We start from the raw sequence: 72,089 nt of genomic DNA on the forward strand, positions 1-72,089 counted from the left end.
TTTGGAGGCACGATGCTTACCATACTTTGGGGTAAAGGTCTACCATGACCGGACTGACTTTCTCGATGGAAATCTAAGGCAAGCAGTCAGAGTGAGGAAAAGAAATCTACACTTTTGGAAAACATTATCACTATCGATGGCAGGTAGATTGGCACTACTCAAGATGGTGGCCCTTCCTCGCTTACTGTATTATTTTACAGTCCTCCTGCTCTGGATACCCAAAGCAACATTCTGAGAAATGGACTCCCTAATAACAGCATTCCTATGGGGTGTGGGACAGAGAAGAGTAGCTCTTACAACTATGAAGAGGCCAGGCAACGGAGGTGGACTGGCAGTCCCAGACTTCGAGTCGTTCTACCTGGCAGCAGAACTGCAGTGGTTTACACAATGAATAGTCGGCAGACAGACTCCGGGTCATGAAATGAGACAGTTTGTCCCAAATCTTCCCAAACTGATAGGGGTACTACTGAAAACCAAACCCCCACAGCCATGGACACCCAGGAATTCCAGGTCATGTAGAAATGTTGATATAGATGCCTCCAAAAGACATGTCCAAGAAATCCCTACTCTCCTGATATACCAATGATTATGCTAGTGACACTACACCATGGAGGAAACTAAGGGGTGGGGCAAAGAAGACTGGGCTGCAGCAGGTGCGAAAATGGTGGGAGAATTATACAGAGATCGGGTGTTCCTCCCATTTGATGAGTTCTAATTGGAGTTCAAGCTTCCACATGACTACTTCCCCCTACACAGGACAGTCACTCTGGGAACATAGGAGAGCTGGCCAGTTTTCACCACAATCTCACAAGGCTTGTCAATATGTTTTCCTGGACACCCTTAAGGCAGTAAACTGCCTATACAGGGCAATAAGGACTGATAAACTCCAGCCACTGGACAACGTGGGGACCAGATGGGAGGAGGATCTTGGGATTCCCATACCAGAAGGGAACTGGGAGTCTATACTAGAGAGGACACCAAAAGTCTCCAGAAATGCCAGATTTAAATTAATTAATTGTCATGTATTACACAAGGACTGTTTCTCCCCTTGACACCTTAACAATTGTTTTGTGACTGGGGCAAAATGCTTGAGATGCAGGGAAGAGAGGGCCAAACTCCTACATATGCTTTGGGCCTGCCTGTCTCTGACTGACTATTGGGAGGAGGCAACAACAACTGTGCCTCTGGGCATTGTCTATTGCACTGGTTCCTGCACACTTCCAAAACAAAATTCACAGGTAGATTTTAGGAGCTGGCATATGTCCAAGTGAAAAGGGAGATAGATAGGAACTGAAAGGCCCCTGGAGGTCCTAGAGTCCAAGGCTGGAGAAAGGAACTGGAAAGATGAGGGACAAGTACTGATGCGGGAAGCCAGGAGGGAAGCTTTTAGTAGATTGCCTGAAAGAGCCTGAACAGCAATCACCTTTGGGATCCCAGTGAACTTCACCCACTGCTTCCCCTCATTAGCTCTTACAGCTGAGCAAACCAAGTAAAACATTGGTGAAGCGCATCTGGTGCCACAGCCATGACACAACCACACAGTTAACATTTATGATGTGACAGGAACAAGAATACACCATTGCACTGTATACTCTCGGCATTAGCATTGGCAGGGGAAACATGGCATAAGAAGAAGAAGGGGGGGAGTGTAAGGGGTTTGGAATGTGGTTGCATTAATGTTTAACTATGTTACCTAACATATCTCTGTGTAGTTGTTGTACTATGCAAAAATTTAATAAAATTTGATACAAAGAACACAAAGTGTAAATATCTGTAAATGAGTTGTATTTGTTCAGCAGTTAGGAAATCAAAAACATAGCATATTTTTTGTAATTCAGATGTGTGGTGGAAAAAACTATTTCAATGGAATCAAAATACTTCAAAACACTTTACTTGATGATGCACACATCATAAATAGTCAATAAAGCCTAATTTCCACATATTATGTTTTTTATACAGTATATTTTTGTCAATTCGCATTTGTCTGTGCAAATTCAGTGGTCATTTCAAGGGACATGTGCTGTGTGTAAATGGTAGTGTGCTACCACACAATTCTTTAGACCATTAAAACTAGGTGTACCACAAAAGTCTGCAGTTCTAAAAATTGGGTAATTGTTCAAAAGGTCTGGGAAGCACTGTTCTAAGCCACTGTAATCAAGATAAATGCTGGCATTGTAGTGCAAGAGAGCCATTGCCACGGTGGACTGGCCAGTACCCCACTCTGTATGCTGTGGTGTGTGAAAGCACATTGTAGATAATAACAAATTGGACCAATGATTCAAGAGGGCTGACTCATAGTCCTTCTATTTGTGTGTATATGTTTTTGTTTATTTATGTTTCTTTTTTAAGCACGACTTTTGGAAATGGTGTCTCTAGTTGGCAGAGTTATACACCCTTGTCCAAGTAGGGACAACAATCCTAGTCAGGGCAAGTTATCCTGTGCCCACCCTCTGGTCGCTTGGCGCACAGCAGTCAGGCTTAACTCAGAAGGCAATGTGTAATGTATTTGTGCAATAAATCATGCAGTAACACAGTGAAAACACCACAAAAATACACCACACAGTTTTAGAAAAATATGCGATATTTATCTGAATAAATTAAGGTCAAAACAATCAAGATTTGATAATCACAAGTTGAAATTTCACTTTTGTAATGATAAGAAGAGTCTTAAGTTCATTAAAAAAAAACAGTTGTCTCTTGCAAGCACAAAGTACCTGGTATGCTTCACAATTACACGTACGGAAACCGCAGAGGAGGAAATGCGTAGAAAATTAAGGGTGTGCATCAGTTTTCCGGGCACACACAGACAATGTGTCAATTCTTTTCCATGCAGCAAGGCCTTTGCGTTGAATTCCAGCACGCAGGCTTGAATCCTCTTTGCATTGTGGGTTTTTTTTACACCCAGGGACGATGCATAGATATCCTGGATGTGCGGGACGAAGTCACAGTTGCTGCGTCAATCTCTATGATGCTGCAGCAGAATTTCTATTGCACAGCTGGTGCTGCGTCAGTTCTTCTAGCAGGAACTTGGGCTGCGTGATTCCGGCTCGGAGATGCGCCGATCCAGTGGTCTGTGCATCGAAGTTCCGGTCACAACGCTGGCACTGCAGTGATCTCCACTCAAGGAGCCGGGCTGTGTCGTTCTGGTTCGGCAATGTGTGATTTTCTCACCGCTGGGCAGGCTGTGTGTTGATTCCGGCAGACTGTACGGCGAAAATCGCTGCACAAGGAGTTTCTTTGCGGAGATGAAGTCTTTTTGGCCCTGAGACTTTAGGAACAGGAGACAAGCTCAATCCAAGCCCTCAGAGAGCACTTCTCAGCAGAGTCAGAGGCCAGCAACGCAGCAGGGCAACAGCAAGGCAGCAGTCTTTTACAGCAAAGCAGTCCAGGTGAGTCCTTTGGGCAGCCAGGCAGCTTCTCTTGGCAGGTTGCAGGTTCTGGTGCATAGTGTCTGTCCAAAGAAGTGTCTAAGTTGGTACAGTCAGGGACCCAGTTTATTTACCCAAAAGTGCCTTTGAAGTGGGGGAGACTTCAAAGAGTGATTTTGAAGTGCACAAGATCCCCTTTCAGTAAAACCCTCTCTGCCAGGGTCCCAGTAGGGGGTTTGGCAGTCCATTGTGTGAGGGCAGGCCATTGACCTTTGAAATGTAAGTGTCAGGCTCTCCACCCTACCAGCCCAGGAAGACCCATTCTGTATGCAGATGTGTGCAGGTGTGATTGAGCATCCTGTGTTTGTGGTTGTCTGGGTGAAATGCACAAGGGAGCTGTCAACCAGCCCAACCCAGCCCAGATGTGGATTGGAGACAGGCTGTAAGGCACAAAAAGATTTTAAGTGCAGAGAAATGCTCACTTTCTAAACGTGGAATTTCTAAAATAGTAAAATAAAATCCAACCTCACCAGTCAGCAGGATTTTGTATTACCATTCTGGCCATACTAAATATGACCTGCCTACCCCTTTCTGATCAGAACCTACCACTCAATGATATGACTTATGATAGACCTAAAGATCTCTCCAAACTAGACCTACAAACAGGATCTTCTATTGTAAAGTTTGAACCCAGAGAAAGGGAAACATCTCTGACTATCGTTTTTTTTCATTAAAAAAACTGTTTCACAAGACTGAAAAAATTCACCGCACAACATGCAGAAGAACTGTCTTAAGATTCAAAAGCATTTATTCTCTATTCAACACTATTTTAAAGAATTACATTAAATAAGATGATGTGAGTAATTACTTGAACACATTTCAGGAGACCTCTTTCGATTTAAATAGAGGATCAATTAGAAAATAACTTCATTTTGGTGAGCATTCCAGTGCACAGTAAGTAATATGATTAATAATTTATTATACAGCAGAAGATAATGTGGACAGTGAACTTTCAGATATTTCTGAGACTGCAAAACATACACTTGAAATTATACCACGTAAACCTTCTGCTGGGTATTTTGCAGACGGATAAAACTATAAGAGAACTGGAGTGGATACACAGAGATCCACTGGCTGACAGGACTGCCTACAACCCCTTCAGGAAATGTCCAGAGATAAAAACAAGTAGAGGTCTCGATTAACCTATCAAAAGGCAAGCAGGATCAGCAAATCCTGAGTCGGCCTAACAGAGCTAGACATGATCATTAATCAGGCTAGCTTTATGCAGCATGGAAAACTAAGTCATTGATGGATATTTTTGAGTCAGTAAGAAACCATGATTATCCATTAAGGGGTGCGGAGAATGGCTAGCCTGATGAGCAGTAAGGAAGGGCTAATTCCACATGTACAAAAAAAGAAAGTCAGAGGGAGAGGGAGATAATGCACGAGAGAGAAAGAGAAGGCAAGAGAGAATGACAGTGTGTGTGTGTGTTGATGAGGGAGAGAGTTTGTGAATGAGAGATGGCTCTGCTTTGTAGTCATCCATTTAAATAAAGGTATGTATTTGCTTCAGTAACAGGGACTGAGTCACATACATGGATCAGGATTGGTATGATATCCTAGTATATACAGAGGTTCTTAGCCATTGTTAAATGGTGGAATGTTTGCAGAAGGAAAAGTCCAGAAGAATTTGATCAGCCTCATCTCTAGCGCCTATCATAAATATGTAAAGAGAAAATGTGTGAGGGATATTTTTTGTAAAGATTTGAAAGTTTGCTGGTGACAGACATATTGAGCTGTTTATTTTGGTTTATTGTGTATTCTAAAAATAAAAATCAAACTGATTTTTTTTTATTTTAATCTATATCGGGTTTATACAAAATGCTCTCACAAGATACTGAACAAATATCTGGCTGAAAAGAGTTAAAACATCATGAAGCTCAAGCAAAAAAGTTAATCGTAAAGATATACACAACGTTAAGCTTTGTTCAACAATTGATTTCTAAAGACATTTTAAAGAATAGTCTTGAGAAAGTCTGGAGGAATCTGGTGGGTTATTTTACAGCTTTGTGTCCAGAAAACAACAGCCTGAAACAGACATCTTAAGGAGACATAGGACAATCCAAAATCTGAATGGTGAAATGTAGATGTCTAGTAGTCTGACCATGATAGTGTACCTCAAGGAGACAGTGAGAAGCAAGGTCCTTAACACACATGACAAAAGTACAAAAGTTATGACATTTAAAAAAAAAAGAGTGAAACAGACAACTAATGCTGACGAGATGGGTAAGATTTAGTATCACAAAAATCCCCTTAATCAGATAGAAAATGAACAAACGAAAGAAAATGCTGTAATAGAAGCAAAGCTTACTGCGGGTATCCCTTGGTCATCTTTGTCAAATATACTAAAATGTCACAATTACAAGCACGTAGTAAAACAAAAACTAAATGACAAAGATAGAAAAATGTATATTTGTATATGAAAAACAACAACTTCAAAAACGTGTTTTGCTCTGACCATAAATTACAATGACAATAAGTTGCAAATCATATTTTGCACACATTTAGCAAGGTTCGTTCCAAGAAATTAATCAATAGGATTAAGAAATTCAAAAGATCGAAAAATACAAATAAACTTAAAGTTTGATAAATCCAACAAGAACATTTGTGTTTGTATTTCTTCTCTTTTCTACATGAAGCTGGTTATCAGATTCTGCGACAGGATTCGCTATCTGTTTTATGAATATATTCTACCTGGCATGCTGTTTGATTTGGCTGCTGAACACTGATGAAGTTTAACCCTGCTCTATGACACAGATCTCTACTGCTATTGGAAAGATATTCCATGGGTCATTGCTTTTTAAAAGATACCTGTTACATAATCAAGTCATTTTACTTGTGAGTGAATGCATCATTTTGCAGAATCACCTCCATTTTTCTGACTAATGCTTTTGGTTGTTGTGACTCCGTTCACTGGACCCTGCTAAGCAGGCTCTAGTTCATGTGGTGTGACCCCCTAAAACTTGTTGACTTGGTTACAATACCTGATTGGCCTATTTAACTTGTAAGTATATAGGGGCATATTAATACTCTGTTTGCGATGGAATTGGGTCGTTTTTTTTTACGCAATTTTGACGCAAAACGAACTCCATATTTATACTTTCGCGTTAGACGCGTCTAGCGCCAAAGTCCATGGAGTTTGCGTCATTTTTTTGCTTGGACACCTACTTTGCGTTAATGAGATGCAAGGTAGGCGTTCACGTCTGAAAAATCGACTCCGAGGCATGTGCGTCGGATTTATACTCCCGGGCAAAATTCACGCCCGGGAGTGGGCGGGTCAAAAAAAATGACATACGGCCGCTTTTGCGCCGTTTTTTAGCACCTGCAAAAGGCAGGCGTTAAGGGACCTGTGGGCTCTGAAGGAGCCCAGAGGTGCCCACCCATGCCCCCAGGGACCCCCCCTGTCACCCTTGCCCACCCCAGGAGGACACCCAAGGGTGGAGGGACCCATCCCAGGGACATTAAGGTAAGTTCAGGTAAGTGGTTTTTTTTATTTATTTGTGGCATAGGGGGGCCTGATTTGTGCCCCCCTACATGCCACTATGCCCAAGGACCATGCCCAGGGGACATAAGTCCCCTGGGCATGGCCATTGGGCAAGGGGGCATGACTCCTGTCTTTGCTAAGACAGGAGTCATTTCTATGGGGGTTGGGAGTGAAAAAAAATGGCGCAAATCGGGTTGAGGCGAAAAAATTGCCTCAACCTGACTTGCCCCATTTCTTGACGCCCAAGCCCCATATCCCCCTACGCCGGCGCTGCCTGGTGTACGTCGTTTTTTTCCACGCACACCAGGCAGCGCCGGCAGCTAACGCCGGCTAACGTCATTGATTAAATACGGCGCCCGCATGGCGCTTCAGAATGGCGTTAGCCGGCGCGAATTTTTTTGACGCAAAACTGCGTTAGCGCAGTTTTGCGTAAAAAAGTATAAATATGGCCCATAGTATTTGGCACCACTTGTACCCAGTGCATGTAATTTAAATGGCACTACTGGACTGCAGCACTTACTGTGTCTTGCTTACAAAGCCATGTAAAGCATGACTACAGCTAAGCAGCTTTAAAACTGCCACTTCGACCTGTCAAAATCAGTCTTTTTCCAGCCTTAACATTCTTTTTTAACACTTACTCCTAAAACAGGCGTCACCAGCCCTAAGACATGGTGCATTGTATTTAAAAGTAGAACATATGCATTTGATGTTTCTACATGCCCTTACAGTGAAAAAGGCTTGAAACACGTGTTTCACTGTAGCAAGGCTGGCTGTGCCCCAAAAAATAATGAGTTTCTATATTTCATCTAATGAAGCAACATTGCGATAGCACTAGCTAGCAAGATACAGCAAACATTCATTTCCAGAGTTAAATTAAATCTAATTTAAAAGTAATGTTGAATCCTGGCTCTTTTAGAAACAGTGACCTACCTTAGAAAGTCACTAAATGTTTGCCTAAAGCCTCTCCTGCCTTTTTAGAGTTAATCCTCACCTGTCACCTGGCAGGCAGCTGCTCCCCTTTAAAGAGATGTGAATGTCCCCTAAGATAGGAAACAAAAGGGCCTTGGATGGGAGCTGGAATGGTCCCATTCTAACATGATGGCATAAGGGATAAGCCCACCAACGGTATGACTTACAAAGGGGCATCCACTGTCACAGGTAGAGTTATTTCACACCAGTGCCTGCCCTTCCCATTTTTCAGTTAGTCAGGATAGCACCACAACCACTGGGAAGGGGGAACTTGTTTCTTAATTGGTTTGCTAGTGGAGTTTCTTAATTCCCTAGACACATCTCCAGGGTGTGACCAGTGCTGTGCTCATGGAAAGAAATACTCTGCAAAGTTGGAATTTGACAGACCATTGCACTATTGGATTGTGTAGGGCCAAACTAATTATGCCAAGTGGGTAGGTTTGCACCTGGTTTCCCTATAGGTCACCCACCAGCTTGCACTAAGCACACATGTGGTGCATCTGGATATATTCTGCAGGATACATCTGGACCTGTGGAAGACAAGTGAAGGACTGCACCTGCTGTTCAACCTGTTGAAAGAGACTGCAAGGTCTAGACCTGCTCTCACAAGTACCCAGGGTAGAGACAGTGACTCCAAGGGATTTTTACTAAGAGCTCAGCTAATGAGTTCCAACTAGGTCTGCCTTGTACTCTGCTGGTGGCTTCTTGGAGACTGAACCCTAATCCATGAAGTGGTGGATTCCTGGGAACCTAAATTCTACAAAGTTGGGCTTAGAAACATTTTCAGAACTTTTCCTTCAGAGAACCAGCAGGAACAGGGGCCAACACCGAGGTTGCAGTCATCATTGTCGAATTGTTGATCAGATTCAGCTCGCTTGTTTCCCCTGTTAAAAAGATTTCAACTTTCAGAAAGGTTTCTGATCCCAAATGTTGAGGAACATTACAGAGGCTGGCATTGAACAACATCCAACTGTTGAGAAGGTGTTTCTGGGTACTGATCCCAGACTTGGCCTGCTTGGAGCTTCCCACCATCGACTGCTCCAGATTTTAATTCAAAGCCATGGCTTCCACCAGGGACCCATGCTACATCAGGTCACATCGTCTTGCCATCCTTCACAGCCAGCCTGCAGCCTCATCTGTCAACAATCTGTCAACTACCCAACTACTTTCTCCAGGAAATCCAGAAATGGATACCTATGTACATACCTATTCCCTGTACCACACGGGCAGTACTACTCATTCTGCCGTAACATTTTGACCTGGACACAGTCTAGCATGACCATGCAACTATGATTAGCACTTTGCACTTTTAGGAGCTTTTTTTATAGATTGTAGCTTGTAAAAACCATATCTCTGGTTTCCTGCATCTGATTTATGTTGTTTTGTTGTCTATTGTTCAACACATTTTATTCTTCTTATATATATTTGAGTGGGGTATTTGTTGTGTTTTATACTTTTTAATAGTTTTGGCATTGATAAATGCTTTTCACATTTTTCTTAAGTTAAGCCTGCCTGCTCTGTTCTACAGCTGAGAAGGGTTGAGCTCACGTTTAAATTTTTAAGGCCTAAAGCACCAATATCTTTCCCACAAACCACTTAAAACCTTGGGGTCGTATTTATACTCCGTTTGCGCCGAATTTGCGTCGTTTTTTTCGACGCAAATTCGACGCTAAACTAACGCCAACTAACGCCATATTTATACTATGGCGTTAGAGGCGAATAGCGCCAAAGTTCCCGGAATGTGCGTCATTTTTTAGCGTGAACCCCTTCCTTGCGTTAATGATATGCAAGGGAGGCGTTCCCGTCTAAAAAATGACTCCCAGGCCTTTACGTGGTATTTATACTCCCGGGCAAAAGAGACGCCCGGGAGTGGGCGTGGCTAAAAACGGCGCATTTGCGCCGCTTTTTAACGCCTGGGTCAGGCATGGCGTTAAGGGACAAGTGGGCTCAAAATGAGCCCAGAGTGCTCTCCCCTGCCCCCAGGGACCCCCCCTGCCACCCTTGCCCACCCCAGGAGGACACCCAAGGCTGGAGGGACCCACCCCAGGGACATTCAGGTAAGTATTTTTTTATTTTTTTTTAATAATTTTTTTTGGCATAGGGGGGCCTGATTTGTGCCCCCCTACATGCCACTATGCCCAATGACCATGCCCAGGGGACAGAAGTCCCCTGGGCATGGCCATTGGGCAAGGGGGCATGACTCCTATCTTTACAATGATAGGAGTCATGTTGATGGGGGATGGGCGTCGAAAATAAATGGCGCAAGTCGGGTTACGACGATTTTTTCGACGTAACCTGACTTGCCCCATTTTAAGACGCCCATGCGCCATTTTCCCCCTACGCCGGCGCTGCCTGGTGTACGTGGTTTTTCTCGCGCACACCAGGCAGCGCCGGTCTGCTTGCGCCGGCTAACGGCATTCAATAAATACGGCGCCCGCATGGCGCTTCAGAATGGCGTTAGCCGGCGCAAAACTTTTTGACGCTAAACTGCGTTAGCGCAGTTTAGCGTCAAAAAGTATAAATATGGGCCTTGGTGTGTAGCTATTTCGTTTGAAAGAGAGATCATGTTTTCAAACATGAAGACTAAAAATAGAACTTCCAGAGCAAAATGAAACACTTAAAAATACTGTTAGATATTTGTTGAAGATATATACTAGAAACAGTTCAACACATTTGTTTTAAAGGAGCAATATTTCGGAATATCTAGAGACATTCAGAAAGAGTCTAACTTTTCTATAATTTTCTACGGAATGCCAAAAATAAATATGTTATTTTTGCTAGTCATTGTAAGCTAGAAAAGAAGAGCAGAAGAAAGACAAGTAACGTTTCATGTTGCTTTAAACAGCTTCTCCATGACCTGACTTGCCTCTCAACCCAACTGTTGGCTGTGGCAACAGGCATTATGATGTCAGAACTGGACTATAATAACAGTTGAGATCTCATATCTTTCCTTCATAATTGGGTGTGCCACATGTCACTGATTATAAAGAAATTAAAGACAGGATTTTAAACAGTGATAGCAGAATCCCATTTATTATATATTCTATTTGGTGTCCTTGCTTGAAGATTTCTATTGGGTAAATGACACAGAAGTCTTAAGCATGGAAGTAGCATAATTGCAAAACTGCTGAAACACGTTTGGTGGAAGATTTCTTGCAGTACTTTAAAGTGGCCCATGAGGTGGTAACCTCAGTAATAGACTCTTTGCACTTGAGTGTAGCTGGATGGAAAGCACACAGTCCATCTGTGATGAACTTAAAACACAAGATGAATTGTGCCAATATGTTACAGATATGTTTGTTTAATTTTTTTATTTTTTTTATTTGTTTATCGACAGTAATGATTTGACTATTGTTTAGGTATTTAAACTGTCAGATGTGCATGAAAATAAACACTAATGCATTGCTCCTTTTTTTAGGTTTTGTCAGCACAGTGCTTGCTCTGTGCTCATGAAATCTCTTCTAATAAAAAACCTCAAAACCGACTGACAGCCTATCCCCGTACTTACCATTCATAGGCTTCCAGTTCAGTCTCAATATTTGGCTTCTCATTGGCCAGCAGCATTAGGGTCACGTTGTTTAGGTTCACTTCTTCTTCCCTGGTTGTTTCTTGGCTCTGGGACACACTACTGTTTCCCATTGACACCCCTGGCTGCCCGCCAGTGTCCTTCCACTAACTGCATGCATTTTTAGTGTGCTTATTTTTTATTTACGTTTCACACTCCATAGAGATGAGAGGTGGAGACAGCAGAGCAATTAGAATTAGATGAAAGACTGCACTGCAAATGTGCGTTTTATTTCCATCTTCACCACCCCTTCCTCTTTGTTCTCTGTTGCTGCACGTGTTCGGTGAACCGGAGCACGAGGACTCCACCTCCTCTTCCTGGATCCAGGCACCGCCACAACTGACTCTCCTTGCTGAGTGAGTCTGCCTGCTTTCTTTGTGACAAAGCCAATAGGTGTCACCTATGCAAAATCTATCAGCTTTGTCAAGGTTTCTTTTTTCCATGTTGCACAGCATGCTGCTGTGGAACATGGCTAAAGTAAATACAAAATGCTATGTCATGCTCAAAACTGGCCAGATCGTACTGCTGTTTTGTAGTTTAAGCCATATTATACAACAGATCAAATGCTGTGCACCATGTAAAAAAACATTGATATTAAAAAGTAACCACGACAAAGGTAGATACATAAAATTGGCAAGGAAGAGGAAGAAACAAACAACTGCTGGTCAAATCAGAAGATGCATTGTTACATAAGGAAAGTAAGGAGGGGCTTCATCTTCCTGATGCAGCTAGATGCCTGTATGGTGTGATGCTGAGAATCCTGATCTGCAGCTGAGAAATTATGAGCACTGCTTCCAGAGCCATGCCTTCAGACTATAGTCACTGCTGAAGCTAAGAGTTATAGGTGAATATATGCATAGATGGAAAGAGTGTTAGGCAATAAAGAGTAGACTGTGTCAGAATAGTTTTATAAAGAGTATTTAGTTATAATTGTTTTAGGCATAACAGAGTAATTCATTCCGCTGCTAGTTTGTTCCTCATAGATTTCCTTGTGCCATTTTTCCGGCTCCGCTAATGGAAGAATGCCCCCTTTGACGCAGGCATAATGTAGCACAAAGGGTTACAGAGTGGTGCAATGCATTCATTGTGCCACTCTGTAAATACAGCATGGGGATTTCGGCCTCGTTGGGCCACATTAACGTAAAAAACTAATGACTTTAATGTGGCGCAAGGTGGCACAAGGGCATTATAAACATGCCCCTCAGACTCATTGTTAACTTTGACAGAATTAGGTACAATGACATTTCATCTTTGAGTAATTTATCCCAGATGTGAGGAGATTCATGATGAAGTTGAGAACAGGTTCTGTGAAATTATAATGGAATAAGGCTGTGTGGCAAACCTTCCTAAAGAATAGCAGACAAGTGGTATGCGTAAAGCTCCTTTCCAAGCTATGGTTAACATAATATTTTGTCCTGCCTTATTTTAATGAAGAAAGTAAGTAGGTAGAATGTTATTAAGTTTAATAAAAACCATACAACCATAAAAAGACTTGAATAGAAATTTTGAGGGCAAAATTAAAAGAAACGAGAGCCGAACATTTCAATCTGAAGGAACCCTCATATTATTCACATTCAGAGGCATATTAATGTAATAGTGTACCATAATAGGTCTACATCACTAAAGTGCAAAGTGTCAGCAGCTTGTTTAAAGTCCTGGAGATCCAAAGCGCTAGTGCTAAAGTATGTTGTTTGAGGCCAGCATCTCTAAAATACAAAGTTACAATACCATTTAAAAAGTAGGATTGGGATAGGGCTGGGTCAATAAAATAAAAAATATCCCAGCCTTATACAACTCTTTATTTAGGACAATATTAGTCTAAGGTGTTAGATCTGAAGTGGGGCCAGTTAACATGCATCATCTCCTCAGCTACCTATGACGGGATACTGCTAGATATACGACTCTCTATTTTGTCCATAAATTTCATGAAGTGACCTGTCATTGTGGGACAGTCCCCAGTCAGGCAAAAGATGATTCCTTGTCAGCAGGTTCTGAAACCAAATTGGATGAACAGCTGTCTTAGCCAATATCTGCTTGAGTAGAGAAGATTTAGGTGTAAGGGTGAATATGATAAACTGGATTTATAGGTGGGGCATATGGTAGTCTACAACAAGTAATAATGTCACCACTCTTGCTAGATCCTGTATAGGCTCAGTAACTTAAACCTGAGCTCAACCTGGTAGATTTGGCACATACCAGAGAGAGCAGATAAGCTTAAGTTGGGAAAATGTGTACAGCATTTAGAAGTAATAACCTAGTTAAAAAAAATCAAAACACAACAGAATGAAAATTCCACTCCAATGTATAGAATAAAGAATATTTATTGAACAAAATGACACAAAATGACAAAACTCTAATAAGCGGAACCAGAGAACTAAATCAGTAAAGTTCAAAAGAAAGTAGTGCCAAAAAATATTAGCACCAACCGGAGTCATCTGATTGCACTTGACTGGGACTTAGGCATAAATGAAGGACAACTGTGATGGCACACAGATCAGATAAGGAAACCAGGTCTGTCCTGGTCAAAAATGGTGCTTTTGACTTAGGGCCTATTACACCTTTGATGTTTGGAAGTCCCAAAAAGACCACTGCGCTGGCAGGCTTCAGACTGCCATATTACGATGTATGCAGCCTGAACCACTGACTGCCAAAACAAATGGCTGCCCACCAGCTGCGCAGCGGTCGCAATCTTGGCGGTATGAATTCAATTACAGTCATGGCCACGTGAAACCACCATGCCCATTACAAAAACACAGTTTGTGTGGCGGTCTCATTGTGATGATCAGTTGATGGCGGTTGGCCACCACAATGCGTATTCAGCAAAGCAACAGCCAATCCATCCTTTGAATGGATTCAAAAGCAACACAGCTGACCTACATAGGCTCAGTGGACACACCTAAAAATCACCCTATAAAAACCATGATCCTTTGCCTCTCCACTACAAGAAAGAGGCCAGAGCCCACTGTTTTTCTCATCATTGATAGATAATGCACCCTCTTTTTCACCATCCCTTTTCACACCTTTCACACACTTTTTTCTATTTACTCCCTGTATCACTGTTTCTAGTTAAGTAAGTCCCTGTCACCCACTTTAATTTACATCCATTTCATATCCTAAAAATCCCTGTTTTACTCAAGATGAGTTGAGAGTCATGGCGGATGCAATCATAAGAGTAGAGCCACAATAGTTTGGAGCACAAGCCCAGCATACTCCTGCCAGTAGGGAAATGGAAATGTGGCAAAGGATAGTCGACAGAGTGAATGCTGTAGGCACCACCCTGCACACAAAGGAGAACATTAGGAAGAGGTGGAACGACCTGAGGGGGAAGATGCGTTCCCTGGCCAATGTGCATTGTCGTACAGAACATCATATGTATCAATCCCCATTACATGCCATATGTTGGAATGGGGTCTGCAAGTGTTTCAACATTGACAGACCATCCCAGGACCCCCGGTATGTGTCAAAATGCAACTGTATGGTCCAACCGAACTGCAGTGTGGCAACAGACTTGTAAGACTAAATATTTGTCAAGTATTGGGAAGTACAAAGAGTAACATGACTACAACTACCAGGAGGCCCTGTCTCTTTCTGTACCTCAAACCAACAGGCCATTGTGCACATGCCCAAATACACGTGTGTGCCATCTCTCAAATGATGTACCTTCCCCTGGGAGTTTAGCATTGTGTAGTGTGGGAAGTCAGCAAGTGATATGACTACAACTACCAGGAGGTGTTGTTTCTGTACCTAAAAACAACAAGCCTTTCTGCATTTGTCCAACTACACATGTGTGCCATTTCTTAAATGACGTACCCTCACCTGGGAGTTTAGCATTTGTGTAGTGTGGGGAGTCAGCAAGTGACATGACTACAACTACCAAGATTCCCTGTTTCTGTACTTCAAACCAACAGAACTTTCTGCACTTGTCCAAATACACCTGTGTGCCATCTCTCAAATGATGTTCACTCATGTGAGGGTGAGCAATCTACATATTATGCTCAACTTAGAGATGTGTCTCTCGACCTAGCTTGCTCTTGTCCTGGTATTTCAAAATGAAACTATTGAGGACAGGAATGACACTTTACCAAGCTTGTACATCAAATATTCCTAAGGCAGTAAGCTGCTTCATCAGATTCTTAGTGGCAGTTAACACATTGACTCAGCACATCCTGTATGATGGCTACAGCTACATTTACAACAAAGGTGTTTGTTTGGCTGCATCCCACACAACTATGCCTTGGAATGGTCAAATACACATGTCTCCTCTACATTGTGTTGGCTTTACTGTTTCTAAGATGTAATGTTCATTCCCTATTCTAAAATGGAACTCATCAGCACATCTAATGAGCTACTTGAGTCTAATTGCTTCTGCAAGCTTCACATATGTCATGTCAACATCTTCAATAACATAGTAACATAGCAGTCAGCAAACCTACCACTTAATATTGTCCAAGGTCTCTACTTACAGTGACACAAACCCTTTGGATGTATATTCCACACTTCAACCAATAACAATGTACTCTATTTCTCAACAGGCCGAGCTACTACAGCTAAGCAAAACACAAACGCTGTGGGATAGCGTAATTGGATGGACGGAATGCGGAACCAATCAAACATTCACCCCCAGTCACAGATCTGGGTTTAATCCATCCATTATTTTGCTCACCATGCCACCCCAGTTTGAACCCAGCCATATGCAAATCAGTCTTGACCCTGTTCCTCATGGGAACAGTCCAGCCCGAACTGCCAGGCCAGGTTCTCCCTGAACCGGAAACAAGCATCCTGGGACCGGTTTCGGGGTTTCACCCCTCTTCAGCCAGGCTAGCTTGAATCCAGTGGCACAGTGAGCCCGGGACCCACGTCTGGGCATACCCGGCGCACTTAGGGCGGCAAAAGCTAAGCAAAACACAAACGCTGTGGGATAGCGTAATTGGATGGACGGAATGCGGAACCAATCAAACATTCACCCCCAGTCACAGATCTGGGATTAATCCATCCATTATTTTGCTCACCATGTCACCCCAGTTTGAACCCAGCCATATGCAAATCAGTCTTGACCCTGTTCCTCATGGGAACAGTCCAGCCCGAACTGCCAGGCCAGGTTCTCCCTGGACCGGAAACAAGCATCCTGGGACCGGTTTCGGGGTTTCACCCCTCTTCAGCCAGGCTAGCTTGAATCCAGTGGCACAGTGAGCCCGGGACCCACGTCTGGGCATACCCGGCGCACTTAGGGCGGCAAAAGCTAAGCAAAACACAAACGCTGTGGGATAGCGTAATTGGATGGACGGAATGCGGAACCAATCAAACATTCACCTCCAGTCACAGATCTGGGTTTAATCCATCCATTATTTTGCTCACCATGCCACCCCAGTTTGAACCCAGCCATATGCAAATCAGTCTTGACCCTGTTCCTCATGGGAACAGTCCAGCCCGAACTGCCAGGCCAGGTTCTCCCTGGACCGGAAACAAGCATCCTGGGACCGGTTTCGGGGTTTTACCCCTCTTCAGCCAGGCTAGCTTGAATCCAGTGGCACAGTGAGCCCGGGACCGACGTCTGGGCATACCCGGCGCACTTAGGGCGGCAAAAGCTAAGCAAAACACAAACGCTGTGGGATAGCGTAATTGGATGGACGGAATGCGGAACCAATCAAACATTCACCCCCAGTCACAGATCTGGGTTTAATCCATCCAATATTTTGCTCACCATGCCACCCCAGTTTGAACCCAGCCATATGCAAATCAGTCTTGACCCTGTTCCTCATGGGAACAGTCCAGCCCGAACTGCCAGGCCAGGTTCTCCCTGGACCGGAAACAAGCATCCTGGGACCGGTTTCGGGGTTTCACCCCTCTTCAGCCAGGCTAGCTTGAATCCAGTGGCACAGTGAGCCCGGGACCCACGTCTGGGCATACCCGGCGCACTTAGGGCGGCAAAAGCTAAGCAAAACACAAACGCTGTGGGATAGCGTAATTGGATGGACGGAATGCGGAACCAATCAAACATTCACCCCCAGTCACAGATCTGGGTTTAATCCATCCATTATTTTGCTCACCATGCCACCCCAGTTTGAACCCAGCCATATGCAAATCAGTCTTGACCCTGTTCCTCATGGGAACAGTCCAGCCCGAACTGCCAGGCCAGGTTCTCCCTGGACCGGAAACAAGCATCCTGGGACCGGTTTCGGGGTTTTACCCCTCTTCAGCCAGGCTAGCTTGAATCCAGTGGCACAGTGAGCCCGGGACCCACGTCTGGGCATACCCGGCGCACTTAGGGCGGCAAAAGCTAAGCAAAACACAAACGCTGTGGGATAGCGTAATTGGATGGACGGAATGCGGAACCAATCAAACATTCACCCCCAGTCACAGATCTGGGTTTAATCCATCCATTATTTTGCTCACCATGCCACCCCAGTTTGAACCCAGCCATATGCAAATCAGTCTTGACCCTGTTCCTCATGGGAACAGTCCAGCCCGAACTGCCAGGCCAGGTTCTCCCTGGACCGGAAACAAGCATCCTGGGACCGGTTTCGGGGTTTCACCCCTCTTCAGCCAGGCTAGCTTGAATCCAGTGGCACAGTGAGCCCGGGACCCACGTCTGGGCATACCCGGCGCACTTAGGGCGGCAAAAGCTAAGCAAAACACAAACGCTGTGGGATAGCGTAATTGGATGGACGGAATGCGGAACCAATCAAACATTCACCCCCAGTCACAGATCTGGGTTTAATCCATCCATTATTTTGCTCACCATGCCACCCCAGTTTGAACCCAGCCATATGCAAATCAGTCTTGACCCTGTTCCTCATGGGAACAGTCCAGCCCGAACTGCCAGGCCAGGTTCTCCCTGGACCGGAAACAAGCATCCTGGGACCGGTTTCGGGGTTTCACCCCTCTTCAGCCAGGCTAGCTTGAATCCAGTGGCACAGTGAGCCCGGGACCCACGTCTGGGCATACCCGGCGCACTTAGGGCGGCAAAAGCTAAGCAAAACACAAACACTGTGGGATAGCGTAATTGGATGGACGGAATGCGGAACCAATCAAACATTCACCCCCAGTCACAGATCTGGGTTTAATCCATCCATTATTTTGCTCACCATGCCACCCCAGTTTGAACCCAGCCATATGCAAATCAGTCTTGACCCTGTTCCTCATGGGAACAGTCCAGCCCGAACTGCCAGGCCAGGTTCTCCCTGGACCGGAAACAAGCATCCTGGGACCGGTTTCGGGGTTTCACCCCTCTTCAGCCAGGCTAGCTTGAATCCAGTGGCACAGTGAGCCCGGGACCCACGTCTGGGCATACCCGGCGCACTTAGGGCGGCAAAAGCTAAGCAAAACACAAACGCTGTGGGATAGCGTAATTGGATGGACGGAATGCGGAACCAATCAAACATTCACCCCCAGTCACAGATCTGGGTTTAATCCATCCATTATTTTGCTCACCATGCCACCCCAGTTTGAACCCAGCCATATGCAAATCAGTCTTGACCCTGTTCCTCATGGGAACAGTCCAGCCCGAACTGCCAGGCCAGTTTCTCCCTGGACCGGAAACAAGCATCCTGGGACCGGTTTCGGGGTTTCACCCCTCTTCAGCCAGGCTAGCTTGAATCCAGTGGCACAGTGAGCCCGGGACCCACGTCTGGGCATACCCGGCGCACTTAGGGCGGCAAAAGCTAAGCAAAACACAAACGCTGTGGGATAGCGTAATTGGATGGACGGAATGCGGAACCAATCAAACATTCACCCCCAGTCACAGATCTGGGTTTAATCCATCCATTATTTTGCTCACCATGCAACCACAGTTTGAACCCAGCCATATGCAAATCAGTCTTGACCCTGTTCCTCATGGGAACAGTCCAGCCCGAACTGCCAGGCCAGGTTCTCCCTGGACCAGAAACAAGCATCCTGGGACCGGTTTCGGGGTTTCACCCCTCTTCAGCCAGGCTAGCTTGAATCCAGTGGCACAGTGAGCCCGGGACCCACGTCTGGGCATACCCGGCGCACTTAGGGCAGCAAAAGCTAAGCAAAACACAAACGCTGTGGGATAGCGTAATTGGATGGACGGAGTGCGGAACCAATCAAACATTCACCCCCAGTCACAGATCTGGGTTTAATCCATCCATTATTTTGCTCACCATGCCACCCCAGTTTGAACCCAGCCATATGCAAATCAGTCTTGACCCTGTTCCTCATGGGAACAGTCCAGCCCGAACTGCCAGGCCAGGTTCTCCCCGGACCGGAAACAAGCATCCTGGGACCGGTTTCGGGTTTCACCCCTCTTCAGCCAGGCTAGCTTGAATCCAGTGGCACAGTGAGCCCGGGACCCACGTCTGGGCATACCCGGCGCACTTAGGGCGGCAAAAGCTAAGCAAAACACAAACGCTGTGGGATAGCGTAATTGGATGGACGGAATGCGGAACCAATCAAACATTCACCCCCAGTCACAGATCTGGGTTTAATCCATCCATTATTTTGCTCACCATGCCACCCCAGTTTGAACCCAGCCATATGCAAATGGCTACTACAGCACCTGGCCAGACATTGTCCACCAACCAGACTCCCAACCCATCTGTGAATGAAGCCCTCAGTGATGTCAACACTCCTGGACATGTGGATGTGGATGACAGTCCTGGCCCATCTGGACAGTCTTGTCAGATGACAACAGTGAGTCTCACTGTGCCCTCAACAACACCTCCCACCCCAGTTGCTTCAACATCACATACAACAACGTGCCCCTTAACCTGTGTTCCTAGCAGAGTTGCTACCATCTTGTGCCCCCTAGTCCTGGATCCTGAACTGCAAATCAACAATCCAGACACTGAGTGTCCAGGGCCCAGTTGAAGAGTGCACCCTGTGCTAAGGGCACAGGCTTGTGGGGATAGGGTGGGAGGGATGATTTGGGCCAGCAGATTGAGGACACTGGGGCTATTCACAACCAGGATGACATCAACCAAGTCTTGGGGGTCTATCAGGAGTCCCAAGGCATGATGGGTTATGTGCTAATCAAACGCTGGGAAATCAAACAGCTTCAGATGGACATGAACCAACACATGAAGGACCATAATTTTAACATAGCCAACCTAACAGGGGTGCTGAGGGACATCCATACAACCCTAAGCAGGGACTTTCCCCCATCATCTACTCCTTCCTGTGGGCCAACTTCATCGAGCCCAATTACATCATAGACACAGGAAGGGAGGCCTTGCCAGAGGACCAACCGCCTTCAGACACCATTGCCTCAACAGCAGCTGAACCTTCCCCGTCTTCGCAAGTGGGGACGTCCATGTAAAAATCCTGGAGGTATGGATGGCAAGATACCCGCCATTGCCAGTAAGAAATCTCATCCTTATGTCCTTCTTTGTGTGTCACACATTTACACTGTGGACTGATCCTGAACCCCACTCCATGTCTAATGGTAGGAGTACTCTGGGCTTTGGACTTCCAATGGTGTGGCATCTACCTTCATGATTTCATTCCCCATGACTGACCCCTTCACTTTTCATTAATGTTACTTTTTGCGACAATTTGTTTTTCACCAATAGCACTATAATAAATTCACCAGTCACACACACATTGTCTGCTGTCTTAAATTGTACGTTTAGCAATGTAGATTAAGAGTAGTTGGGCAATGTGAAGGGAAACTAACATGAATTCAGCCTAGGACTGCATCTTTTCTGACCTCATGATGACACAAATGATGCATCAGGGCCACCACACAACAATGAACAAGTCCAATGTCTTCAGAACGTCCATCCTATCATTGTGCAAATTGTCTTGTCATAGGTCTTGTACACCCAAAGTCTGTGACCTACAGTCCCAGGAACAATCCTTGTCTACTTCGTATGTCGGAACAGCATCATCTACCTGCCAATGTCACAACTCAGAAATGTCCCATTGACGATGTCATGGTCAGGTCATGGTCAGGTCAAGGTACCTGAAGAAAGTAAAAACAAGGAGTATGGTTAGGAAACCATAAATATGATGCAATTCACATAACTAACTTCTGGAGAACACAGTCCTTGTTATAAATCTCACACAAACAAAGCAACATCTCCAAGATGTGATTGTGTCAAAAGCTTCCTCATCAGACACACTATGCCAGTATTTGCCAGAGCTAACATTTCCAACAAATGTGCTCCTCACATCATCACAACGAGAATTCATTGTGGAGTCAAAGTCATGACACATCATGATATACATCCACTCATCAGAAAAAGCTGTTGATGAGATCTTGTTGCAAGTCAGTCCCTTCCTCTTCACCACTATCATCTTCATTTGGCATTTCTAGATTCTCACCCAGTGGCACTGCAGGCTCCCCCTCCTCTGGTATGTAAGGGATGTTCTTTGCAGGACGATGTTATGGACCATGCAGCACGCCATGGTGATATGACACACCTTCCCAGAAGAATAGATGAGGGCTCCCCCAGTCTTGTCCCGATAGCGAAAGCTGACCTTCCGGAGCCCAAAAGCACACTTAACTAGCCACCGTCTTCCTCCATGGGTGTCATTGAAATGGACTTCCCCTGGCGTAATTGGATTTCTCAGTAGTTTTATCAACCAAGGATGGTTGGGATTTGCAGAGTCTCCTGTTTTGTAATGAGACATAAGTGTCACAATGAGTCGCACGCTTTTTGATTGTAGCACCTGGCATTGCACTCACAAGATCCTGACAGATGTAACTTACCAACAAGCCAGTCCCTCTCAGGTTGCAGTTGTGAAATCACCTGTGGTATGGTGCTGTTCTGCATAACAAAGGAATCATGGGCTCAACCTTGGGAACCGGACACAGATTTTAAAAATGTACAGATCTAACAAGCAGACAACTTGCATTTTGATGAAATGGAAGTGCTTCCTGTTGCGATAGACTTGTTCTGGCATGAAGTGGCAGAAATGCAATATGGTTGCCGTCATTGGCTCCCACAAGATATGGGAGGTGAACAAATATACAAAAATCAACCTTCACATTTGCTAAATAGTCACAACTGGGCAACCTGATATAGCTGTCAATATGTTTCATCACTGCTGATAGCACATCTTTTAAAAAACAATGTACATAGGTTGTGACATGCCACCAGATATAGCCACTATATATTGAAATTACCCTGTGGCCAGGAAGTACAATACTGCCTTGAGTCTCACAATGGGTGGTATACATGTTGTATTAATATTTTGAGGCATAAGATCTGGCTCCAACTGACAACATATTTCTTGGATTACTTGCCTATTCAGACAGAACTGCTTTATTATGTCGCGTTCTTCCATAGTCTAAAAATAGACCGTAGACTGGAGGTTGTCACATCCTCCCTCTCCCTGGGTACCTATTTGTGGAATTAAATGAGTTGGACCATTAGTCACTATTTCCAGATAAACTTGTCTGATGAGTAAAATGAATGTCATGTGGCAAAACATTTCTGAATGGAAATATATTACAACCTTTACTAATCAAAACTGTCCACTACTCAAGGTCTAGCTATGACCCCCATAGTTGTCTAGACATGTTTCTACAACGCATAGGTGGGCGTAACACACCTATCTGCTCCTCATGTGCCCCTTGATAGTGTAAAGTATGTTCAAACCACCAAAAATACAATCACTGTTGGGGCACAGGGCACTACGGTTACATGGCAACTGTGATCAGCAATGCACTAAAATGATGATTGTGTAGGAGAATCTACATATGAAGGGAGCTTTACATCTGTTGAGGTTACTACACATTAATAGATGTTGTGATGCATTAACAGTCACCACAACTGCCAAATGGCAGATGCCTGACTTTGTTCATTGGACTTTAGAAACCACCTGCCACAGGCGGATGTCGACTGCACGGCACACAGTTCCATCCACAGCAGACCCAGCTATAGGCTAACTTTGTTAATTGTGATGGTTGCTGTCCACTGGCTGTGCCCGTCGCTGGTGATGACAGCACACGTGGCCTACATGAATGCCGCAGTTTGGAAAATAACTCACTTGTCTTCTTACACTGCTGCCATCAAAACCTCCACCACTTCTGCTACTGTGTGCAGCCTCTGGGGGCAATCATGCCAGCCCAAGCAGGTGAAAGGGCCTCTACCTTCTCTCCAGAGGAGCTGGAGAAACTTGTCCTTCCCCTGTATGATCAGCTCTGTGACTCACCAGATGAACAGGTAACATTCCCCTATACATATTAGACTATGTTTGAAACCGTCCTTTCCTTCTTCACAGGCTAAAATGTACATGAGTCCCAGTGAGTCATTTGGGTGCCTGTTGTCACAATCAGTGGTCCATACATGGGATGTACAGGTTATGGATTGTGAAGTCCTGTACTCTGAGTATTTCAAATGGCCATTGTATTGTGTGATGTGTGATACGCCCTAGATCCTCCTTGTGCTGCATTCATATATCTATGCAAGTAAACTTTACAGCCAAACAATGATATATCTGATGATGGTAAATAACATAGTAAATTTATTTGCATTGCAGCATGAGCTGTGAATGCATACTGTTTTAATCAGTGGAAGATGTTGTTAGCAATATGTAAAGTAGCACAAATCGATTAGCCCAGATCAGGCCTTGGCAAACTGTGGTGTGAGACCAGTATAAAACTCACTGAGCCCTTCAGAGTGCCACACAACCCTGAATTCACATGTAGGATGGCCAAAGGCTGTACTGTCCTGCAGGAAAGTGTTAGAAATGTGCTGTTCATGTCTGTGCTGTATGGTCAGCCTGCAGAGAGCAATGCTGGCCCAAGCATTTTTACAGTATGGGACATAGTCCAGGCAGGTGCCCAGTACCTTTGTCTATGTAACTGAGGTACTGGGTCCACTCCCCGTAGACTTTCTGATCCTTGTATGTGGCCAAAATGAGTCTTCAGAAGCAATATTTGGCCTGAGTGGTTTTACATTGACTACATTAGAAATGGGGACTGAGTTAACCACCTAGTACTTATTTCCATTGACCCTCATTGTCAATGTGTGTCATTGCCTAATGACAGGCCCCTCACTCCCACACATCTGCTGTCACATTTCCAAGGTCATGTTTGTACAGTCCAGCCCTATTACACAAGTGACAATCCCACAGTGCAGATAGTTGGTTAATGCAGGGGAGATCATGGCATGTGAATCACATAGCTTTGTTACATGCAGCCAGTCAGACCACACCTACCCTGATATGTTGAATGTCATCTCTGTAAGAGGTGTTTCCTGTGATACTAGTATATACCACACAAACCCACTCAGAAGTGGTATGACATTTCATTATGTAGACCACATATCCACACATCCACAGCAGAGAAGATTACAGTGACACCCATGCCAGTCGTTTCATTGTCACCTAAGTCTTACGGTGTAGTCTGTACCATGGTACTTGTCTGTATGGACTGAATGGAGCGAGTCAATGTGTCTGTTTGTCAAAGTGTCTGTACAGTAATGCACAAGTAGTTTAACCTTCAGAGGTCACAATGTGAGCCACTGTGTTTCCTAGTGGCTCACATCATAATACAAGTTGCTTGGCCATGGGCTACATGATGTCACTGGGCTTGCTTAGTCAGTGTAGGCCATGACCAGGTTCATGGATAGTAAGCAGATGACTCCAAAAGTGTGTATTTCTGTCCCTGTACCTATCACGATTTATGCTTAACACATGTTGTGTGTTGACAATTTCAAAATGCTTATTGTAGGTGTTTCCTAAATGAGTGTTTAACAACTAGTTACCCTAAAAAGGTGCAATTGTGACAACGTCATTTTTCTATTGCATCCATAAAAGTATATGCCCATCAAAAGCAAGGGTTTTGGAGAGCCATCACCCGGAAGGGGTGGACACCGTGGGGTCTATTACCGGCACAGCTACCACAGTTGAAAAAGATGGAATTGCCTGATACGTTGGGCCCAGAAGATTGCGGAGGTCCAGCTGCGGCTGTTTCCCAATGTGGGCAGAGCACATGCTGGACCCTGACCCCCCTGATGACCTGCATAATGGCAGTGGCCTACCCTGAGCTTGATGGGTGTTTAGAGGGGACACATAAGCTACAAGGGGTGATTCCTGGGCAGATTCATTCCTGTTACATCGCTAGGTTGAGGTGTTAGAGGCATCCATCTCCCCATGAATATTGGAGATGGCCAATGTGCGATACACAAGATGAGGTATTGTTTGTGTGGGTATGGTAGCTGGTGCATGATGATGTGCCTTGCCTCTTGCCCTGGTGATCGGGGACACAACAGAGTACAGTCCACTTCCAATATACTCTGTTGGGGAGACCATGGCTTAGTGCAGTGGTCAATCACCTCATGTTGCTTCATGTTCTGGGTGTCATTTTTACCCAACAGTCCACTTGTCTTCAGAGTGTCAGCCCCAACATCAAACAACATAAGGTCATAGATCACTGTACTCAGCCATGTGTCTGCTCAACAGAGTATGCTGGTATCAGTACCCAACAGGCCACTTGTCTCCAGGTTATCAAGAGTGCTGTTGCTTCACTACTGTCTCTCATGTGGTAGTGGCCATCATATTCGTGACAAAGCATCCATGGTCTTTTGTGTGCAGCCACTAAGCAATACTTTTTCACTGGTAAGTAGGGAATGACCAGTTAAATGGTTTGGGCAACATCATTGTTGGCATCAGTATGTGTGGCTACATGTTAGCATGTGTAACTTGCACTTTTGTAGTATCATTTCCACTACTGTTTTATACATGAGCTACCTGTCTTCATGGGATGATGTTTGATTCCATCACATCCAAAATCTCTTGGAAAACAGTTTTATATGATAGGTACACTGTTTATGTGGTACCACAGACAGGAGTGTGGCAACATTGTTTGTTCGGTCACACATACCCTAACCCATTACTCCATGTCATTTATCATGAACAATTGGAAAAGCAATAAATTACATGACAGGCGGACCTACAGTACTTACTTATAATGTGCATTTCCATGCCATTTATGTTGAATCGTTTGGCTAAGTGCTTTGCACATGTCAGTTGTTGAAGCTTCATTACCTGACTATTTAACATGTACCAGGGAGTGACAGGCAGAAATGTTGGAATCATATGTGTGTACACTTAGTAAGCAATGAAATCTGTGTTTGCATGACAAAAAGGTACAGAGATGTACCTTCCCATTGAGAAACATGATAAAGGTCCTCTAGATTTCCCAAGGCCCGGCTAATTCAATGTGCTGCGGATATTTGTAGACAAATCTCTCTGACATTTTTACCAGATTGTCTCCAGTGTACTTTTCTGTGCAAGATGTGTTATCTAGCAAAGCAACATTAGTACAACTTCCATTACACTATTTAGGCAATCTACATATTGAGATGTTCCCATTGGTGAGTTTTTAGTTTAAGCTGTCTTATGGCTACTGTTCTTCTTACTGCAATCTTAATGGATTATTTGTCCATCATTTCATCATGATTTGGTATTGTGTATATGAACATTTGCTAATTCATCATCATGTGGTATTCTGTATATGGACATTTGCTAATTACAGGACCTTGTGTGACATCTGTGAGAATGTCCTTGGCATTGCCTTTATATTTAATGCCAACAGGTTAGTGAGGGCTGCTATAAGAGCCAAACCATTTAAGATGACAAGGTCTCCTACTTGATCCATTGTTATTCTGATTGGACAATTTCACTTGTGCAATTGAAGTTGTCTGTGATTCTGATCTTTCTGTGTGCAAATGCTTACACTTCATGTAGCATGCTTGCATGTGGTATTACAAATGTTGAAGGTATTTTAGAGGGCCTTGTGGCTGGGGGCTACTGTACATAATGGTTATATTTTGTAATCAAAGCTGTTATTCAAGTGTGTTCAGACATATGGACTGACCCTATTTGTATTTGTCATTTCAGCATCATCACAGGCAAGCAGAAGAGACAGAACAACATCAGTGAGGAGGCATCTGGTCATGGTACCTCTGGCCACGAAAGATCAGACATGGAAGGATCCAGTGGCCCAGAGGGTGAGGGAAGTACCACGGAGGAGACCGGATCCACATCATGTTCTTCTGAGTCGACCTCTAGTGGACACTCCCTAGTGACGGAACACTCAGGACCTACACCTGCTCCATTTTTGTCTGCCACCCCAGGTTCCATTTCCACCCTCCCTGTTTCCCTCCACCCATTTGACCAGGCCCAGTCCCCAAAGAGGATAGCTGTGTCCTTCACGCCAGGCACCTCACTTTCTGTCCCTGCTAGCCCTGCTGCCCTGAGAGAGGAGGCTATTGACCTCCTGAGGACCATCTCTGTGGGTCAGACTGCCATTTAGAATGTCAGCTAGGTGCAGGGCACCCAGCTCCAACAGATAGTTGTGTACCTGGAAGGCATTCACAGTGCTATGTCTGCCCTACAGGCTCTGGCATCCTCCCCGCAGCAGCTTTCTACCCCCTATAGTCGTCACCCCACCACCTTCTTCTTCTCAATCTAATTTCCCTATTCCCTTCACCTGTCCAAAACACACTCACACATATGCATGCACACACCTCAACAGCCACAAGCAGCACCCATAAACACAAACACCACAAGACACGCAATCACACAATCACTCAACAGTCACTCATCCCAATCACAACCACTACCACATCCACCATGCCCCCAGACACCACCCCAATACCCACAGACAAAGCCACTGTATCCACCATACTCTCACGTACTACCCTAACACCCACAGACACAGACACCACATCTACCATACCTCCAGGCACCACCCCAACGGACAAAGCCACCCCATCCATCATACCTCCGGACACCACCACCACCCGCACATACACATCCACCACTCCCACCTTTCCCATCACATATCACAGCCTACCAAAAGATACAAACGCCCACACTCACAGACACAACAGACACCAGCACAACACAAACATACTTTAGACACACACACCAACAACACCCACATCCACAATTTACACAAGCACTTCCTCAACCTCCCAACTCCTAATCCCTCCTGTACACCCTTCCCATTTTCCCAAATAAAGCGTCCTGTTTGATATTGCCCTTACCCCTGTGAAACCCCCCTCCCAAAGCAAAAAGGACCCCACCCACATCCCAACCAATCCATTCCACATCCAAGTCCTTCCCTGTGCCACCTACCCCCATACCCAGCCATACGCCACCCAAACCCTAGAAGAAGCCCACTGCTCCCAGAGTGAAGCCCACCTCTCCCAAGATAAAACCCACCTATCCAAAACCTGACTGCACCCCATCCAAGTGTGATTATTGAGGTTCCTGGAATGCCCACTAGATGCCCGTTCCTGTGGAAGTTTCTATGGCAGTGATTTTTGAGGCACGTTGTGGGGCACAGCAATGAAACAACTTTTTACCAAGGACTGGTCATTAGCCTTTACTCCATTCTTGCCGTGTTGTGAATAAAGTTTAGTTATTTGCTTTGCTACACATTGGTCCTGCCATTATACTTCTGCATTTCTGATGTTCACGAATAATTTCTGATGTATGAATACAGTTGTGTCTGTTTCACCCTGACGGATGAGCCATTTTTTGTGGTTGGTAAGATCTGACTTTGGAACCAGTGTTAGAGTCACCTAGGACAAGGGAAAGTGTTTGATGGATGGATGTTTGGGATGGCATTGCATTGAGTGTTGTTTCATTTAGTAAGTATTTCTTATTGGCCTGGCCAATGCCAATATCTATTTGGTTACATTTCTCCTCCGTATGTAGAGTGGACATTTGCTTAATGCATCCAAGCTAGAGGTTTGTTTGTCCACACATGGACAATTGTGCAATCTTCCTATACATTTGAATGAACATGTGCCCATTTTACCTTACACCTACTTTATCTAAATGTTGACCCATGCTGTTTCTTGTGTATTTGCTTTCTAGATTTGCATTTACGCATTTGTCACATGGGCATGGCTTTTGTTTTCACTTTAGTTGTCCCTGATATTCATCAGGCCACGGTCACTGTGCAAATAGTGTTTTTGAGGTATGTGCAAACTGAGATGTGTCCCAGGGCAGCAGCCTTCCTGGGGTCCCCCGATGTCACCATACCTATTCTACAGGGATTGTTTACATTGTGTGCTTTTGATGTTTGTCACACAAATTATTCTGCATCCCATTTTCCTTACATTCACTTGCAATGTTGGTGATATGTGTGAGTCTATTACTAGGATTTTGCAGGAAAGGTGTATTTGGGTTCAGTGTCACATCCATGCAAATATATATGGTCTGTCGCGATAGGTCATGGCATGTGAACAATATGAGGGTGTCACTTCAATTTGTAGGTGTGATATTGATGAGGATTTGTTGTTGAGTGACACACTGTTATAAACACATCACTGCCCTGAAACTGGGATTTGCAAACATATCAAGTTTTGTAGACGGTGTTGGTGCAGTGTCAGTGCCTTGGCCAAATGGAGTGCCATGGGGCTGGGACTGGGGCATGCGTTGTGTACAGCTCCTAACCGGGACATTACTGTGAAATTAGCAATGTTAAAACTGCACAGACAGGCTACACTAGTACACTAGTAACATTTCAATACAGGCTTAGGGTGCATTTTTTACCACATATCACGGAATTATGGGTACATTAAATATTCAAGTCAGGAGTAGATTCTAACATGTTTTATGAGTTAGAGCACATGCACTGGGGTCTGATTAGCATTATGTGAGTGCACAGAGTCAAAAACAATCAAAAGCAGCAGCCCAAACAAATGGCAGGGGTCATGCAAAAATATGTATTCTCCTACAGAGGTATTCTGCTCAGTTCACTAAAAGAACTGCCTGTAATGAGCTGGCAAATCCTCTGCTCCTTCTGGTCTACGTTTTTTTAGTCACATAAGTTACCTAGCACTCGTGTCCATTATGCAAAATATGTCTTGGTTTTTCAGCTTCCATCAGCATGGAAAACAACAATTCCCATGATGATCAAATGGTCCTACTATACATAGAGAAGGATTCAGGAAGGCACACAATCTTTCCCTGGTATCCATCTTGTATTCCTCAGGGAGTTAGCAAACACAGTTCACTAAAGTTGCCAAACCTTCATTCAGTATGAGAAAATTCCAAATGCCCATTGCTATAACGTCCAACATAAAGCCCTTTGCAGAGGAAACAACAACAATGACTCACCAAAGAAGAAAAATGTCACGCTCGGGTGTGATTTGGCATAATGGCTGTCAACACGCATTAAGCATCAGCTCCTAAGCCTCACTCACAAACCCACATAATGTGGCATCTAAACTCCCTGTTGAGGGACAAATTTCACCTACGGTCAGTGAGCATGAGTGTCAGCCTTGACAGAGCCTGAATGGAACTGGTGGTGGTGCAGTGGTGGCAGAGATGAATTATCATTGCCGGCTGAGATTCCAAGATGGCAGCCACATCTCCCCGGGTATGATACTGCTGTGACATGATGGGCTATGTAGCTGAGAGGTGAGTGTGCTTAAGCTTGGCTGTGTACAAGGAAAAAGTAGCCAGTCAGGGGTGTGGCCCTTCCTCTGTCAATGTGGCTCTTCTGAACCACAAAAGAGCACTGACAGAGGTGAGTGAAGCTGTACTGTTGAGAGCTGTAGCTGATGCAAGAGTCCCCTTATTGCTACTGGGATTCTCTGGCTCTGGTGGCTGGGTCAGGCCGGCCCTGGCAGTGGCACCATGAAGTCTCTGTAGATGATAATACCTGCAATACTTGGTGCCTGGAAGGGGCTTCACATGGTAACCTTACTAAAAACCGAGGTCACTATCGCCTTCAAAACTCACTTCCTAAGCCCTGATTCTACAATCGATACATGAGGAGAGCCCTGGGATCGATTTGGCAGCAGTGAATTGGTCTGTGGACAGCCTCCAAGGCTGAACTCTATGCCCCATATTCACCTAAAAGGGGGTAACCTTCAAGGCTATTTACTTGATTGCTGTTGCGTGGGATGATCTGTTTTGGGTCCCCAACCCGATTTACTTGGAGCTGCACATTCATTCAGATCCCTATCCAGATAAATACTGGCAGTGTAGTGCAGAACCATCCTGCCCAAGGAACCCAGGTGCATCTGAAATAGAGACATATATTGCTGGGGCCTCTTTGATACCTCGTTATTGACTTCCATTGAGATAGCACACTTGCTTCTACATGTGTAGCTGCTACATCCCACCATGATCACTTGACTACATTGCATCATAGAGGAGAATAAACCAATCCCAGCTGGTGGCCAGTTCACCACTGATACATTTACTATGACTAGAGCACCGGCAGGCTCACACTCAGATTGAGATAACCAGAAAACAATGATAACTAAGGCTACCTCCACTATTCTATAAGTCATGAAAGACACTTGCTTCTCACTGGCAACCAGGACCAACAAGATTGGTCTGGATCTCATCCACCTTCATTCAGACCTCTGCAATGTTTTTGGCAGGGTGACAGAGATGGAGGAAATGATCTCCTGAGTGGAGGAAGCCATACAAACTCTTCAAGGGCTGGTCACTCGATGCCTAAAAAACACTACTGAACTTGAATACTGGATGGAAGACTCCTACAAACCACTAGTGAACTTAAATACCGGGTGGAAGACGTGAAAGGACATACCTGCCACAACAATGTTCATATCATGGGAATGCCAGAAGGGACAAAAAGGATCTCAGCCCACCCAATTCATTACCTCATGGCTTAATTTATGAGCCCCAGTATAAGAACTTTCACAGTGCTTTATGATGAAACACGCCAAGCACTCTTTGGCCACCAAGCCTCCCCTGGTTTCCCCACCGAGGTCATTTGTATTTCTCCATGTAAATCAAAAAGGGGGAGATAGAAGCACTGTTAAGGTTCACTCAGCTTTCTTTTATAAGCACCAATCATCCAAAAATTAACCCTGATATAAGAATATTCAGGGTCCTTAGCCACACATTCTACCCTCAACGGTGTATGTTATCACCATATGTTATCACCGTGGGATGATGTTCTTCAAATAAATATCTCCTCTTACCCGGAGGGTAGTTATCTCGGTGACAACAATAGTGAAGAAATGAATTAAAATTACCTTGTATAGCTTCCAAAACCATTTATTTGTTCCCAAAAGAAGAATAGAGATAAGTTTAAAAATAAGGTGATGTTTGTGAGAGAAAATAATGAATGTACACATCTAAGAATATGATCAACATGTTTCAGCCTTTCATGGCCAACAGGTGTTTGTGGCTTTCATAAGGACCTTGTAATGGATGGATTATCTGTGACTTTCAAGTAAGCACCATAAATATCGTGCCTCGCCGCTCCTGGGGTGCAACATAATTGGAAGGACTAGTTTGGAACCTAAAACAACCAGTGGAATGGAACAGCATCAGTATTATTCGCAATTTGCATTGTATCAACAATATACATGAAAGTGTCCTAATTTTATAGGTAAATCTCAGATATCAATTTGATCGAGATATAAAAAACATAAGGTGCATGGTAATAGTAGGATTTATGAAAGGAAAAAGCTAGGTGAAAAGGTCTACATAATCCTGCAGGTTTACATAGTTGCTACAACTCAATTATCTAGGAATACGTGTTATTCAGAATGCAGAAGAGGTACAATAAGAGTTACAAATGAAAATTCGTATTACACCTCCTCAACTACAGGGACCGTGACCGCCTCCTACAAGTGACAAGGCAGACAAAGAAAAACTTTAGGCAATACAGCTTACGTTCATGCTGCTCTACCCTGCCCTGGTGACGTTCATGAATGAGGGCAAGCCACATTTTTTGAAAACTCCAGAATGTGTATGAGACTTTCTGATGGTGGGAATGACTTCCAGGCACCCTCAGCTGTCTAGATAGAATTCAAATTAACTACATCCACTGAGGAGGTCTGGTGGCACTAGAAAGCATGGCTCACATTGCTGCAAATATATGTCAAAAGCAGAACATGATGATGAGGCCAAAGAAGAAGTCACTTCACAAGACCCTGCCAAAACTTTGAGGGTCACCTTAAACTTACCTGCGGGCAAAAAATGGCACTACTTAAGACAAGATAGATATTGAGTGACATGCTGACTTTCACCTCTGCATGATCTCAACTTTCAGTTTTATAGATTTATTTGCCTTGCCTCCCTTATTCATCTTGCTATTTGCCAGGGACCTTTGGGTATGTCCAAATCGAAACAAAGGACTCTCTTATTATGACAACTGAAGATATGCACTCCATTTCGATCTATGTGGTTCTGAACTGAAACATCCCCCACCGCAAGGCAGTTCATGATAAATTGTGCTTAAACATGTATTGTTGCCGATAATGCCTGTTTTTTTACAGGTTCTATGTGTGACTGATACTTCTGGTGTGGAACTGTTGGCAGGTTGGAACTGAGGGCTTGGGATTGCGTTTGTGTTTATGTTAGTGAGAGAGCGTAGTTTATATAATCTATATTAACATGAAATGTTTATGAAATAATGTGTGATAATGCCGCATAGAAATTGTATTAATGTATTTTGCTTAAACGTGTACTTGAAATGTGACCACGGAGAGTGGCCGCCAATGTATACATAGACTAATGAAATTGACTAATGCTTATTAATATTTGTATTAAAATATGGTTTTGTACTAATTATTAATGATTATGTTATTACAGTTATGCTAAATGAATCTCGTAGGCCTAAGTTAGCATGAGCCGAAGCTCAGCTGCCTGGCTGTCATATTAAATGTGTTTTTCTTAAACGTGCAGTGTGCTGACTCACAAAAGGACATGACATCTTGTTTTTTTCCTTCAACTAGAAGCTGAATGTAACCATAGTGGATTCGTTCTCATGAAATTAATCTTGCTTGTAGAAATGTTTAGCTAAAATGCAACAGTGTAGATTAATATAATGTACAAGGTCGTTTTAACCAGTGAAGACAATGGAGCTACTGACCAAAAGATGTGCAAAGAATTACAGAAGGATGAAATCATACCGGACATGCTACCTCTGAAGACGTCAATTACATGGACCAATAAAATGTCTGTAAAATAATATGGGGTGAAAGAGTAATGACATAATCTGTTTTCTAATAGGGTAAAGATAGTGGGGTATAAACATGGACAAATTAAATTTTAGGGGAATGTACAATGAAAAAGGGATAAAAACCCCTGTCACCAGGAAGTAGATTAGACTTGAGGGGTTAGGGAATGCTATTGATTTTATCCAGAAACTTTGTCACTCTGTTTGGTGACTTATTGGTTTACTTAAAACCATCCTTTTCCTCAGATTGCCCATTTACACTTTACCTCCTTATGAGGGAAGTGCCCTTTATGCCCCAGAGCTGAGTTTTGACTGATGGCGAATCGACTAATGTCCTGAAGATGAAGACTGAACCTGAGTGCTGACCTAAACCTTGGAGGGTAACTATGACAATGAAATTGTGATTTGTCTGTTTGCTTTTCCTTTCTAGGTACCAACTGCTTACTTTTGACAGAGACCATAGCTAGATGTTTTCCAAATTGGTGTTCTAAATTGTTTTGCATGAAGCCCAAGATGCCAGTGCTAATCAGTGGTTACCACAGATGTACACTAAATTGACACAAATAGACAAACAACTGAATCCATGTTTTGTTGAACTGACGTGTTGATGATACTCTGCTAAGGCTGATCTATGTTCACGCTGTGTTATGTTCTGTTGTTCGCGATTTGTGCCTTAATGAAATCTTATCAGAATTGACATATCGTGACTATGCTGTTTTGTTTCTTGGTTTTGAGATTAACACACCTACTTTTAGAAATGTAACTAATAGGGAACAAAACTCATAAAATTCTACTAAACTGGTGTGGTTATTCATGACTGTATGGTCATGGTTGTGTCTTGAGTTGATTAATGTCTTTGACTAAAGTAAAATGCATTGTGGAAATAAATATTGATGACAATATTGATGTTTTGATTGACATATTGATTAGCTATCTCGTCCTAAGGTGTATCTCAACTGGGTCAAAAGATTCATTGGCCTAAAACGAGTCTTAATGTGTAATAAATTATCATAAAGGGATGCGTTAACAGTTCTGGTAGCAGAGGATGGTTTGGCCCTTTGGGGCCCTCGGACGAAGAATTATTGTTTAGATTGCTTTTCTGAGATAATGCAAACTGGAAATATGATGTTCTTCTAAATTCCCCATGACTTTCCCGGGATCTCAGAGTCTGCCTAAGTGAGTTGGGAATGTTTTCGGCATTTTAGCATGTGTGGTATAGAATTTGCGCTTGCTCAGCGGATGCATTTTGCAGGTGATTTGTGAGGTTGTGTGTGTTTAGGCCAGGTAATGTTGTTGTAGGAGGAGTGGGCATACTCCACAGTATGAGAGTAGGGAAGTTGGCGTGTTTCATGTGAGTGTGGCGCTTTGTGCTAAAAAATTATCCACGTGGTTGGTTGGTAATGTACGGACCCGTCGTGGTCTAAGACTCCAGAGTATATTGACAAGTGTAGGAGACACTTGGGTTTATGTTGTAAGTTGTGCAGTTTAATAGGTCAATCGGGTGTGATTGACAAGTCAAGTTCCAGTCTAAATGTGTGGATGAAACCTTCAATGGAGATTTGGTAAGTTCTATAGTGCACTAAGACGAACCATTGACAAGTCGAGAGTAGGACTTGCGGGTCGAATTCTGCTTGCGTATGCAGGAACTGAGAAGGAGAGAGTAGCAGCCGAGGCTTCAAGTTAAATCTCTGTAAGGTTCTGAAGCGATTGTGTACCCTTCCTGTAGTAAACTGACAAATTTGAGTTGTTGTTGTTAAAGGTGCTCGCAGTAATTTTGCATTAGTTTGGTGTGAATCCAGTAAGGGGCGGACAAGCCGCAAGACTTTGTCAGCTGTAGTGTGCGTGTGACGTCAGTGGTGTCACGCTGGGATAGGTCAGTTGCCGAGAGGGGTCGCCCACGGATTGGCAGCCGTCCGTGAGAGGCAATAGGTTGAGAAAGGTAGGTGAAGAGTGTCCTGGGAATTAAAGTCACTTCCTGATTAAATACAAACAAAGAGAAGACGCAAAGATGAATTTTATAAAAGCTTTTAGGAGCGCTCTGAAAGGAGACGCATACAGTCAGTGAGTGAAGGGGAGCCTACACCGCCTGAGGGTACTCCGGCTTATAAAGTAATGGAGGAGAAGGGAGTAGCGCCTTGCTTATGGATGAAACAGTGGCGCAAATTGACAGAAAAGGAGGGATGTTTGGTGTTTCTGGAGTACGGAATGTTCAATACGAGAATTTTGGAAATGTTAAGTGTACAAAAGCCACCTCTGAGGCCAGCTCAGTACGAGGCAGTAGCAGTTTGGAATTTAATGGCCATCAAACAGAGACAGCAGAAATTCGAGAGGAGAATGAGAAGGGCAGAAAAGACTTTAGCTGAGGCTAGATGGGACAATGAGAGCAAGATGTGGAGAAGGGGAATAGTTGACGGACTTAAATTGTTCCCAGCAATAACACAGGGAGATGAGACACAGGGAAAGAAAGACACTTGTAAGCCAGATAAAGACTCTAATAAGCCTAAAGAGACTAAGAGGTCCTGGATAGAAGAAGATGACTCAGACGACAAAGAGTTTCTTAATCAGTTGTTACATGATCGCCCGCCACCTTATGCAGTGGATGACAATGCCCCGAGCACTAGTGCGGGTCCTGGGAACCAGACGCAGGATAAGGGAGTTACTGATACAGTACAGACTAGTGATACAGGTTTGATACAGAATGGTGTCAGTGTACCCACTGCGCCACACATGCAGATACAGTTGCAACCTCCACCGCAGATACAGAGAATCTATCCAGATGTCCCAGTACTAGAGACTACTACGAATCTGATAGTGCCGCCGGATCCAATATATACAAAGTCGAGGTTAGTGCAGTTTGAGCCAACTCCACAATTGCTGCCCCAGCCACAGCAACAGCTGATTCCGGGGTATAGTCCAGCAGCAGGACCTCTGTTAGTACCTGCCCCAGCCTCAGTGAGTCCAGCCTTAGGAGTTACGGCTCCGTGGGGTCTGGGACCAGGTCAGACACCAGCTGCTATATCATTACCAATTACTGTTGGTCCACCAGTGCCATTATATGCGCATGGTAAGCCTGGTATGTGTGATCAGGGAGTAATGACCCAAGATGCGATAAGAGGAGGGTCCTTAGGAACTCCCCAGTTAATGGCTCCAGGAGAGCAATCAGTTGAAGGACCCAGGTCCTTGTTAGACCTTAGTCCAGTTTAAACACCTTTAGAGGCAATGAGACAGGCAGGGCTAGGGGTGCTAGGGGTGCTAACTCCACAGACCATAAGTACGAACGCTTCACAATTGCCAATGATGCATGCAGGGAATATTTCACTGCAAGGATTCATGGTGAAACAGTTGAAAGAGTGGTTAGAAAAGACTCATGCTTCACAAACTGCCACGGTGGCCGCAGAGAAATCTGAAAGAGACGAGTACCTGAACTTTGTGAGACTGGGTGTGGAAGCTGCTGAACTAGTGGAAGGGACAATAGGGGTAAACAGATTAGAATCATACACAAAAGCAGAATTAAGGTATCTGTGCCCTAAAATCACTAAAGAAGTGGGCAAGGTGCATCAGAGGTTGGCGAACATGGCAGACTAATACAATATTGATATTGAAAATACTAAACATTTGAAAAGGAGCTATAGACTGGACTTCTAAATATTTTGATCACAGGAGGTTTGCCGGAATAAAAGTGCATCTTAAAGAGATATTGCAGAGTGCACAAATCTGGGGAGCCTTAGAAAAATGGGAAGGCAGATGGGCAAAGAAAAGAGATAAGGACAAAGGTGACAGTCCGGGATCGAGTCCGACTAAAGCTTCACCGGACACTGGGACAGTAAAGATGTTACAGATGAGAGAAACAGCTGGAGGGGTTCTAGTCCATGTACCGTGGAATAGGGGAGACATTCTGCCCTTTACAAATGAGTATCCCAGGTTGAGGGAGAAACCGATATAGTGGTATCAGCAGACAGACAGGTTTGTGAAACTTGCGAAGTGTCTCTGGGAAGACTTGAATACTTTGTTTGAGATCATTGTTCCACCTGACTTATGGCTTGAGTGCAAGAGAGGTGTGGACAGGCCGACACAGGAACCGGCAAGGGATAAGGTGACTGGAGCACCATCTGAGGAGGTGGTGAAGTACTATCATAAAGTGATTGAGCTTTTGAAGCAGAAAGTGTCACCGAAAGTGACTGATTGGCAGAAAATCGACCAGACCTCACAGGAGGTTAAAGAGTCCATCCATGCTTATTATGAGAGGTTGTTGAAAGCGTTTAAACATTACAGTGGTACTGAGACTATTGAGCAGAACGACATGAATCATCTTGTGTTCAGATTTGTTGAAGGGTTGAGACCAGAGGTCAGCCAGATGATTAAGAATCATTTGATCTGTTGGCAAGCGAAACCGATTGATGAGATGTTGCAGTATGCAAAATATTGTAGTGACGAGATTGATATAAAGCAGAGAAAATTGAAGGAGAAAGTGATGGTGATGCAGATTAAGGCAGCGCAGGCAGGTATGCAAGGGAATGGAATCCAGCAGATGGTACAGCAGCAACAGCAAGGGAATAGCGTGTTTCAGGCACAACCGAGAGGTCGAGGTCGAGGTTTTGTGAATCGCAGTCCAGACTTGAATACGGTTGTGGTTCAAAATGATGCGCAAGGGATTAAAAAGATGTCACCATGTCACGCGTGCGGGGGCGTGGGGCATTGGAGCGGGAATTCCCGAATGCGGTGCATGATGGTGTCGTTCAACAAAGCACGGATATCCGTACATTTTAAAATGTGAGGGGTCCAAAATTGAGAGGTCAAAATCAGAACTTCCAGAATAACATGGTTCAGATGCAGGGATTACAGCCCATGCAGCAGATGCAAATGCTGCATGTTCAACCAGCACAAATGCAGCAAGTACAACAGCAGGTTCCCATGGTACCTAGACAGCAAATGCAATTACCATTAGCTCCAATGGGACAGCAACAGGTGATGCTTCCTCAGGAGGTCACAGGCCAAATGATGAGTCAAAATAATACAGTGCAGCAGTTCCCATTGCGTGGTGAAGATGGAATGAATGATGAATGGTCGGATGACAGTTCAGACAGTGAAGAATGCAGGCTTGCAGCAACCCTAGAAATAGATCAGAGGGGACCCTATAGTGAAGGAAAGGTGATGGGTCACAAGGTATCATTCTTGGTTGACAAGGGAGCTACACACTCTATAGTCAGAAGTGCAGAGGTCCCGAAGCTGCCACTTTCAGGGCGTACTCTAAGAGTAGTAGGGGTAGCAAATCAGTATTTGACAAACCAAATTACCGATCGAGTTCAAGTCGAGATTGGTAACTTTCAGGGACTGCATAAGTTTGTAGTCTGCGATTCCAGTCCCATATCCCTACTGGCTAGAGACTTACTGTGCAAGACGAAGTGTTCGATTACCTGCTCTAATGAAGGGATTGAAGTGCAAACAAACAGTGATGATGAGTGAGATGATGGGCAGTTTTCACAATCAGAAACAGAGCCTGCAAATGAAGATTACCCTTTGATAACCCTGTTCCCAATGCTTACAGTGACTGACTTGCCAGCTGAGTTGCAAGGAACGGTGACAGAAAAAGTGTGGGACCTGACAGGAAAGGAAGTGGGATTGATAAAAGGAGTTGAACCGGTTAAAGTACAAGTGAAGCCAAATGCAGTGTTCCCTCAAGTGCCACAGTATCACATGGCACAAGATGTCCTTATACAGGTGTCGCAGATAATAGCAGACTTTGTAAAGCAAGGAGTCTTGAAGGAGGTATTGAGCAGTCCATGTAATTCACCAATAATGGGTTTGAAAAAGCATTGTGGGAAGGTTTGAATTGTGCAGGACTTGAGGAAAATAAACAAGATTGTGGTAAAATGTTGCCCCATAGTGCCAAATCCAGCAGTGATCATGTTTCAGGTTCCGTGTGATGCAGAGTGGTTCACGGTTGTGGATCTGTCACAAGTGTTCTTTTCGGTGCCTCTTCATGAGGACAGCCAATTTTTATTCAGTTTCAAATTCCTGGACAAGGTGTACAGTTGGTGCAGAATTCCTCAAGGGTTTTCTGAGTCACCGTCCATCTTCAATCAGATATTGAAAAAGGACTTGGAGTCGTTAGAATTGCCTTTCAGTTCGACTCTAGTACAGTACATTGATGACTTGCTGATTGCGTCCAGAACAAAAGATGACTGCAGGTATGACACAATTGCCTTATTGAACCATTTGGGAAAGAGCGGACATAAGGTGTCCCGAAAGAAGTTGCAGTACTGTCAGAAAGAGGTGAAATACTTAGGGCATTTGAATGAGAAAGGATCAAGGAGAATATCAAAGGAGAGTGTGACAGCCATACTACAGATGAATCCCCCGACAACAAAGAGAGATGTCAGAATGTTTTTGGGAATGGTGAGCTACTGTCATCAGTGGATTCCCAACTTTTCGATTATCTCAAAACCCTTGACAAAGCTGACAGGCAAGGAAACCAAAGATGAACCGTATACCATAGCTTTGTCCGAGGAAGAGCTTGAGTCATTCATGGAATTGAGAGAGTGCATGTGTAGGGCACCAGCCTTAGGTATGCCTGATTACACAAAGCCTTTTCTACTGTTTTGTCATGAACGTGATGCTTGTTCTTTGTCTGTCTTAACACAGGTCCATGGAGGTGCAAACCGCCCTATAGCGTATTTTTCAGCTACCTTGGACCCAGTGGCAGCAGCCTTACCGGGTTGTTTGCGCGCAGTTGCAGCAGTTGGTCAGAGCCTAACACAGTGTGAAGGCATAGTGATAGGACATCCCTTAACAGTAATGGTTCTGCATTCAGATGAAATTCTGTTGACCCGAACTAAGGCTCAGCACATGACAAATGCCCGAATTACCTGATATGAGACAATTATTTCTGGGGTCGCCTAATTTCTCCTTGAGGCAAGGTACTGTATTGAACCTAGCAACTCTACTTCCTATTGAAAACACTGAGATTAGTAATTTGGAGGAAGTGGAACATGACTGTCTTGAGGTAACAGAACTGTGCACCAAACCCAGACCTGACATTAAAGACACGCAGTTAAAAGGAAATGACTGCATTATGTTTGTTGATGGATCATGTTTGAGAGATTCAGTCGGAATACTAAGAGCCGGATATGCTGTATGTGCAATCACTGGCATTATAGAAGCCTCCTGGCTCGAAAGAGTGTATTCCGCACAAGTGGGTGAATTAATTGCCCTTACTAAGGCATGCCACGCTGCTGAAAATCTGAAAGTTACCGTCTATACTGACAGCAGATATGGGTTCGGCATTGTACATGATTTTGACCAATTGTGGTCACAGAGGGGTTTTATGACCTCTTCTGGTTCCCCTGTGAAGAATGGCGAACAAATTAAGGATTTGTTGCATGCGATTCAGTTGCCTCTTGAAATTGCTGTGGTGAAATGCAATGCTTATGTTAAGTCGCAGGACTTTGTGTCAATGGGAAACGGTTATGCAGATCAAGTTGCAAGGTTTTGCGCATTGAACTGTATATCGTTCAAGGATCAGTGGGAATTGTTACTGCAAACTGAAAATGAGACATGTCTGAACTTTGCATTAAGAGTTGTTGACACATCGGATGAGCTAAAATCACTACAGGGTCGTGCTAGCAAGGAAGAGAAACGCTCCTGGCAGAGAATGCAATGTGTACAGAGAGCTGACGACTTGTCGGTCTCAGAGGAGGGGAAACTGGTTTTGCCAAACAGTCTTTTGTCACAATTTGCAAGACTTTACCATGGTCAGGCACACCTTGGGAGAGACGCAATGATCAGATTATTCAAAATTGATTGGTTCAATCCAAAATTCAGACAAGCTGCAGAGGTTACCTGTCACAGGTGCATCATCTGTCAACAGATGAATGCAGGAAAAGGGACAGTGGTGACTTTGAGCCACATAGGCAGAGCTGGAGGTCCGTTTAGCAAGATGCAGATGGATTTCATTGAGATGCCTGTGTGTGGAGGCCTGAGATACGTGTTGGTAATTGTGTGCATTTTCAGTCACTAGATTGAAGCCTACCCTGCACGTAGAAATGACAGTCTCACAGTAGCAACGCTGTTGCTTAGAGAGATAATACCAAGGTTCGGTTTTCCAGTCTCTTTAGAATCAAATAGGGGCAGACACTTCGACAATGAGGTGATAAAGCTCTTGTGTGCTGCATTAGACATTGAACAGAAGCTGCATTGTAGCTCCCGCCCGAAGCATCAGGACTAGTGGAACAGATGAATGGTACCTTGAAGTCGAGAATGGCAAAAATGTGTGCACCTACCAATATGAAGAGGCCAGATGCATTGCCTTTAGTGCTAATGTCAATGAGAAATACACCTGATAAGAAGACAGGACTATCACCCCATGAAATCTTGATGGGGAGAGCTATGAGATTGCCTGCAGTACCTGCAAATGCTCTTGTGAATATCACGGATGATATGGTGTTGGACTACTTCAAAGGTTTAGCTGATGTGGTCCGCTCTTTTTCCCACCAGGTGCAGGCCAACACATTGCCACTGATCAGTGATCCAGGTCACAACCTGCAAACCGGTGACTGGGTGGTTGTCAAGAAGCACGTCAGGAAGTCGTGCTTAGGGCCGCACTGGAAGGGGTCATATCAAGTAATACTGACAACAACCACTTCTGTGAAATGTGCAGGCGTTCCAAACTCGATACATGCCAGTCACACAAAGATGGTGACGTCTGACTGATGAGGAACTTGAAGTTTCTGATTCAGCAATTCCGGAGAAGGAAGTCTCAGGACCGGAGAACAGTCAAATGGAAACTGAGACTACAGGAGAGCCCACTGAGGACGGCCTAGTCCCTCAAGCAGTAAACGAGTTTGAGAGAGGTGACGGTGAGCCTATCTCAGTAAAGGCAACAGGAGAACTAAGTCAAGGAGAGGTTCTCCCAGAAGTAGATGGATACGGGTTAGAGCTTGAACCCGTTACAGACCCAGAGGAAGAAGGGGAAATAATAGAGGAAAGTCAAAGTACACCGGCATCTCCTGAGCCAGTTGCAGGTCCATCAAGAGAAAACACCATAGAGCAAGAGGAGGGTGCTGTTCAGTGTCCTGAAAGGCCAAGCAAGAAGAAAACACACAAAGGTGATAACTGGCCAAAGAAACAAGCTGCGAGAGAGAAAGTCATCCCAGATGAAACAATAGAGGAGGAAATCGATACAACCAGAAAAGAGGATCTGAGTGAAGGAGAGCTGCAGAGTGAACAAAGGCTAAAAAGAAAGAGAGTCGCAAACAGAAGGTACACAGGGCCTGAATGGGCATATGCCACAACATCTGAGTGGCAGCAAGAATTCTTAGCGTTTTGCTTTGATCGAGAAGTACCAGGCCAATACTACGGTACCTGAAGTCACTTTAAGCAAGAGACTGTGTTAAAATTGAAATCAAATTTGAAAGCTGAAAGCTGAAGAAAAGAGACTTATAAATTACCGGATGAGAAATTTTAAACCTGAATTGACTTTGAAAAACCGAATGTGACAAGCTGCTAACCTGATTCCACAAAGGGTCCTGGGGTGAGTGAAACGCTGTAAATATACGCAGAGAAAGAAAGAGAGACTTTGAAGAAACAAAAAAGGAGCTTTTAAATCGTCCTTAAGGTTGATTGTTTGCTTTGAGTTATTCTGCTATCTGATTCTTTACAGACCATGGCTTACACTAGAGGTAGTAGCAAAAAGGGTAAAGTGTGTGGTTGGTTAAGTGTTATTCTAGGTATTGTGTGTGCAATAATAATTGTAGGTGTGATTGTGTGAATGCCGTGGTTGAATAAGAAAGCAACTAACGATGCTTCAAAACCTGAGACTGCTACAATAACTCCGTGGGAAAAGTTTGAGCAAGATACACAACCCTTGCATGAGGGAACTAATTCAAAGGGGGAACTCTCCACTAATGTCTTCTATCGCTTGCTGAATGAGTATGTTGATACAATGGATGTGAGAAACTGTTATGTGTGCACAAAGATTCCTTCATCAGTACAGGAGGGGGTTACTTATCATAGCTTGCCATTAACTTACGGGATAAGCTGTAGTCTGCTACTAAAAAGATTCTACGATCAGGAACATGTGCAATACTTTTATTCAAATTTGGATGTGGTGTTTTCCTTTGTGCCTGTGATTGAGTTTCTGAACAAGTTAGCTAAAGAGCATAGCATAAAATTAGTTAGAGGTTTCTTTGAGCCAACACTAACCTTTGGAACAGCTTATGCACATCGCAATAATTTGACCTGTCTACTAACACCTGTGGAGAAAAGCTTCTTAGATCACACTGATGATAGGTGCAAAGCACTCAAAGAAAGGCTAGAAAAGGGATTAGAGAAGCGTACATATGCAAATGATTATGCTTACACCGCAATAAAGACGCAAGGAAAACTAGCTATAGATGCATTACATGTAGGAAGACTTTGTATATATAGGCCAAAATCTGAGCATGACACTTTATTTGTGGGAACGAGTGAATACAGGCATGTGTTTTTGTTTCAGAGTAAATGGACATTCATGTTAAATTGACAGGATCCAGCGATCCCTGGGATCTATTATATATGTGGACTTAATGCTTATTACCATCTCCATAAGGGATAGTATTGGACATGTTATTTGGGGATAGTTTTCCCAAAGATCTACCAAATTGATGACTTAAAACAAATACCTAAAATGTCTGAATTACAACATGCTAGACAAAAACGAGAGACAGCGGCTGCTGTCGTTGGTGACATATTTGGAGCCATAATTCCTTCAGTAGGGGTTATCTTAAACTCCATAAAGATTTGAAAGTTGTCTACTATTGTGGATAACATGCTGGCAAATTTTACAGGGGCTATACTACTGATGGATACTGTGCTTGCTGCGGAAAGAGCTATGACTCTTCAAAATCGGCTTGCTTTAGACATTCTATTAGCAAAGAGCAGCAGAGTCTGCAAGATGCTCAACGAGGTCATTGTTGTTCATTTATTCCGGATAATAGTATAAAGATTAGAGGTATGCTCACTAACCTAACTAGAGATAGTACAGATCTGAAGGATTTGAAAGAACCTGGAGTTTGGGAAAAAGTTGGAAAAGGAATTGCCAGAGTAGGGTGCTGGTTTAGTGATATTTGGAACGGGGTGCTTGCAAAAATATTAGGGAGTCTATTAATTGTCTCAATTTGTGTATTGAGTTTATGGGGAGCATGCAAAATTAATGAAATAATTAGAAGAAATTGGACAAAAAGAAGCAAGAAGAATGCAGAAAATGAAAGGGAGAAAATGTTTGATGAAATTTGGGAGAGCTCACACAAAGGTCAGAATGTTGAAATGCGCATTATGCGTAAAGTGAAAAATTAAAAGTGAAAGGTCGAAAGGGAAAGGTTTGTGATGACGAACGTCATTAGAGGAGGGACTGAGAGAGCGTAGTTTATAAAATCTATATTAACATGAAATGTTTATGAAATAATGTGTGATAATGCCACATAGAAATTGTATTAATGTATTTTGCTTAAACGTGCACTTGAGATGTGACCACGGGGAGTGGCCGCCAATGTATACATAGACTAATGAAATTGACTAATGCTTATGAATATTTGTATTAAGATATGGTTTTGTACAAATTATTAATGATTATGTTAATACAGTTATGCTAAATGAATCTCGTAGGCCTAAGTTAGCATGAGCCGAAGCTCAGCTGCCTGGCTGTCATATTAAATGTGTTTTTCTTAAACGTGCAGTGTGCTGACTCGCAAAAGGAAATGACCTCTTGTTTTTTTCCTTCAACTAGAAGCTGAATGTAACCATAGTGGATCCGTTCTCGTGAAATTTATCTTGCTTGTAGAAATGTTTAGCTAAAATGCAACAGTGAAGATTAATATAATGTACAAGGTCGTTTTAACCAGTGAAGACAATGGAGCTACTGACCAAAAGATGTGCACAGAATTACAGAAGGATGAAATCATACCGGACGTGCTACCTCTGAAGACGTCAATCACATGGACCAATAAAATGTCTGTAAAATAATATGGGGTGAAAGTTTAATTACATAATCTGTTTTCTAATAGGGTAAAGATAGTGGGGTATAACGATGGACAAATGAAATTTTTGGGGAATGTACAATGAAAAAGGGATAAAAACCCCTGTCACCAGGAAGTAGATTAGACTTGATGGGTTAGGGAATGCTATCGATTTTATCCAGAAACTTTGTCACTCTGTTTGGTGACTTATTTGTTTACTTAAAACCATCCTTTTCCTTAGATTGCCCATTTACACTTCACCTCTTTATGAGGGAAGTGCCCTTTTTGCCCCAGAGCTGAGTTTTGACTGATGGCGAATCGACTAATGTCCTGAAGACGAAGACTGAACCTGAGTGCTGACCTAAACATTGGAGGGTAACTATGACAATGAAATTGCGATTTGTTTGTTTGCTTTTCCTTTCTAGGTACCAACTGCTTACTTTTGACAGAGACCATAGCTAGATGTTTTCCAAATTGGTGTTCTAAATTGTTTGCATGAAGCCCAACATGCCAATGCTAATCAGTGGTTAGGACAGATGTTCACTAAACTGACACAAATAGACAAACAACTGAATCCATGTTTTGTTGAACTGACGCGTTGATGATACTCTGCTAAAGTTGATCTATGCTCACACCGTGTTATGTTTTGTTGTTCGCGATTTTTGCCTTAATGAAATTTTGTCAGAGTTGACATATCGTGACTATGCTGTTTTGTTTCCTGGTTTTGAGATTAACACACCTACTTTTTTAATTGTAACTAATGGGGAATAAAACTCATAAAATTCTACTAAACTGGTGTGGTTATTCATGACTGCAAGGTCATGGTGGTGTCTCGAGTTGATTAATGTCTTTGACTAAAGTAAGATGCATTGTGGAAATAAATATTGATGACATAATTGATGTATTGATTGACATATTGATTAGCTATCTCGTCCTAAGGTGTCTCTCAACTGGGTCAAAAGATTCATTGGCCTAAAACAAGTCCTAATGTGTAATAAATTATCATAAAGGGACGCGTCAACATTAGCATGGGAATTATTTTCCACATTTCCTCATAGGCTACATGAAGTGATACTTCTACATTTCAGAATTATTCAATGGGTAATCGAGTAGATGTGTCATTCCACAGTACTCCTATGATCATGTCTTGGAATGCAAACAGTTTCAATGATAAAAACAAAAGACGTGCTGTCATTAATTTTGTAAAATGATATGCCCCAAGCGTCCTTTCTCTCTAAGAGACCAATCTCAAGGGAACAAAGTGTAACTTCACGGGTAGATTCGGAGTGGCCATACATTCTCATTCACAAAACATCACTATTTGCCACACACCGTTGCAATGAGAACTTACAGGGTAGTTATATCATGTTTATGGGGTCAATGCAGGGACAGGGTTGGTCACTGTTAAGAGTTTGCTCCCCTCTGACTCTCCATCACGCTACACTACAAGATCTCACTGCAATTTCTGTAGATGCTCTATTCAGCAAACTGATTATTGGGAGTACATTTTTTAATGCATCCGTGGTTAGAAGGAGAGATGTATGGCACATTGTATTGTATTGTATAGAACATTTGTAAAGCGCATTTTGACCAAGTAAACTGGTATCCTGCTGCTGCAGCAACAGTTTTCACACAGAAGGAAACAAACTGGGCCAAGGGGGCAGATTATTAATTTGGGAAAAACCATGTTTTCTGGGCTTTCCTAAAACTCAGCTGCTCGTTATGCCCTTTCAAAGTCATTGGGAGCGCATTCCACATCTCTGCTGCTGTAGCAGAAAAGGAACAGCCATCTATGCGGGCTCTGCAGAATCTAGGTACCTGTAGAAGGTTAGCAGATACAGAGTTTAAAGCTCTTCTCTGTACATATCTTTTTAGTCTATTCGGGAGCAGGTCTGGACCTTTCCCATGAAGAGCTCTGAAGATTACGCACATAGATTTAAACTTGATCCTCTGTTTAACTGGTAGCCATTGCAGTTCAATGGAGGCGGATGTTAAGGGCAATGGAGGCGGATGATCTTCGAGACATATTCAGCGCCAACTTCGCCACAGCCGATTGGACTCTTTGGAGGTCATTTATTCAAGAAATCAGGTGCTCCCAGCAGGATGGCATTGCAATAATCCACCCCACTGAGTATTGTACTTTGGACAAATAACGGTTTGGCAGATGTAGGTAGGAATAAGAACAGTTATCTTAGGCCCCGCTGTGTGTCAAAATAGGCACCGGCAGCTTTATTTACATGCTACCCAAGTCATACAGTTCTGAAAAGAGGTGATTGAGTTATGCTGATTGAGAGACAGAATCAATTGAGTGTCTTCGGCATAGTTGATCACAGGGATGTTATGTTGTTTTGTTAGCCAAATCAATGGCTTCAGATACATATTAAAGGAAATTGGGCTGAGAGCCTATCCCTTCGATACCCCTTGTTTGATACCTCCGAAATCAGAACAAAAAGGGGGTAGTGCCACTGCTTGCAGCTATCACGTAAATGAGATTATAACCAATTTAATTTTAATGCCGTGCCGTCAACACCCATAAAGGACAGCCTGGCCAAAAGGATGTTATGATGGACTGTATCAAAAGCTACCGACAAATTAAGAAGAGCTACGACAACGATCTGATCATTGTCTGCTCTCTGTCATAGATCGTCCTAAGTACACACTAAGGCTGTCTCAGTACCGAGGCCAGGCCTAAAGCCAAATTGTTCGACCTCTAATGAAGCATGCTCTTCTAAAGATTGTCCCAGGATCTTAATAATATCTCACTCTAAGATCTTTATCGGAAAGTGGACGAGCGAGATGGGTCTAAAATTGGTCAGCTCCACTGGATCAGCTAAAGGTTTTTTCAAGAGGGGTGTGACAATAGCCTTTTTTCAGAGTTGAGGAACCACCACTGAGGTCAGCGATTGATTGTGGAGAGACCTTAGTGACGACAGACGCTCATTCGCCCACCCTTTTCAGTGCCTAGCATGAAGTGGGTCTAATGGAGATCTGGACATAGTAGCCATAGCAATCTTAAAAAAATTCTCCTCTGAGATTGATTCAAAACTGTCAATCTGACAGTTAGGTGTCACCACCAAATCCTGTGGGTACTGTGATTTGACTGGGTCACAGTGAAAAGTCTCAGCCAAAGTATCTTCGGCAATTAATGACATATTGGTAGAAATGAGGTCTTTTGCTGGCAGTCAGGTGACCCCCTGTACAAGCAAGGACCCTCACTCCAGTAAGGTTAAAGAAGATTCACCCTCAGTTAACCCCCACTCACCCCCTTGGTAGCTTGGCACGAGCAGGCAGGCTTAACTTCAGAAGCAATGTGTAAAGTATTTGTACCAACACACACAGTAACTCAGTGAAAACACTACAAAATGACACAACACAGGTTTTGAAAAATAGGTAATATTTATCTAAACAAAACAAGACTAAAATGACAAAAATCTAACATACACAAGTCAAGAGTTTTCAAAAGAATAAGGGGGTCATTCCGGGACCACGGAAGCACCGCCAACAGGCTGGCGGTGCTTCCAGGGCCATTCTGACCGCGGTGGTAAAGCCGCGGTCAGAAAAGGGGAACCGGCGGTTTCCCGCCGGTTTACCCCTGGCCCAGGGAATCCTCCATGGCGGCGCTGCTTGCAGCGCCACCATGGGGATTCCGACGCCCTTCCCGCCATCCTGCTCCTGGCGGTTTTTACCGCCAGGAACAGGATGGCGGGAACGGGTGTCGTGGGGCCCCTGGGGGCCCCTGCACTGCCCATGCCACTGGCATGGGTAGTGCAGGGGCCCCCTAACAGGGCCCCATAAAGATTTTCAGTGTCTGCTTTGCAGACACTGAAAATCGCGACGGGTGCCACTGCACCCGCCGCACCCCTGCAACTCCGCGGGCTCCATTCGGAGCCGGCTTCCTCGTTGCAGGTTCTTTCCCACTGGGCCGGCGGGCGGCCTTTTGGTGGTCGCCCGCCGGCCCAGCGGGAAAGCCAGAATGGCCGGCGCGGTCTTTTGACCGCGGTGCGGTCATTCGGCGGTGACCGCATGGCGGGCGGCGACTGCCGCCCGCCGCGGTCAGAATGACCGCCTAAGAGTCTTAATCCTTACAAAACAGTGAGAATGCTGTTATTTCACCAAAGTACATGGGTAGCGTCAAAATAAAGCTGCATGGGAGAGTGTGTGTCAAAAAAGGCCAGCAATGCGTCACTTTCTCACTCGCAAGCAAGTCTGTGCGTTGTTCCTCCTCCGGTCGGGTTGGCATGAGTAATTTCTCCTCTCCCACAAGAGATCAATGCATCAAACCGAACAGGCACCTCGAGTCTGGAAAGGCTTTGCGTTGATTTTCCACACCCAGCGATGTTGCGTTGAAAATCCAGTCGCACAGTATCACAAAACTACGCTGTGTGGGGTTGCGTTGTTATCAGCCTCCAATAGCGGGTGTTGCACATCATTTCTCGAGCCAGGTTATGTCGATCCTCCAGCCACGATGCAGGTGGAGCGTTGATTTCAGCTGTGAAGCCGGTCGCACGTTGTTTATCAGCCGCGTCACATAAGGTTCATTGAAAATTTCCCCACACAGCAGTCTGTGTGTCGATTTTCAGTTCTTGTCTGCCAACTTCACCATTTAAGAGCCCAGTAACTGGATAGGGCACCATTTGGCAGGGCAGGAGTCTCTGCAGAGTGCTGGTGATGGCCCTGAGACTTCAACAACAGGAGGCAAGCTCAGTTAAAGCCCTTGGAGATTCTTCTCAAGCAGGAATGCACAAAAAAGCCCAGTCTTTGTCCTCTTTCACAGGCAGAAGCAGCAACTGCAGGATAGCCCAACAAAGCACAGTCACAGGCGGGGGCAACTCTTCTCCTAAGCTTTTCAACTCTTCTCCTTGGCAGGGGTTCCTCTTGATTCCAGAAGTGATCTAATTTTCAGGTGCTCTTCTTATACCCCTTCCTGCCTTTGAAGTAGGCCAACTTTAAAGAGAAGTCTCTGTTGTTTTCAAGATCCTGCCTTGCCGATGCCCCAGACACACACCCTGGGGATGGAGACTGTATTGTGTGAGCGCACAGCCCTTTCAGGTGTAAGTGACCACTACTCCACTCCCTCCCAGCATAGATATGTAGGTTACACCTCAGCACCCTTTGTGTCACTGTCTAGAGAGAGGTGCCAACAGCCCAACTGTCAAACTGACACAGACAGGGAAACCACAAACAAGCAGAGTCACAGAATGGTTTAGGCAATAAAATGCCTACTTTCTAAAACCCAATTTCACCCAAAAATTATTTTTGAATTGTGAGTTCAGAGACCCCACACTCTAAATGGCTATCTGCTTCAAAAGGGAATCTGCGCTTTAACAACATTTAAAGGCTGCTCCCATGCTAACCTATGAGAGAGATAGGCCTTGCAACAGTGAAAAACAAATTTGGCAGTATTTCACTGTTAGGACATGTAAACCACATAAGTACATGTCCTACCTTTTACATACACTGCACCCTGCCCATGGGGCTACCTAGGGCCTACCTGAGTGGTGCCTTACATGTATATAAAGGGAAGGTTTAGGCCTGGCAAGTGAGTACACTTGCCAAGTCGAATTGGCAGTTTAAAACTGCACACACAGACACTGCAGGGCTATTTCTGTGGGTGGCACAACCAGTGCTGCAGGCCCACTAGTAGCATTTGATTTACAGGCCCTGGACACCTCTATTGCACTGTACTAGGGACTTACTACTGAATCAAATATGCCAATCTTGGAAAGTCAATTACACATATATTTTACATAGGAGCACTTGCACTTTAGCACTGGATAATAGTGGTAAAGTGCCCAGAGTAAAAAAAACAGCAAAAACAGAGTCCGGCACACATCAACATTCTGGTAAACAGAGGCAAAATGTTTGGGGAGACCACACCACGAATGCCAAGTCTAACACATATGATCTCTTTCTGATGATTCTACAATACCTTCTAAAATTGTGGCTATCTTAGTTTTAAAAAAGGTTGCCGAATTGTCACATAGTTCCTGTGAAGAGGCTATGTCATATTTCAGACAGTGGGGGTTCAACATTTCTGGGACAATTTCAAACCCTTTTTGGGGCTATTAGATGCGCCTAGAATATAATTTATAAAAACAATACAGTCTAGCTTTCCTAGTCTCCTTGCTTGTCCTGACCAGCATACTGGCAACACCATTTCCTTTCTATTTGTCTGTATGTTAATTTAATTGCTTTCATAGTTTCACTATACCCCAGTGCAGAAGGGTGGGACATAGTCTCTGATGGGAATGGGGGATGATTGAATCCAACCTCACAGTGATTGCATTGTTGAGACAAGTGCAATTTGTGTCAACGGCATTCTTGAGGTCACACAAATTTAGAAGATCAAAAATAGGACCTTGGGATCATTTGGCAAGTTTGTGCCAGGCTCCAGACTAAGGGCCTCATTCCAACCCTGGCGGTCATGGACCGCCAGGGTGGACGGACACGGAAGCACCGCCAACAGGCTGGCGGTGCTTCAATGCCCATTCTGACCGTGGCGGTAAAGCCGCGGTCAGAAAAGGGGATCCAGCGGTTTCCCGCCGGAATACCCCTGGCTGGGCTGAATCTCCATGGCGGCGCTGCTTGCAGCGCCGCCATGGAGATTCTGACCCCCTTCCCGCCATCCTGTTCCTGGCGGTAAAAACCGGGAACGGGTGTCGTGGGGCCTGGCATGGGCAGTGCAGGGGCCCCCTAACAGGGCCCCATAAAGATTTTCACTGTCTGCATTGCAGACAGTGAACATCGCGACGGGTGCAAGTGCACCCGTCGCACCCCTGCAACTCCGCCGGCTCCATTCGGAGCCGGCTTCATTGTTGCAGGGCCTTTCCCGCTGGGCCGGTGGGCGCTCTTTTGGCGGTCGCCCGCTGGCCCAGCGGGAAAGCCAGAATGGCCTCTGCGGTCTTTTGACCGCGGAGCGGGCAAATGGCGGTGACCGCATGGCGGGCGGCGGTCAGAATGACCGCCTAAGTGTCGATATTGGGAGAAATCACCAAAGGAAGTACATTCTGCTATGGTAGATCAAACGCAATAAGCAAATGATCAGTACAACAGAGGCAACACCCTATTCACTGAAATTAAATTCTCATTAGCAGAGATAGGATCAAGACTGTGTCACCCTTGTCGGGAGGGACCACGGACAAGTTGTTGAAGTCCTGCTTGTGCCTGCATTTTAAAGTTCTTTTTCAGAAGGGAGTAATTGCCCATCTGCCTAGGGGTTGAAATCTCTCAGGACAAAAAAAATTCCATGAACCAATGCCATATTAGTAAACATCTGTATTAAGAAATGAAGATGTGTGAGTGGGACATCAGGGGACCTAAAGCATAAGACCCCTGTAAACATATATTCTCTTCTAGACTTGAGAGAGAACCCTTGCCCGTCATTCAATGGGATAGTATGAAAGTCCCATTTTTCATGATGTACAATTTCCACTCCACCTCAGTTCTTAAAAACAAGGGGATGGTGAAGAGCCAGAAAACCTACTTGGCAGGCCTCATCTAGGCCTGCTGCTGACTCAGCAGTGATCCAGGTCTTTGTGATGAATAATACATTCAAGTTTTTGGATTCCAAAAACATGTTCATATCATCAGAATGTTTCACCAAAGATCTAGCATTCAGAAGTCCACATTTAATCGTGCTTTGCTGACTAAGGGGAACCAAGCATTCAAACACAAATTTCCCACCTTTCAGTGAGGCATACTTGTAATCTTTAGATGAGACAGCCCGTGGGCTAGAATGCGGCTCCTGAGAAGTTAAGGTGATAGAATCTAACCTCTAAGGTAGAGAGTAGAGGCAGCACATAAAGCAGATTACCAAGACATGCCAGCCGGTCTCTAGAATAAGTAATTCTAACCTCAAAGACCCACTGATCAAATTGTCTGTTAGACTGGATGACTATAATGTGACTAGCTGACACATGGATGGCAAGAAATGGAGCTTATACCTACCATTCATCATCAACTTATACTTCCCTGTCTCATCTCAACTACTTTTTTTTACTCTCCACTGAGGTGCAAGACATGTCAGACAAATCCATATTTCTCAGAGGCATTTCATACCGCTTGACACTCTTACTACAACTACATAATTCTGCCCCAATTTTGTCCGGAGACCAAGTGATAGCTGGAGGTTTAGCCTATTCTGGCTTATGCCAGATGATTTAGTTACTTCTCTTTATGCGGATATTAAGTAACAATTTCAACTCAATCTGGCATCCGTAGACAAATCAGCAACATTATAGGAAGTCTTCACAGCTGCAATTCAAGGGTAAGATCGTGCCATTGGTCAGAGCACAGTGGTGGGCTGACAGGCCGGTGTTGTCTCACTTGAAACTGAAGCAATTTATCCGGAAAAAGAACTTGTTGAGACTTGAACACCATCCTGTTCAGAGAATCTGAAAGCCCAGCTGAAGGCAGCTTCTCTGGACACCGCCAGACAGAAGTGGCTAGTTTCACAAAGTCAAATACATGGATTTGGCAATAAATCTGGTATGAATTCCATAGGTTAGCTACCAATAAATCGGTTTCTAGGAAGTTACAATATTAAATATAGCCTGCACAAAACAATTATGGGCATGACAGGAGTTGCAAACATATTTGCATCCTACTCCAATCATTATATTCCAAGAGGGATAACATTTTGACACAGGGCAGCACCAAAAGCCTTCCTGCTGTGCTGCCCTGCTTCAAAAGAAAAGTGCAGGAATGCACTGTATCTACAAGATATAAGTCCTGTCCTGTCCTTTTCCACTGTACTGGCACACAATGGGCTGCCATGCACCAAAGCAAGCACCCTTGCACCATGGTGCAAGGGTGTCTGTGTTACGGGGAGGATTGTTTTTGTGCAGGATGGAGGAGCTTTCCTCTGTTTGTGTGAGCTACAGAATGCAGCACACATAGAAAAAAGAAAAAATGAAGAGAAATAAAGGTATTTCTCCTTGTTGCACCTCCTTCATGCCTCTCCTGGGGAGGTGTAGGCTTTTGACGCATTTCCAGGTTTACAAATCCTTTAAAATATGGCAATGCATCAAATCCATGTGTGTTGTCTGAGAACACGCAGCTCAACACCCATGGAGTGCCTCTTTGACACAGAGTACGGCAAAGCAGTGACTTGCGCTACGTTGCCTTACACTATATCTACAAGATCATGTAAAGCCATGCAACGTGGCTTTGTGTGGCCTTGTATATATGTGCCTGCAGCCTGCGCCATCAGTGCCTCAAAAGAATTGACACACCGACAGGGCAAGCTGCTTGTAAATATGGTCCCAAGCTTATACCACGATCCAAATGCAACCATCAAATCATTGCTGACTTGCTGATCAATTGATTGCATCAAATGGACACGGTGACTTTAGAGCTACCTACGTCACTGCAAAAATCAGAAGAAACTGCAGCTGCTATGCAATCTGGGAAAGCCCCGGGGCTAACATCTTCCAAGCAGAGTTTTACAATAAATTCCTCTCTCCAACCATACCCCATGTCCACTCATTATTTGCAGAGGTCACTCAAAATTTTTGCCCCAACATCAGTGGGGTACTACAATATTAGCAATTCCCAAGCAAGGGCGACAGCACAAACTTTGCTCATTATATCTTCCGATCTCTCTTTGAGTCAAAATATATGCAAAGTTATTCGAAAAAAGACTTATAATGGCTTCATGTTGGGTAAAGACACTTGGGCCCTTATTACAACATTGGCGGTATTGACCGCCTATTGCCACAGCGATGGCCGCCAACATACCGCCGCCGTGGCTACCAGTCGACAACGTGTATTATGATCGCCGACGGTATTCCACCAGAAATCTGGCAGAAAACCGCGATCAATGAGCAATGATACGGCCTGGCGGTGCTTTGCTGGCGGACGCTGCTGCTGACAGCAGCGCCGCGGACCGTCTCCAGCCGGAGGACCCCCTCCAAGTAGGTAAGTTGGGTTTTCTGACCGGAAAGGGGGATGGGGTGCTGTGTATATGTGGGGGGGTGTATGTGTATGTTTTGGAATGTGTGCTTGCCTGTGTGAGTCGCGTTGGATGCATGCGTGAATGAGTGATTGTGAGTGTTGTGTGTTGTGGATGCATGTAGGTGACAAGTTATGTTGGTGTATGTTGTGGTGTGTGGGTATGTATGTGTGCATGTGTGGGTGGAGGTCGGTATGTGTGGGGGGGCAGGAGCGGGTGGGGAGGGTTATGGAGGACACTGGGGAGGGGTGGGGAAGACCCCTATCAGTGCCAGGGAAGGGATTCCCTGGCACTGATAGTGCCTACCGCCATGGTTTTTATGGCGGTACAAAAACTATGGAAACCATGGCCGGGTCGTAATCCCGAGGGTGGGAATGTGACGGCAGCCGGGCTGGATACCGAAGTCCCAAGCCCAGCGGCCATTACCACTCTTGCAGTTGGTGTGTTAAAGTGGCGGTGTTGGATGGCCAGGGTCCAAATCCCTTTTTTTTTACCGCCGGCCTGTTGGCGGTATTACCGCTACTTTACCACTGACCACCAGGGTTGTAATGAGGGCCTTGGTGACTACACTTGGGGCCAGATGTAGCAAAGTGTTTGCGCCTCGCAAACGGTGAAAATCTCCGTTTGCGAGGCGCAAAAGCCACTTTGCTATTCAGAAATGCATATTGCGAGTCGGGACCGACTCGCAATATGCATTTCCGACTCGCAAATAGGAAGGGGTGTTCCCTTCCTATTTGCGAGTCTGAGTGGGATGCAATACCATTTGCGACCGCGTACGCAGTCGCAAATCGTATCGCAGTTACCATCCACTTCAAGTGGATGGTAACCCACTCGCAAATTGGAAGGGGTCCCCATGGGACCCCTTCCAGTTTGTGACTGGACCCAAAAACATTTTTTCAGGGCAGGGATTGGTCCAAGGGACCACTCCCTGCCCTGAAAAAATACCGAAACTAAAGGTTTCGTTTTTTTTTTTAAGTGCAGCTCGTTTTCCTTTAAGGAAAACGGCTGCACTTAAAAAAAAAAAAACTGCTTTATTTAAAGCAGTCACGAACACGGAGGTCTGCTAACTACAGCAGGCCTCCATGTTTGCGAGTGCCTTGACTCGCTATGGGGCCGCAATTTGCGACCCACCTCATGAATATTCATGAGGTGGGTCATTGCGACCCCATAGCGAGTCGCAGTCGGTGTCTGAGACACCGTACTGCATAACATTTTGCGACTTGCAAACAGCGAGTCGCAATGACTCGCTATTTGCAAGTCGCAAAATGTTATTTTGCTACATCTGGCCCTTGATTATGCCCCAACTTCAGGAACTTCCCAGGCCCCACTCCTTTCTCCGTAGGCAAGTGTATGAGTCATTGGAGTCCTGTCTATTCCCTTTCCAGTTTAAACAAGGATGCCCACTCTGCCTCCTCCTCTTTGCCCTGGTCATTGAGCCTGTTGCAGAATGGCTGTGAAGAGATGTGCAAATATGGCACTTCAAAGGAAACAATCTCCCTGAAGACTGTATTTCCCTCTATGAGGACGTTTATCCGAACCACACTTTTGATGGGCCCACCTCTTTCACACAAACTTCTGTTATACAAACATGTATTTTTGAAATGTCATTAGATTTATTTGTAACATTAAAAAGTTTGCATTATGATATCATATTTGTGTAATGTCATGAAGTTTTAAGTATCCTTTAGTTTCTCTGTAGTCTCAATAAGTACATTGGTGGCCTCAGACTGCTTGTCTACACTACCGGATTAGAAATGCAAACTAAACATACACTGCCTGCCTTCTTTCATCTGTAAAAATTCACTTCATGGTGCACACCAAGTTGTCAATGCCTTTGGGATGATGCAAATGGCCTGTTTATTTGAGGAAATGAAAGTGGTATTGATAACCTGATGTGAAGAACATACTACCTGGACCTACAGCATACATCCCATGTCCCACAAATCGATTTGCAAATATAGGCCCATATTTATACATTTTTAGCACCACATTTATGTCATTTTTTGACGCAAAAGCAACGCAAACTTACAAAATACAATTGTATTTTGTAAGTTTGTGCCGATTTTGCCTCAAAAAGTGTAAATATGGGCCATACTCTCTACCTTGTTATAAGCCTGACAAACCATAAGGGCTAACCCTTGAATATATTCTGATGAAAATAGGAAAGAACATACACCATTGTGAAACTGTTAAGAGATAAATACTATCTCATCCAAACAAATAGTTTTTAGATTGAACAAGTATTTAATAACCAAGAGTTACTAAACAATAGAAAAAAAAACACCATAATGGTTGCTGTTTCCTACAATCCACGTCCTATGCATTGTGTGCCTTCCACAACCAATGATGTATGGATGAACTACAAATCTGAAAGAAATGCTTTAGTGTAGGTGAGCTGGACCCAGGCCAAGGGCACTGACCTTCAGAGAGGATGCACAGATCATGCAGAAGTCCCGCTCTGATGTGATTGCATATAAAACTACTCCTAATTTTGTAACTTCTGCGATTGGTGCACAGTTTTAAAGCCCTCATTTCCTCACCCCTCCATTTCCAATCCAGCCCTTTAAGCATCTCCTTCCCCTTCCTTTGAGTGCTGACGTGAATGGGCACGAATAGGAGGTTTAGGAAAGGTGGGGGAGGAGCAAGGAGGGTTAGTCAACCAGGGACTGACCTCTGGACATGAAATCACTCTCTGACATCAGTGGCATAACAAAACTTAGGGGCCTGTCACCCGTATACAGTGTACTGTGCTGAGGGAGACACCTGGAGATTGGTGGTCCACCTGCATCGCTGGGGCTGCGGAGGCCTTTTGTTACGCTCATGACTGACATTACAGAAGCGGGAGGGATCATCATACCATCAGAGAGATAGGGAAGTTCACATGGAACAAAGAACACTCAACCTGAGCCAGGAGTTTTGATCTTTTCTTCCAGGTAAATGGCACAGGAAGAGTTAGTGGGGGATGAGTTGAAGGCCCAATATGAGTTCACAGCTCTTAATTTACTGTACATTTGGTGTGGGTATTTATTAAACTCTGAGTTTTCTCTTTTCGCTATGGGACTTGTTTTTTGTTTTACTTCATTATAATTGCAAATAAACTAGTACCAGGATGCAAATTAAACACATTGAAAGGGCCAAGAGGACTCAGATGTGACGGATATTTTTCACATTTTTTTTGGAAATACCTTTCTGTCAACATCAGGACAGTGCGCGCTCTACGGGTGACAAAAATGCAAAAACCCAGCCTTTATGCAAGAGCATAATTCATGCATTGTATTTATATGCAGTATGTTAACCTTTTGCATTGCAGACTTTAACCTTGAAAAATACTATTAATGATGTTTGCAATAACTGTTCATTTGCAATGTATTGCTGCAGGCTTACTGAGTGTGTTAGTGTGTGGTCCCTTTCTAGGTCCCGGTGCAGAGCAGCAGCAACTTCCTGAGCTCCTGTTCCGGAGGCCTACCTTGATGTTCCAGGCCTGCCCCGCATTATATTGGTGATCCTTGAGCAGGGTGGTAAGGCGGAGGTCGGGCTGGGCCCCAGACCCCATTCTCAGAGACTCTTGAGTTTTGGGCCTATTCGTGAAACTTTCAGAGTATGCAAGTCATTGCTCGCATGTAAAACTTGATGTTCAGATCTGCAACAGCTTGCGTGATCATTTCATGGCATTTGCATATTCTTGTTCCAATCGGCAGTGTGCGCAATTCATTTCCAGCATGTAAAACTTGATGTTCAAATCGGCAAAACCTTGCGCGATCATTTCCAGGCACCTCGATCATTTCATGGCATTTGCACATTCTTGTTTGAAACGGCAGTGTGTGCAATTTATTTCCCACATGTAAAACTTGGTGTTCAGATCGGCAAAGGCTTGCGGGATAATTTCATGGCATTTGCATATTATTGTTAGAATTGACAGTGTGCGCGATTCATTTCCCGCAGGTAAAACTTGGTGTTCAGATTGGCAAAGGCTTGCGCAATTGTTTCATGGCATTTGCATATACTTGTTAGAATCAACAGTGTGCGCGATTCATTTCCAACATGTAAAACTTGATGTTCAGATCGGCAGTGCATGATCATTTCATGGCAATTAAAGCTTTGATTTGTAGAGTTTGTTGAAGTGCATACAATTATCCTGGGCTTTTGGATGTTCTGTGAAGATGCTAAATTCAAAATGTGACATTCTTTGTGCAAATTAGGTTCCTAGTACAATTCCTATTGTTTTCCTGGGAATGTTTCAGATTGCCTTTGTCCTCATGTTTAAAATGCAATGTTTGTTCTGAAACATTATTCTAGAAGGTTCTTCTATTCCTAGACAGTATGTGACATTTTCATGAAAAGCCCATATGAAACATTGTATTAACCATTCTTGATTTTTTCCAGGTACCCAGAGCTCTTGAGGTCTAGTTATAGTCACTACTTAGATTATCCATGGTTACAGTATGAGACCATAGTCTAGTGAAAGTCACTGTGATTATATCTTGACATTGTGTTGTTTAACCTTTTGCTTCCTACAGGTCTCCTTCCCAGCTTTTCCCTACCTAATCCCCTTTTCGCCCACTTGGACTCTCTCAGGCTCCGTGATATTTCTATCAGAGTTTTGGAGCTTTCCAGTGGTGGACATGTTGGGAACGTGCACAGACCCGAGGATCTGGTCTCCCTGACAGAAAAGGGAGCCCACAAATTTATTATCCTCCTGGTTTGCGTGTGTTCTCAGCATGGCCACATTGGACAAGCTAGTCAAGGTTATCACACAGCTCCAAGCAGAGGTTGTGTCATCAAAGGATATAGCAGCCAGTTTAGCTGAGAGAGTGAGTCAGTTGCAGGAAAGGGAACAAAAGAAGGAACAAAGGGCCTCATTACAACATTGGCGGGCGGCGGTCCGCTGTGCGGCCGCACTCCCATGGTGCCCATTTTGACATTCCCACTGGGCCGGCAGGTGGAAACAGAGTTTCTGCCCGCCGGCCCACCGGGGATGTGGGCCGCAACATGGGAGCCTGCTCCAAATGGAGCCGGCGGTGTTGCGGCCATGCGACGGGTGCAGCTGCACCCGTCGTGCTTTTCACTGTCTACAAAGCAGACAGTGAAAAGCCGCATGGGGCCCTATCAGGGGGCCCCTGCACTGGCCATGCCAGTGGCATGGGCAGTGCAGGGGCCCCCAGGGGCCCTGCGACTCCCCGTACCGCCAGCCTTTTCCTGGTGGTTCAAACCACCAGGAAAAGTCTGGCGGTAGGGAGACTCGTAATCCTCTGGGCAGCGCTGCTAGCAGCGCTGCCCTGGCAGATTACAACCGCTGGGCCATTGTGGCGGAAAACCGCCGGCCCCGGCGGTGCAACCGCGGCGCTTCTGCCACGGTCGTAATGTCCCTGGAAGCACTGCCAGCCTGTTGGCGGTGCTTCTGTCATTTCAGGCCTGGCGGTCCCGTACCGCTAGGGTTGAAATTAACCCCAAAGTCCTTTGGGTGTGTCTTGGCCTGGTCCTCCTTCTCAAGCTTCTAGAGGTAATCCTCCTACGAACATTTCCCTCAACGTTCCCTCAACTATTCCCCTAGCTCCTCCAGAACGTTTTTCAGGCGATCCCCTGAAAGCTCAATCTTTCCTGGTTCAAGTGGAATTACATTTTATCTGCCGACCAAACACTTTACCTGATGCCCAATCCCGGGAGGCCTTCTTGTTATCTTACCTGACTGGGGACGCAGCCACCTGGGCAATCCCTCTTGTGCGTAAAGACAGTCCCCTGCTTTACAATTGGAGAAATTTTGTTCGTGAGTTTGAATGAGTGTTTGATCGAAGAACAGTGACATTGTTAGCAGATCGTGAACTATTAGACTTGCGACAAGGTAACCAAGATCTAGTTTCTTACTTAGCTAATTTTAATCGGCTGGTAGCCGAGACATCCTGGCCTGAAGAAAAGCAAGTGGCCTTGTTTTACAAAGGACTCAAGGACGAGTTAAAGGACATTCTTGCCCAGATAGACCCGCAGCCTACAGATTGTCAAGATCTAATAAACCTTGTTTTGTGACTGGATCATCATCTAGCAGAACAAAGGGGAACAACACAAAAAGACTGAGAAATATTCCTGGCGTGTTCACGATCATAGAGAATCAAGAACCCAGAAAGTGAGAACTCGGGAACCTATGGAAATCGGAACTATCAGGAGACCTTTGACCAAAGACGAAAAGGACCTACGTAGAAAGAATGGACAATGTCTTTATTGCGGACGCAAGGGTCATTTCACCAAAGATTGTCCAATCAAACCAAAAAGCAAACGAGGTCCTGTCCAGAAGCTTGCAGCCAATATACAAGTTGAGGTGGAAAAGTAAATCACCCAAGATGTAAAGAAGGGTTGCTCTTGGGTGTCACCGTGGACCCATCACAGTCTAGACATCTCAAGCTGTGCATAAAAGTTCAAGTAAAGAAAAATAACTATTTAAAGAAGGCCCTCGTAGATTCTGGGGCTACCGGGAACGTTGTTGATGCCCAATTGGTTTGCGCATGGGGGATCCCATGCACCAAGAAGAAGACTCCAGAGATAATACAAGCAGTAGATGGAAAATTCTTGACTGGAGGCCCAGTAATTCTTCAGACGGTCCCCTTGTCAGTGATCTATGATGGGGGAAATCAAAGAACCAAACATGAAGAAAAGCTTATCTTTGACGTGATCCATGCTCCTCAGTATGGAATTATCCTTGACTTACCATGGTTAACTCATCACAATCCTGAAATTAACTGGGCAGAAAAGAAAGTCATTTTCTCTTCCGCCCTATGTAATAAGAGATGTCTCCAGATGTCTCGAGTCGCCAAAAATTGCAACTCTCACATAGCCACTGCAGCAGAAAAAGTAGTAAAGTTGCCCAGACAGTATTCGTCCTATGAAGATGTATTTGATGAAAAAGAAGCAGAAACCTTGCCTCCTCATAGACCTTATGACTGCCAAATTGATCTAACTCCAGGTGCGATACTACCTAGCTGTCATGTGTATGCCTTGTCCCGCCAAGAGTCTACCACATAGCCTACAGTCCAGCCTTCCAGAGCTATCATTGCTCCAGACAAAGTCCTCTGTATTATAAAGACCGAAGATTTCTTTGAAGACATCCATAATTCCTTCACCATTGAGAAATGGCAGGCATGGGTGCAAGCAGATAACAAAAGATCAATCGAGCAAGCACTGCCTTTCCATGACTCTCGTTTGTTTGTGCCCACTACCAAGCTTCACAAGTTAGCATTCCATTGGTTGCATGTTATACCTACTGCAGGTCACCCAGGCACTCCTAAAACTCTTGAATTAATCCAACGCTACCTTTGGTGGCCTACTCTGACAAAATACGTCAAAACAATGGTTGCTAACTGTGAAGTCTATGCGCGCATCAAGACAAGTAATTCAAAACCGAAAGGTTTGTTGCATCCGCTCCCAACTCCACGTCAACCTTGGGAACACATCTTGCTAGACTTCATTACAGGACTACCAGTGGTTCAACAGCACTCAGTAATCCTTGTGGTAGTATATAGACTCATGAAATATGGACATTTCATTGCCTGCAAGAAATTGCCCACATCCAGTGAACTGGCAACCATCCTACTGAATAGAGTGGTCCGTTATCACGGGCTGCCGAGAATGATTCTCTCCGATCGAGGATTGCAATTTGCCTCCAACTCCTGGAAGACGTGGTGCAAAACGCTTCAAGTTACATCCACACTGGGCGAACAGTTCCAGGATTGTTGCACGATCAAGTCTGTAGGTGACTATTATGTGTCTCTCTTCCATTGTCGACAGGTCCACCAGCGGTCTGTACACCGGAGGATGCTGCCATCTCATCACCTGCCCCAGCGGATGTTCCCTATGGACGAGAACAGTGAGCAGAGAATCAGCCAACACTGAGGTATTACAAAATGTTATTTTGCACACATTTGTTAATCCACAATGTGCCTGTCACTGTGTGTATGCAAGGCCTAGATAGGTGTGACGCAGTTATTATTGATGCCATGGGGCCCCATGAAATGGCGGCTGCCTGACCTGTAAGGTGGGACAAGGGGATATGAGGTAACTGCGCTGGCGTTGTACAGCGTCGCGGTAGGCGGTCGAAGACTTCGGCGCAATCCTGCATTGGTCAACATTGGACCCTATGGGTCCCAGGAGCCAATGACGATGTACGCCGCGGCGTGACCGCCATTTTCTGTCTGTTCATTCACTTGAAACCTGACCTTCGACAGGAGAGGACCTACACTGCAAGTGCTGCTGTGACCTCAGTCTGGAAGCGACGATGGCTCATGTGTCTGGGGAAAAGGGCCCCTGCCTTCACTTCGGAGGAGTTGGAGAAGTTAGTGGATGGGGTCCTCCCCCAGTACACGCTACTCTACGGTCCTCCAGACAAACAGGTGAGTACACTGTGAGCATGCTGTATGGGCAATGCCTGTTTGGAGTGGTGTGGATGGAAGATAGGAGGGGGGGCCTGAGCCCTGCATGAGCAGACGGTGAGTGTATGTGCGTCAGGGCAAGGCTGGGAACGTGGGCCAATGAATGTGATGGGCTGGACGATTAAAGATTTTCCTTTTCCCCTGTACTATTCCTGTAGGTCAGCGCCCACCAGAAGAAGGATATTTGGCGTGCCATCGCCAAGGACGTCCGGACCCTGGGGGTCCACCACAGACAGAGAACCCACTGCCGGAAAAGATGGGAGGACATTCGCCGCTGGAGCAAGAAGACGGCAGAGGCCCAGCTGGGGATGGCCTCCCAACATGGGAGGGGTGCTTGTCGCACCATGACCCCCCTGATATACTGGATCCTGGTGGTGGTGTATCCAGAGTTGGATGGGCGGTTGAGGGCATTACAGCAGCCACAAGGGGGTGAGTACAGTCACATCCATCTGACTCTGCGCTCATTACGAGGTGTCTGGGTGGGGGAGGTGGGCATTGGGTTACCTTAGGCCAGGGCGAGCTTTGTTGGCAAGGTCCCTTTGTGAGGCACGCTATGTGGCACCCCAACCCCACCAGTGGTAAGAGCCATCTACACCTAGTCAGGCTCCTGTGACTTCCATGTGTGCAGCAATCGGGCATAGGCCTTGTACACCATGGCCCTGTGAATAATCTAGGAACTCTAAGTGCATGGCGTAGTGCAGAGGGCTGCTGTGTCTGTAGTGTCCGCCAAGGGTAGTGGTATTGCATGCACTGCACATGTCTTTCTTCTGTCTTCCCCCCCCTTTTTGTGGTCTCCCTGATCTTGTGGGCAATAGCATCATCAGGCAGAGGAGCAGTGGCACCGGAGCAGGAGGGAGCTGCGTCCCACTTGGCCCTGGAGGGCGAGACAATGTAGTCAGAAGCCACCGGTGGGACAGAGGGCGAGGGGAGCTCTACGGCGGGGACAGGAGGTGACAGCACCAACAGCGACTCCTCCTCTGACGAGAGCTCCCTTGCAGTGGCAGGCCCCTCTGTGCCCCCCTCATCAACAGGTACAGCCGCCATTCCCCCTACAAGCACCACCCTCCCAGCAGCCCCTTAGCGTGTGTCCCGTGGGCGCTCACCCAGAAGGGTTGGCATCTCCTTCGCCCCAGGCACCTCAGGCCCTGCCCCAGTCAGCCCTGCTGCCCTCAGTGAGGAGGCTATTGACCTCCTGAGATCCCTCACTGTTGGGCAATCAACCATTCTGAATGCCATCCAGGGTGTTGAGAGGCATATGCAACAAACAAATGCTTCCCTGGAGGGCATTCATACTGGTGTGGCAGCCCAACAGAGAGCATTTCAGGCTCTGGCCTCAGCACTGATGGCAGCCATTGTCCCTGTGTCCAGCCTCCCCCCTCCAACCTCCTCCACCCAGACCCAACTCCCTGTACCTCAGCCTATCCAAGGTGGGGAAGGGCCAGAAAATAAAGGGCAGGTCAGGAGAGGGCATTGTGGCACCGACAATTGGACCAGTGTCACACCTTCATTCCACGCCGACCCCAACCTGTACGGCGGAGAAGACCGCCACCTGCACCGCCACCTTCAAAGCCACCTGCACCGCCACCAGCACCACTGTCATTGAGGCTGCCACCAGCACGGCAGTCACTGAGCCCAACACCAGCACCGCAGTCACTGAGCCCGCCACCAGCACCGCCGCCACAGAGGTCGCCACAAGCACTGCCGCCACAGAGGCCGCCGCCAGAACCAATGCCACAGGGGCCACCGCCAGCACCGATGCCACAGAGGCCGCCGCAAGCACCGCCGCCACAGAGCCCGCTGCCAGCACCGATGCCACAGAGGCCACCGCCAGCACCGATGACACAGAGGCCACCGCCAGCACCGATGCCACAGAGGCCGCCGCCAGCACCACCAGGAATGACCCAGCTGCAAGCACCACCAGCAGCTCGCAACATCCTGAGCCAGTGGCACCACTGCAGACATGGCTGCCATCCCCAGTGGTCAGTCATCCGAGGCTGGTGGTCAGTTCCAGGAGCCCGGGCAGCTTCCATGATGCACAGCTTTCTGTGGAGAAAGGAATACACTACCTCAGTCAGTCCTTGGCAGGATGAAGCACTCTGGGCACCATGCCCCATCCAGAACCAGTGGAGAATCTCATCCACTACATCAGTCCTTGGCAGGATGAAGCACTCTGGGCACCATGCCCCCTCCAGAACCAGTGGAGTATCACATCCACTACCTCAGTCCTTGGCAGGATGAAGCACTCTGGGCACAAAGCCCCCTCCAGAACCAGTGGAGTATGGCATCTACTACCTCTATCCTTGGCAGGATAAAGCACTCTGGGCACCATGCCCCCTCCAGAACCAGTGGAGCATCACATCCACTACCTCAGTCTTTGGCAGGATGAAGCACTCTGGGCACCATGCCCCCTCCAGAACCAGTGGAGTATCACATCCACTACCTCAGTCCTTGGCAGGATGAAGCACTCTGGGCACAAAGCCCCCTCCAGAACCAGTGGAGTATGGCATCCACTACCTCTGTCCTTGGCAGGATGAAGCACTCTGGGCACCATGCCCCCTCCAGAACCAGTGGAGTATCACATCCACTACCTAAGTCCTTGGCAGGATGAAGCACTCTGGGCACAAAGCCCCCACCAGAACCAGTGGAGTATGGCATCCACTAGCTCTGTCCTTGGCAGGATGAAGCGCTCTGGGCACCATGCCCCCTCCAGAACCAGTGCAGATAGGCATCCAATTGAGAGACTGTGGCTTTGCACTCCCCAGGATAAAGCAGTGGGCAAACCACCCACTGGAGTGACTTGAGAGACTGTGGCTTTGCACTCCCCAGGATAAAGCAGTGGGCAAACCACCCACTGGAGAGACTTGAGAGACTGTGGCTTTGCACTCCCCAGGATGAATCAGTGGGGAAACCACCCACTGGAGAGACTTGAGAGACTGTGGCTTTGCACTCCCCAGGATAAAGCAGTGGGCAAACCACCCACTGGAGGGACTTGAGAGACTTTGGCTTTGCACTCCCAAGGATGTGTGGGACTCACCCATGCATTTTGGGCCCAGTGGTCCACGGACAATAATTGGTGCAGTACCCTGACTTGTGTATTTGTTGTACATAATTGTGTATACTGTATTTAGATTTTTGGGTACTGGATTTTTATTGATTACAATCGTTCAAATAATTTCCTTTTGTCCTTGCTTTCTTCCGGGGGCGTAGGCGGGTGTATATATAATGTTGCAGCATGTATTTGTGTATTTGGTGTTGTGGGTGAGGGTGGGGGTGGGGGTGTTGCGTGTTGCATATGTGTGTGTCACTCTCTTTTCCCTCCCCCTCCCCTGTGTTGTAGGTGCAGTACTCACTGTGGTCGTCGCCGCCGTCTTTGGTGCTCCTGATAGAGGACAAGGAAGACTATCGCAGGGAGTATCTGGAGTTCTGGCTCCATGGCATCCTGGTTCCTCGTGGGGTGTGGTGAGGTGAGTGTTTTCCCTTCCAAGTCCTGTTTCTGCTGTGTTTTTGATCGCGTTGGTTCTGCCCCAGAAAAGGTGGCGGGTTGCTGTGTTGTGATAGGGTGGACGGTACATTGTCTGTTGCCTGTCTGTTGGCAGTGACCGCTGCGCTGTTTGTTTGTACTGCTGTGGCGGTCGGAGTGTTAAAGTGGGTGTCTATGTTGGCGATTTCCGCCATGGTCGTGATTCCATTTTTTTTCCTCCGGCCTGTTGGCGGTCTTACCGATGCTTTAACACCGACTGCCAGGGTTGTAATGAGGGCCGTAGACTTCAAGAAAAAGCACATGTTTAATCCAAAATTCATAGGTCCTTACACTGTCTTCCAGCAAATTAATCCAGTGACCTATAAACTGCAGTTACCCCGGTGACTACGCATTCATCCGGTGTTTCATACTTTCCTCCTGAAAAAGGCAGTCCAGAAGGTACGCTCCCAACCAGCTCCAGTTCTAGTACAGGGGGAAGTGGAATACGAAGTTAAAGAGGTGTTGGATTCCAAACTTAGAGGTCGTAACCTGTGGTATCTGATTTCTTGGAAAGGTTACAGTCCTGAAAGTAACTCATAGGACTCCGCATCTGACATTCATGCTTCACAACTAGTGAGACGATTTCATCATCTTAACCCAGGCAAACCAGGCCCTAGAGCGTGTTTGGGAGAGGGGAGTACTGTCAACATTAGGACAGTGCGCGCTCTATGGGCGACAAAAATGCAAAAACCCAGCCTTTATGCAAGAGCATAATTCATGCACTGTATTTATATGCAGTATGTTAACCTTTTGCATTGCAGACTTTAACCTTGAAAAACACCATTAATGATGTTTGCAATAACTGTTCATTTGCAATGTATTGCTGCAGGCATACTGAGTGTGTTAGGGTGTGTCCCTTTCTAGCACCTTCTATAAGTTTTCCCTGCAGTATGACTCTGTGTGGTTGGTGGGCTGGGCCAGACTCTATATAATGGAGCCAGCCCAGCTCTACGTGCACACTATTCAGAGGTCCCGTTGCAGAGCAGCAGCAACTTCCTGAGCTCCTGTTCCGGAGGCCTACCTTGATGTTCCAGGCCTGCCCCGCATTATATTGGTGATCCTTCAGCAGGGTGGTAAGGCGGAGGTCGGGCTGGGCCCTCAACCCCATTCTCAGAGACTCTTGAGTTTTGGGCCTATTTGTGAAACTTTCAGAGTACGCAAGTCATTGCTCGCATGTAAAACTTGATGTTCAGATCTGCAACAGCTTGCACGATCATTTCATGGCATTTGCATATGCTTGTTCGAATCGGCAGTGTGCGTGATTCATTTCCAGCATGTAAAACTTGATGTTCAGATCGGCAACGGCTTGCGCGATTATTTCATGGCATTTGCATGTTCTTGTTCAAATCAGCAATGTGCGCGATTCATTTCTCGCATGTAAAACTTGGTGTTGAGATCGGCAAAGGCTTGCGCGATCATTTCATGTCATTTGCATATTTTTGTTTGAATCAGCAGTGTGCACGATTCATTTCCCGCATGTAAAACTTGGTGTTCAGATCGGCAAAGCCTGCGCGATCATTTCCTGGCATTTGCATATTCTTGTTTGAATCGGCAGTGTGCGCAATTCATTTCCCGCATGTAAAACTTGATGTTCAGATCGGCAATAGTGTGTGCGATCATTTCATGGCAATTAAAACTTTGATGTGTAGAGTTTGTTGAAGTGCACACATTTATCCTGGGCTTTTGGATGTTCTGTGAAGACACTAAATTAAAAATGTGACATTCTTTGTGTAGATTAAGGGGGTCATTCCTACTTCGACGGGCGGCGGTCGCCGCCCACCAAGCGGGAACCGCCGAATGACCGCACCGCAGTCAAAAGACCGCGGCGGCCATTCTGTCTTTCCCGCTGGGCCGGCGGGCGACCGCCAGAAGGCCGCCCGCCGGCCCAGCGGGAAACCCCCTTCTACGATGAAGCCGGCTCCGAATGGAGCCGGCGGAGTCGAAGGGGTGCGACGGGTGCAGTGGCACCCGTCGCGATTTTCAGTGTCTGCAAAGCAGACACTGAAAATCATTATGGGGCCCTGTTAGGGGGCCCCTGCACTGCCCATGCCTGAGGCCTGAGGCATGGGCAGTGCAGGGGCCCCCAGGGGCCCCACGACACCCGTTCCCGCCATCCTGTTCCTGGCAGTTTTTACCGCCAGGACCAGGATGGCGGGAAGGGGGTCGGAATTCCCATGGCGGTGCTGCGAGCAGCGCCGCCATGGAGGATTCTTTGGGGCAGGGGTAAACCGGCAGGAAACCGTCGGTTGCCCTTTTCTGACCGCGGCTTTACCGCCGCAGTCAGAATTGCCCATGAAGCACCGCCAGCCTGTTGGCGGTGCTTCCGCGGCACTCTGCCCTGGTGGTTTTCAACCGCCAGGGTCAGAATGACCGCCTAAGTTCCTTGTACAATTCCTATTGTTTTCCTGGGGATGTTTCAGATTGCCTTTGTCCTCATGTTTAAAATGCAATGTTTGTTCAGAAACATTATTCTTGAAGGTTTTTGTATTCCTAGACAGTATGTGACATTTTCATGAAAAGCCCAGGTGAAACATTGTATTAACCATTCTTGATTTTTTCCAGGTACCCAGAGTTCTTGAGGTCTAGTTATAGTCACTTCTTAGATTATCCATGGTTACTGTATGAGAACGCCTGGAACCATAGTCTAGTGAAAGTCACTGTAATTATATCTTGATATTGTGTTGTTTAACCTTTTGCTTCCTACAGGTCTCCTTCCCAGCTGTTCCCTACCTAATCCCCCTTTCCCCCACTTGGACTCTCTCAGGCTCTGTGATATTTCTATCAGAGTTTTGGAGGTGTCTAGTGGTGGACATGTTGGGAACGTGCACAGACCCCAAGGATCTGGTCTCCATGACACTTTCATCTTTTCCCATAATGATAAGACGCTAGCCTGTTATGTTTTCTTTTTCTGGTGTATTACAGTAATAATTTATTTTTGGAAATTCCATAGCATAAAATGTACAGTAAAGTTTTTAAAACAGAACAATATTCTTATGTAAAAGAACTCCATTGTTTAGATACTAGAGCTGTTTATTTTGTTTATTGTTTTTCTTAGTTTTATTTTGAATTTTCCCCTATTTGGTTAGAATTTTTAAAAAGTGTTGTGTGTTTCGTTTGAGTAAGAATCATCTGACATCAGTCACTCCTTAATGTGAGAGAATACCCTACAGTAGATTCACTCCTCACGAGATTCAAGACAAATATTACTGGATTTTGGTTTAACTGCTTGTATGAGGCTGGCCAGGCTTATAGTGGGTACCTTGTGGTACTTACACATTGTGCCAGGTCCAGTTATCCCTTATTGGTAGATTAGAAGTGTTCTAGCAGCTTAGGCTGGTAGAGGTAGCTATAGCAGAGCAGCTTAGGCTGAACTAGGAGACTTGCAAAGCTCCTACTATACCACTTATATCACTTAGCACTATATCATAAGAAACACAATACTCAGAGGGCCAGATGTATGAAAATATTTTGCACTCTCAAACGGTAAAATCGGCCGTTTGCAGTTGCAAAATAGTGGTCTGCAATGCATGAAAGGCATTCGCAGACCACAAAGTAGAAATTGCAAAAATTTCGTTTTTTTTGCGTTGCGACCTGGATTGTGCGAATCGCAATTTGCGATTCGCAAAATCCAAGTCGCAAGGCAATGCTGCCAAAAATCGCAAATTGCGATTTTTCTCAGAATGGTATTTTGCACATGCAAAATACCATGATCTGCAATCGGATGGTAACCTGGTGCAAAATTAAAAAATGCAGTAAAACTGCATTTTTAAATTGAACATGTAAAGCACACATGCCCTTTTGGCATGTGTGTACCTTAAATGTGATTTAAAAAAAATTGGGGTGCAGGAGAGGGGGCCTTAGGCCCCCAGCACCCTGGCCTTTTGC

This window comes from Pleurodeles waltl, chromosome 1_1 (assembly GCF_031143425.1).
Source record: "Pleurodeles waltl isolate 20211129_DDA chromosome 1_1, aPleWal1.hap1.20221129, whole genome shotgun sequence".
In the NCBI taxonomy this organism is placed as follows: domain Eukaryota; kingdom Metazoa; phylum Chordata; class Amphibia; order Caudata; family Salamandridae; genus Pleurodeles; species Pleurodeles waltl.